Source organism: Ambystoma mexicanum, chromosome 2p (genome assembly GCF_040938575.1).
Source record: "Ambystoma mexicanum isolate Mex_15411 chromosome 2p, UKY_AmexF1_1, whole genome shotgun sequence".
In the NCBI taxonomy this organism is placed as follows: Eukaryota; Metazoa; Chordata; class Amphibia; order Caudata; family Ambystomatidae; genus Ambystoma; species Ambystoma mexicanum.
The window spans coordinates 1,141,806,002-1,141,878,090 of NC_090923.1; the positions used below are offsets into that span (position 1 = coordinate 1,141,806,002).

The 72,089-nt window shown below is 46.5% G+C and overlaps 1 protein-coding gene across 1 annotated transcript; it reads right to left on the reverse strand.

Moving 5' to 3' along the window:
- Positions 1 to 20,917: 20,917 nt before the first annotated feature.
- UBL4A (ubiquitin like 4A) lies at positions 20,918 to 37,746 on the reverse strand. The gene is made up of 4 exons (XM_069645225.1): positions 37,599 to 37,746; positions 26,601 to 26,706; positions 26,270 to 26,472; positions 20,918 to 21,145 (listed from the first exon to the last, which is right to left on the reverse strand). Exons 1-4 carry the CDS (start codon positions 37,644 to 37,646, stop codon positions 21,035 to 21,037), a joined length of 468 nt encoding a protein of 155 aa, XP_069501326.1. The 5' UTR covers positions 37,647 to 37,746; the 3' UTR covers positions 20,918 to 21,034.
- Positions 37,747 to 72,089: the final 34,343 nt, after the last annotated feature.

The window sequence follows — 72,089 nt, forward strand, 5'->3', positions numbered from 1 at the left end:
TGCACAGGCCACCATCTAGTGGTTGGTCCAGTGTAGTGCAAGGTTGTTACTTCCAAAGGGAAAGGGTGCATTGAAAGGGGCGTTGCAGTCATGCTGGGCCTATATGTACAGGTACCCATGATCCACAGATTTCTTTTATTTTTCTGACATTACATGGACAGCAAAATTTGAGTAAGCATGAGCGTATGTTCCTCAGCACCCATTTGGGGAGGCTGAGTGGGCCACTTTAAACAGATACAAGGAACACAAAAATTATTACTGGGTAAATAATGCCTTCCTCCTGAGGCCTGTGAATCGGTTTGGAATCACATTCTGTGCATAGATTGCAGAGCAGTACCAAGAGGCAAGAGAGCTGAAGGACCAGCGGAATTTCGATTTTTTAAAGTAAAGCCTGATCTCGCTTCTGTCTACACATTAGTATTGTGTGAATGTTTGCACAGAACTTCAAGTATCTGCCAAGCAAATAGCACCCAAAGGGAACTTTACAATGAAAGCTAAAGTGGCCCCTGTGCTTCTTGTTGAGCGAGCTTCAAGAGTGAAAGATGAGGTTTATGTGCCAAAGCGAAGCACAGCTGAATACAGTGTACAATCAACCTTGCAATGGTAGTTTTAATGACTGGATACTCATACTCTCCTGTTGGAAAAGAAACCGTGCTAAAATGTTGTCTAACTACATTACCGCTCTGCAAACAAAGTGCCTATAGGGCCTTATCTTCCCTTGTTTGTGGGTTTTAAAATAAAACGAACTATCTACTGACATGAAATTTGGAAATTCATATTTTTTTTAAAAAAATGAAGACGACTTCTACAAAAACACCTTATGTCTGTGAATTGTGACATTGAGTTTGTCTACTGAGAGTGCTTGAACTTCGTTCACCCTTCTCGTCCCTGGTGGTGGGTGTGCCCCTACCAGATACATGCATTTTAACCCTTACATGAAAGCAAGGGCTGCTAATAATTTCCATCAAGACACTTGTGTTGCAAGGTAGTGTATGCTGCCAAGCAGGTTCAGGACGCAAATGCCAAATCCCATTACTTCAAGGCCGAAAATGGGAGGCTTTGGGGGGTGAGGGGTTGTTAGTTTATTTGCACCTTATTTTGTTTGCACAAATAGATCGTAGGTGGGGTAGAGGTAATGATTAGACATGTGGGGGCAGTGGGAGGTCTCCACCCGCATTTAACTGCAAAAAAAGTGCAACAAATGAGTAAAAGAAGTTGACATTTGGGTCATTCGCAGTAGTTTGTTCGCAGTATTCACACAGATCCTGCTAAGCGTACCTTAAGCTAACTGTGTACCAACAATGAGTCTAAAAGCAACGGGAGTTCGTTAACAATGTGTGCTTGGGAACAATCAATTGGACCAAACTGTGACCTCAGGTACAAGAATTAATAGTTTGTGGAAATGAGTACGTTTTATCTGTTGATTTTGTTGTCAGGTTGTGTAGTGAATGCAGTGCGATTGGTTGTTGATGGAACAATTGAAGGAGGCGAGGATATCACACTTGTCATGCCCATGTTGGCGCGATGAGGATTACTGTCAAACTCGTGGAATAATTTGTGAATGACTTTGTGTAGGATGGGAATTGGAGGAAAGGTGTAAGGAAATCTCTCTGACCAATTCATCCATAGTGCTTTGCTGAGGGACCCAGTCGTGGTTATCTGGATGCAAAGCCTGGGTATTTAGCAGTTCTACTTTGACACATTTGTTTGCTTTTGCTGGGTGCAGGTCTAGCACTTGTCTCATCGTTAGGTATTTTTTGGCACCAGGAAATACCTGAGTAATACATTTGATTTGTTGTAGTCTGGGGGACCATTTCTATTGCCCTTTTTCGGGCAAAGCGTCTTCAGCTAGTCTTGAAGAAGTTGATGGTGATACAAAAACCTTCTGTGGTGTGGTGGTAGATCGTGCGGCACTCTGACCAGTTTGATGTAGTAAATTTGCCATACAGTACTGAGCACTCACCTGTCTGTTGTTATCACTTTCCATACAGGGGTGAACAATTCCCATGCGTGGGTGAATAACGTTGTCTGGCCTCGTACTAAAGATACATGGGAGGAGACCTGTACCACTGAGTCACTGTTTTGAAGAAGAGGCAAGTGCTCTTTGTGGGCACACCCCTCCCTCTGCGTTGTCCTCAGTGGACAAAGACGTACATGGCAGACTGACTTGGGGACATTCCTTGGATCCATCCCCCACAGGATAGTTAATGATAATGTGAGGGGGTATAACACCAACTTTGTGCATGAAATTGCATCTGCCAGAAGGTATCCTCTCCATTGGAAGGTTTTACCTGAGATTTGGCTGATGGTTTTAAATGTCTTGTGTCCCTTAGCCTTCTCAAGTGCCTGCCTCTTCTAAGGGTTCATCAATCACTTAGCTGCGTTTCAGACTTGAACCCTGTCCCTCAGAGCCAAGCATATCCCTTCACCACTGCTGCTACCCGGTATCCTGTTATTTCTACAGCATTCAATGCATTCTTATTAACAGCATGTGTCGACTGTTGACCCTTAAGCACTATTCCCCGAGCTTGTACTTAAGTTTGGAAGATCTTTAATAATTGCTCTAAGGTCATCCCACTGTGCCCCATTATACCTAGCCATTAGGGTCGTGACATTAACCACCCGCATGCTGTACACAACTGTGGTGGCCATTATCCCCCACATTGTGTAAATCATTTTACTTTCACGTTCTGGGTGTTCGGAAGTGGAGGGTGCGGTGGGGGCCGCAGAAGTCCGTTTCCTACTAGTCGTAACCACTGCCAAGTAAGGATTCGGTTGAACCTGAAAGAAAATTTGGTCAGAGAGTGCCAGTTGAATTCTTTTTCTATTTGTGCTTTAAACCCATTTGTTGAGTCTGGCTTCAAAAGGGAGGATGCAATTAGTTTCACTGAATGCATCAGTGGGATGCAGTGGGACACTGTTGTATGTATCGTCTGTAAAAATCAATGACTATAAGACCGAGTTTTTAATTCCAAGCCCTGCATCTGCCCTCTTCAACAAAGACGTGTACGCAAAGTGGTCTTATGTAGAAGAAATCCTTCCATTCCTCCAAGGACCAACCTTCTCCAATGACCCAGAAGCCCTCGCCCAAGCGTATGACACCGCTATCACAACAGCAATCAACTCCATCGCCCCACTCAAACCTCGAAAAACCAAAGCCACTAGCCACACCAATGCATGGTTCACCCCAGACCTCACCAAACTCCGTTCTGACAAACGTGCTGCCCTAACCCCCTGGCAAGCCACTCACACCGACAAAGACAAACAAAACTTTAAAGCACGTAAAGCAAAGTAGTACAAGAAAGCCATCATTCACGCCAAAGCTTAAATCCTTTGAAACCAGAATCTCGGATGCGAAGTCTAACACAAAATACATTTTCTCCATATTCAGAGAACTAGAGACCCCTACACCCACCCCCCAAAATTTCACCAAAGACAAGACATGCTGTGACAACATCCAAACAGCCATGCGTAACAAGCTGAACTCACTACAAACTAAAATCCTGAACACCAAACCCGCCCCCTCCTCTCCAGCTGACACCTCTCCCCTCTTCTCATTTAAGCCCATACAGGAGCAGGACATAATGAACCTCATGAAAACTAGAAAGCCTTCCAACTGCAAGGCGGACTCCTGCCCGGCCACAATTATTAAGGACTGTGCTGACACTCTCGCCCTATTCTTAACAGCCTTTGTCAACGCCTCTTTTGCTATAGGGAAAGTCCCCTCTTGCCTCAAGGAAGCCTGGGTCCGACCCCTCCTTTAAAAAAACACTTCACCCAATAACTACTGGCCCATCACCACATCCCCTTCTTACTTAAAATACTGGACAAAGCAGCGTACTTGCAAGTGCAACACTTCATAGAAGAAAACAAACTCCTAGGGCTACGATAATCCGGCTTTCGCCCCTGGCACGGGACAGAGACCGCATTACTTGACCTCAGAAACCAGATGGACAATGCTAGAGACCAAGGTAAACCGGTCTCACTCCTATTTCTGGACCTCTCTGTGGCATTTGACCTCGTAGACCATAGTGTCCTATGCCACCATCTCACCTCCACAGACAAATTCTCCCCCCGACGTCACTGCATGGATTACCTCCTTCTTACAAGGTAGGACCATGCAAGTTTTTTCTGATCTAGCCTCAGCCTCACCCGCCATCATGCTCCGCGGAGTGCCCCAAGGCTCCTGCCTCTCCCCTGCTCTGTACAACATCTTTACACGCCCTCTCTTTCTCATCCTTGACACCATGGGTATCTCCTACACCAACTACGCTGACGATACTCAGATCCTCCTCACCCTCACAGGCAACTACGACACAGACTCCATGACTCTTCTACAACACCATCCAAACGTGTATGGCTGTCAATGGACTCTGCCTCAACTCTGACAAGACAGAACTCCTGCTGGTAGGACCCACCAATACGCTCAAAAATCTTGACACCCAGTTCAGCCACTTCACCATTGACTCCATCAAAATCCCAGTATCCGACACAGTGAACACCCTTGGAGTCTATCTGGATTCCAATCTATCCATGATGAGACAAGTCAATGCAATTGCCTCTTCTGCAGCCTACCATGCAAAACTCATTAACACTGCCAGGCCCTTTCTCTCTAAAGAGAACTGCACCAACATAGCCAGAGCTATCACCGGCTCTAGGTTGGAATACTTAATCCAGAACAATGTTCTGCGTGCAGCCCAAGGTATCTCTAAAAGAGAACACATCTCGGCCACCAGAAAATCAGCCCACTGGCTCCCAATAAAGGAGAGGGTTATATTCAAAGCCCTGACTCTTACCCATAAATGCATCCACCTCTCTGCACCAGCCTACCTATCACAAAGAATCCACCCCGCCACATCTGCAAGGCCAACCAGAACACCCTATGCAAACATGCTCACTGTGCCCAGGGTAAAAAGAGTGAGGGCAGGAGGCGCTAGCTTCCAATACCTTGCCTCCCTACACTGGAATGCCCTTCCAATGACGCTTCGCGCCAAAGCCTCACTCCTTGCCTTTCTCCAAAGCCATGAAAACCACTCTGCTCGCCTGATCAACACCAAAGTCCCTATAGGAGCTCGCGCCACCTCTCCCGATAAACCTGCAAATGTATCTGCATCTAGCTGACTGCATAAATGTGTTACCAATGTAAATTATGTAAAATGTAAAATATGTATATTGTACCTCCCTGTAACTAAGCTCCCTGCAAGTAACAGTGCCGCAACGATGCCCATGGGCTGTTTGTGCGCTATACAAATGTAAAAAATAAATAAGAATTGTCCAGAGAAGGCACTGCATCTACTGGTGGATCCAGGGGGTATTCACCTGGATCGCCCAGGTCTAGCTCACCCATGGGCGTGTCATCCTTTGGGTCCTCACCATTGTCCTGGAAACATTATCTTGAGGTAGATGGTGCTTTAGTGCTGTGAAAGCATTCAATTCCAAAGACAAACATCGATTTTTGCCTTTAGAATTGATTTAATTGTAATCGGTTTTCCTTAGTTTGTGGCAGAGTGCAGGAACTGTGTAAAGATATATATAGGGCTTGATATATATGTGGTCAATGGAAAAACCCCATTGGAAAACCAAATCAGGCCCAGCATGCTTTCATGACAACGTCTGTCTGCAAGCAGCTTCATTATATGCATCTTTATCATCTATCAGACACTGTTTAAAGATATCAAAATAAAGGGTGCACCCTTCCTTTAATTACCATTTCACACAGTTGAATTTTCAGTTTGTACACCAAGCGTTATGCACCCCATCTCCGCCTCCTCACCAACGTGGGAGATGCGGACACAACACCCCTTTTTTCCAGCAGGTCTGGCAGGCAGTGCCCTGATGTGTTGAAATTCTGGTTGGGGTTGCTTTGTGCGGCAAGACATTGGGGTGTAGTAGCTGCTAGTCCAAATATTCCAATCAGAGGTGATCAGACTTTATGCTAAGGCAACGCCACCTCCTGCCCACACTATTATGAAGTTGAGCACCCTGGCATTGGGCATGGACGGACTGGAGGGAAGGAGTTAGGAACGCTCTGTGCCTACAGACCATCTGCCCCTGCTCACAGTGGGTGGGTGGGGAAAGCTGTGTAGCAAGGGGTCACTTGCCCACAGTCCCACCTATAATTCTCAACCTCTTCCTAAGGACACCATGTGACTCCAAACATTGGGGACAAAGTGCTCTATTCATGGGCTTTCATGTCTTCTTCAGTTGCATTTTGGGAATTATACAGTATGGATAAATTCTAAGTAAAACCAAAAGTCTCCAACCAAGGGGCAAGGGGAGGTGTTAAATTCGATGTTTGAGGCAGTCCAATTGAAGGCAATAGGAGCCATTTAGTACGTTGAGAGAATGACGAAGTCCAAGTAGTAACAATGTACAAACTAGGTCGAGTTAAAAAATATGTTAACATGGCAGGAGGGTTGGCAGCATGGTCTACTCTTTGAGCATCATTTCCAAGGTTATTTCATTGCAGATGGGTGAGGCAGCAAAGGTCCCAACTGGACACCATCAAAAGGCTTGTTCTGCGAGTACAGGACTGAGCCACAGACTCTCAGAACGTGGGCATGTTGTGCATTCATTCCAGTCTATGCCTCCTTGCCCTTTCACATTCCTTCTCACGTTCACCTCTATCCCTCTGTTCACTCAACCCTCCCCCTCCAATTTCATTATTGTCACCTGTTACTTCTGCCTTCTATCCACTCCTTTCATTTGTTTTCTCACCTTAGGTGTTTCACTCCTTTTCTCTCGACTTCACTAGTTGGCTCTCCCTTGATAGTCTGGCTGTACTCCCTATCCATCTGTCCATGCAATTCTTATATAGCACCAATGAGCCTCAGGGCGCTCACAAAACAGACAAGGAACATAATGGAACTTGCAGAATGGTAAGGAGCGACAGAGAGAACATCTAGCCTGTACTCATATCAAAAAGGTAGGTTTTTAATTGTTTTTTTAACTTGGTACTCGACACACATCCCCCCCAAGGATAGAAGGTAGTGGGTTCCAGTGACGGTCCCAGACGTGGAAGCTTGAGCATCCAATCTTTTTCAAAAGGACTTAGGGTTGATGGAGGAGAGTATGTCTATTAGAACTTAGGGTCCGCATTAAAGGAACCTTTGATACTCGGGCTGAGAGATAGTCAGGAGCTTCACCCGTCAAGCACGTGAACACCAATGTAGTGCTTTTAAACCTAATCCTTTGACTAACTGCAACCAGTGCAGTTTCCTGCGAGCCTCAGACACTTGGAACCGACGACCAATACCACAAACAGCACGTACTGCTCCATTCTTCTGGAGACTCTTAATATTCACCTGGTAGGTTCCAAGAAGAAAGCTATTACAATGATCTAGCTTGGTGTTAATAGCTGCCACAATTGTAGCCCTGAACGATAGGGACGAATCTGCCATAGCAAGTGGATGAAATAGGAACAGAAGACTTAAGATATGGAACATGTTTTTTAAAAGATAAGTGGGAGTCAATGAAAAACCCCCAGTATTTTGACCAAGTCAGAAACCTTAATGTTGTTGCCCGCAATAGAAAAGCTATTCTAGGACAAATCAAGAGGATTTAACTGTGTGGGGGTGCCTTGAATAAGCAGTTCCGTTTTCTCGTTATTTAAGGCTACAGAAGGTGTGGCCATTCAAATCTGTATAGCACTAAAGACTTCTTTCACTCTTAAGTCTTTGGTATAGGTACCTGATATTTCTATCACAATCTGGGTGTCTGCATAGTTCACGAATCATACCCCCAGAGAGGCTTGCAGGTCACATAGTGGCTTAATAAAAATGTTGAATAGAAGTGGTGACAAGCAAGAGCCCTGAGATACGCCACATACCAAAGAAGCCATTTGTGTTTGTGCGGTACCCCTAGTCACAAAAGCGGTTCTTGGGCCAAGAAAAGATCTGAACCAACACGCTGCAGTGCCAGTAAATCCGTCAGTGTATCTGGTAAGAGGGCATAGTCAACCAAATCAAAGGCGTCCGAAAAGTCCAAAAGAAGTAACAATGCCTAGCTGCCTTTGTCAATTATCCCTGCTATATTGGATTTAAGATCCAACAGTGCAGTCTCGGTCCCGTGATTCACACGGAACCCAGACTGACCAACTGCAAGGATATCGTTTTGCTCCACAAAGTTTTGATATCGATTAAATGCCATCTTGTCCAATATTTTCTACATGAAAGGGACGTTTGTAATAGGCCTAAAATATCCAGGATCATTAGGGTCCAAATTCTCCTTTTTTAATAGTGGCGAGATCCAGTCCTCCTTGATGTTATCCGGTACAGAGGCTTTGGAAAAGGGGCAATTGTTAAAAGGGGTCACCCAGGGAACAAGAGAACTCAAGAACTCCTGAAACAGCAAGGCACGAAAACTATCCCCTTTACAATATGTTGGCTTCATCTTGAGCAGTGTACATAACCTCTCTTTCAGATACCCCATAAAAGCAGAAAAGAGGGCACAAACGGTTAGCGTACAGGCAGGAGACGTTAGGTTTCGAGAGGATTGGAGTAATTTAAGTTGGTCTGCTATACATTATTGATGCAGTTGTATTTTCTGAGAAAAACTGTCATGGATCAACTGACTGACACCAATCATTATCCACCTAATTGTGGGAGTCCACTGGACTACCCTTTAACTCTTGTAGGACTATAAACAATTCCCTGGGTTTGGATTTCGCGGACTCACTTTCTGGCATTGGGCTTTGTTTCAATGGCCTTCAGCAAGGTTTTTTTTAAAGGTCTTCACAAATGCCATATAGGCAGAGAGGGATGCATCAGTCGGATGTTTACGCCAATAACATTCCGTTTGGCTGTCCTAGCAGACAGCACCTCTGGTGAAAACCACAGGTTATGCCAGGTTAGCTTTTTTCTAATAGATTGTTTCAGGGTTGCTAGAAATTCATAGGTCTAATTAACAGCCTTCCAAAAGATAAATGCAAAACCTGCTTCCAAATTACTCCCTTCTTCTGCCATTAGGTCTATGCCTCTTTTTGTGTCTCTCCTCTCTGCTCAATCTGTTCTCACTACTGTTCAGTCTCCTCCTCTCCAATCGCATGTTCTCCAGCCTTTCAATTCTGTCTCCTTGCTCTTTCCATCTCATTTCTAATTCCCATTCTCCCTTAGCTCTCTGATCCCTCCCTACCTCCCCATTCATGTTCCTCCTGTTTTCTTTTGTCTCCAGTTATGTTTCTTTTACCCTCTTCCTGGTATTTCTACTTCGCTTTGCCCTCCCGTTACTGATCTTCTATAGCGGTTCCATTCTAACTCTGCTCCCCTTTCACCTTCAGTTCTCATCCCATTTCTCCTCTCGGTCTCTCTTTACCTACTATTGGGTCCCTCTGTTCTCTGCAATCACTGACAAAATTAGTAGAGCACATAGCACTATTAACAAGAAAACGTGGAAATCATGTGGCGACATATCAACCACCACCTCCAAATACCTGGATGAGGTAAGAGCATAGGCTCACTTATTTAATACAGAAAAAAAAAAAAATCTCTGCCCCTAGTAATGGAAGAGAAATAAAATCCAGATTCACACAGATGCATACATACCGTATTATTATGGAGATGCTGATCCACATCTATTTTGGCCTTGCATGTTGGTACTTGTGCTGTGTTTGAAATACAAAACTACAAGTTCCAGAATGGGGGAGAAAAAAAAAAAAAAAAACACACAGTACTGTATGGGCCACTGTCTACCTTTGAGCAGGACTGAAAGTAATGGCCATAGACATACAGCGCTCTGTTGCTCCTTTATTAACTGTGCTCCCTTGTTCTGTCTTACTTTTCTGTGCATTTTGACTCTTCGGTCTCTTCTTGGATATTCTCACTATCCCTCCCTTTTTCACCTGATTTTATTGCTTAAAGCGTGGACTTAGCTCGAGAGTAGCAGAGAGCTGTACCGACTGTTGGCAACTGGCATCTTTTAAGAGTAGCACAGTACTGAGGTCCGAGCAACGGCATGTGCGTCCATTGTAATTAGTCCTCGGTAAGGGGTTGTTGAAAGAACCATGTTTTGGGAGATTCACGAAATTGGAGCATTGTGGGGGCATTCCATGCCGACACAGGGATCAAGTTCCAGAGGGTTGGTGCATGACTAGAGACGCATTATGGTTTGCAGTTACTCACTTTGTAGACTAGTTGTGATTCAAGCCGGTTGATCAATTTGCTGCATGAGGAGCATGCGTCACCAGATATCTGGAGCTTAGCTGCCAGGTTGCTGGTGTGCTACTCGTGACTGCTTTGTAGTCGATACATGCAGTCTTGAACAGTATCCTGGCTTGGAGTGAAAGCCAATGTAGTTTGCAAGGGGGGAGATTTGGTAGGAGGGGGTTAATCTGATTTTTTTTATTGTTTTCAGCTGAATTCAATCAACAACTTTTACAATTTCATTTAAGTTCAAGCTTCTACAAATTTAAAACATAATACCATTTCAAGTGCACATTACCATTTCAAGTGCACATTAAAAGAAAAATATTCTCATTTCAGTTACACATTAACTCATAACTAAAAGCGGCATGTAGACATTAAGTTCAGTAAAAGAACAAATCAAAAATACTTCCATACCATTAGTCTCCTTTCGTTACATCTATGTATGCTCTTTCTTCCAATTTTAACATAAATTCTGGAAAAATACATTTGCCATAGATATTCAGGAGACATCTCTCTGTACCTATCAAAGATTTTTTTTAAAGGATTGAGCACGTAAGGTTGCTAAATTCGGACACACTGTCAATAAATGTTGTAAGGTCTCTTTCTAGCCATTATTCTGACAAAACCGGCAAACAGAACTACTGAGAGTGGTTGGTTTACGCCTGAACTGAATTTCCAGTGTTGGCCAAATATTGAATCAGAGCCTCATAAAGTCTGATCATCTGTGAGCTGGAGAGGGAGACTGTTTCAGATACAATTCAGATTGGCTTCAAGACATTTTAGCCAAACGGCTGATTATAAAAATCTTGATACTTCATACAACTCTCCCGAGTTTGTATCCAATCTAGCTGGAATAATAATGTTTTTGACTTAGTCAGGTTAGATAATAGTGCATCTACAGATATATTTGCATCTGTCAGAGCTCGAATTACAGTCATTCTCCATCTCCTGACAAACAGATCCTGGGACTGAAACATGTGCCTTGAAAGGATCCCTATAAGCAAGGTTGACCTAATGGAGCATGCATTTTCTAAAGAGTGCAATTATTTGCCAGAGATTGCGAGCATGTAGGGAAATTATCCCCAGTTCGTATCTAATCATAGCTCCAGGAACACATCCTGGCAATTTAAGCATGCGTTTCCAAAATCTGTATTTAAGCTTATTCCACCAAGTTTCACTTATCGGATTCTGCGCCATATAGAACAATGGGAGCTGTCTTCTGCAAAAATAAAAAGGTTAAGACAGGTAGGCGTGAACATTTTCCTCCACAATAGTTGCTTGTGACATGGACCGTAGCATTTTTTGCTCCAGACATGAATAATGGGCCTTATCAGCTTGATCTGACAAAGTCACTCCTAAATACATATACTGGTGTACACATTCTAACACTTGATTTTGTAGTGTCCATTTAAATTGTCGTTTAGTTTTACTTTTTTTTGATGGCACACCAGTATTTTTTTTTTCTTTAGGTTAATTGACAGATGACGTTATTGTACATAGGCGTAAAGACCATCCAATAATCTCTGCAAGCCCTGGGGATTTTTTGAGATCAGCACAAGATCATCGGCATACAAGATTGCAGAGATGGAACTAGAGGCTAATTTGGACGGGTCCACAAGAATATCGCAAAAGGAAATCTGGATGTCCGATACAAGAGGGCCGGGGCAAGGATACATCCTTGCCTCAGCCCCCTCCAAGTATTGATGCACGGAGTCAAGGAGCCATCTAGATCAACTGACTCAAATTTGAGTGTTTGTATGCCGATCTCTGACTAACTGAACCAGATGGACAGGACAATCGGCTTGCATTAACTTCTCAATTAGAAGTTCTCTAGAAACCGAGTCAAACGCGGCTCTTAGATCCACAAAAGTAAAATACAAGGATTGATTCAGTGAGAGATAATTGCTTTGATGGTTAAGAGATTGATCACCATCCCCATTCCAGGTATAAAGCCAGTTTGGAACGAATCACGTTTAACACATCCCTCAGTCCATTTGGTAAACTCATCCAAGATAATCTCGAGAAGAGTTTTCCCAGTGCATCAAGAAGGGCGATCGGTCTATAGTTAGTTGGACAGGAGTGATCGCCCCTCTTTAAAATCGGCACCACCACAGAGCGTTTCCATGATTTTGGCACACTAACTTTGTACAATCTGGCTATACAGATTATAAAGAATTTTAGCCCATATTTGTGGATGTTGTTTAAAGGTCCAGTTACTTAGCCAGTCAGGGCCGGGGGCTCTCGAATTGCTAGACCAGTTAATATACATTAAGATGTTTTCTTCTGAGATTTGCATAACTATCATTGGGATTCTCATTATTCGGAGTACATTCATCAGGAGGCTCGTACATCTTTGAGAAGTGTGCTATCCATTGATGTTGCTTTACGCCATTGATCTGGGTTGCCATTGTCTAGGTTGTTTAACAGCATTAATAAATTACCAGGTGTCAGAGGCATTCTTGGATAGGATAGTTCTCAGCATCTCCTCTCCGTCCCTCTGATATAAGATGGTTATATGCATTTGCATCCAATTCCTATATTTGCATTTTACCGCTCGCAGTTCTTGCTGGCACTCGGAAAGTGGTAGACAACAGGCTGCCTTTTGATCTTTGTGTAACTGCTCTTTTCGAGCTTGAACTTCAGGGTCAAAACTATGTTTAGGTTTAGATAACTGGTAAGGGCTTCGGCTTTTTTGATTTTTGAATATTTGTAGAGTGTCTGTGTATAGTTTAGTTCTCCAACCATTTTGGAGGAAGAGTAATAACAAAGACTCATTCCATCGAAGACGATTGTGAGAATTGTTAATATTTAATGTATATCTATAAAGGTCTGGAGAGCTAAAGCATACAGAGGTGTCCAGAGACCATTTGGCTGGCAACTTGTGTAACAATTTCAAAACCATGCGTCTGATTAAAAGTGCTCTTGTGCATATAAATATAATCAATAATCGATTAACTTTTGTTACGCCGCCAGGTGCTATTGGGTGATATATCTTTTGGAAAGGCTCCATTTAACATAACAAAGTTACGATCATTCATTAGAGAGTTCCATCTTGCAACAGTAGGATTTTTTTTCCCATAGATTTTTGGACAACACATTGGAGGTTCAAATCACCAATAATCACAGAGATATTAGGCGTCAGTGCGACCATGTCTAGAAGAGATTCTAAATCGCCGAAAAAGACATTGTCTGAAATAGCTATGGGATTGCGATATAGGTTAAATAGAGCAATATTACATTTGCAGTATGTGATTCTAACAAGTTGGATATTATAGTGTGGGGCCACCCCAGAAAACAATTCCAGGCCCTCGTGATTTGCTACTGCAACTAAAAGGCCAGAGGAAGCACAACCTTTGGTATTGGGTTTAGCTGCATGAAAGGCAATATCGTAACCATTCCAAACAGGAGACGTGCATAGCCAAGTCAAAGGCCAGGATTTGAATAGATGATAGCATATTGGCACTGGTTTCAGTAAAATGGGATGAACCGCAGGTATTCCAGCTAGCCAATACAAGATTCTTATGATAATTTTGGGTGCCTAGTTATAGTTGATTTTGTTTGTTGTGACATTGGCCCCCGAACATCTCTATAAAGGCTGAAGTTCACCATGTAGTGAGGCCTTTTTGCTAGACTCGATGTCTTGCCTTATTAAAGCATCACCCACGGTTGTTCTTTTTGCTACCGACGGATCCAAAGCCAATACAAAACCCAAAGCAAAAAGTTCTAATTTTGCCTTCCACACCACATTCCTAACCACATTAGATGGGAGCCAAATTCGTACTATTGACAGGTCCAATTCACTTAAAAACTCCACCCGAGATATGTCAGTCGAGTTAATTTCTTGCAAAGATGGAATGTCTTCAAATATTGCCAGCACAAGAATCTCTGTGCAGATCAAATATCGGAAAAGTCGCAGGTCAACACTTTAAGACAAAACAATGATCTTTACACTCAGGTTTTGATGGTGGTACATCTCTTAGTTGTATCATGTGATGGAAGGTCATTCATTATATATTGTCTGACTTGTGCCGAGAACATTGGTCCTTTCTAGTAAACAGCTTCATATTATGAGACGCTCCATCTCTGAGACTGGTCTGATTTTGCGATTTTATAAAGTCTAAGAGTTGTCTGGATTAAATCTTTAATCTGAGGTAGTATATCAGACGCAGGGCTGGCGTTAGCAGGCAATTTCTTTACGCCTGGCTCCAGAGTTTGCAAACGGACTAACTTGCTAGTCTTCTCACAAGATGGATCGTTAACTACTTGTGACACAGGCACAGAATCCAATTCTTTGACAATAAGATCAGTTTTTGGCTTTTGTATCACAATTGGCTTAAAGTTATTTTGTATAGGGTTTTTTTGGACATTCTCAATAGTTAAGGCCGCAATTAATGCATTGGAGGAGCATAGTCTGGTGATTGATTTTCAGATTCTATGGCTTCTGAATACTTTCTTTTAGGCAGTTCACACGATTTTTTGTTAGCCGGTTGAGAGGCAACAAGTGAAGTTAAACTCGACACACGTTTTCAAAAATGTTTGACACTGGCGCTTTTGATTTTTAGTTTACTTTGTTGGTCAGTGCTCGAGGTTTTTTTTTTTTTTACGAACAGCATTTTTGAAACAGATTATAGGTCGAGGTAGAGTTAACTGCCTGAAGGGCCACCTTAGTATTTGATAAAATGTTAGCAGCAGACTCCTCCAAATTAACACATTGAGCTGCAACCATCTTGGCTTTGAGTAGAGATTGGTTACTCGCCGCCTCCACACAGCTTTCGCCTAAAGTTGAAATTGCTCCTCATCCCCGATGTCTAGCAATGTGTCTTCCGCCCCGATTATAGCAGGGAAGCTTGGTCCCGCCTTCCATTTGTGTTGGGAGTTGTCAGAGAACTGCAACTCTGATGTTTTGCACAAATCAGGTCTGATACTTGTGACATTTTGTTCCATTTGCACATCATGCTATCAATCTGTTTAGATTGACGTGCTGTCTTGCATTCCAAATTTTCAAATAATTTGAATAAGGAAGCTATAGAAGTGTTCATGGCATTCAAGGTGATCTGTAACCAAGGTATTGTATCGAGAGGCGCCACAACTCTGGCCCGGCATGTTTTGAGTGACGGCGGGGGTGGGATTGGAAAAAGATATTGCAGCCGTTTGATTGGAATTTTCGAACAGGCTCTGCGACTCAGCATTCTTCTCGCGGTTGGCATCAGCATTAATAGGAGCAAGGCAGTCTGGGACTCCAATCGGTGAGAATTTGTCCCCAGCCTTGATATCAATTGGAACCGGCTCATCCGGCTGTTGATCTTCTTTTGCACGATTGATATTCTTGACCTTTAAAGTCGAGGTTCCAGGGACATGGTGTTTGGGAGACTGACTTGTGAGATCAATGGCAGTGGCCTGCCCGCCATCCTCTCCAAATCGTTCTACCACTCCTGTGATTAATTGGGTATCAGTTTATATGTTGGTACGTCCCACTACACCAGCTCGACTGCCCAACAACCCACCAGTCTTAGCAATGACATCTTCTGCAACAACATCAGGGCTCAAGAAGCAGGGCTGACAAAAGTTGTGAATTTCTCTGATTTCATCAATCATGCGATTCTCATCCAGAACAAAAGGGTCCACACCCGTTAACTTCTTCCTGGTAACAATTACAGGTGATTGTTTCACCTGGGTGGACTTGAGCGTCACAGACACCCGGGAAATCACCATATGGGAAGGCATACCCGATCTTCAGTGTATAAAATCCATGATGCACGCACAAAGGTCTTGTTGTAAACATTCTGATGGAAGTGAGGTCAGCCAGACAATAGACTAACACTTGAAAGCGCGCGTTGGATGTGCGTGCACCTTGTGTTGTATAGGGTAAACACGTAAGAGGGGGCGTGGGTAAGAAGCACACAGGTTTTACGCTTTAAAGTCCTTGATATGTGCAGGCATCCATGCGCGAGAGTTTGCTTCACCACAAGGCGTCGTGCTTCCTCTTCTCCCTACAGCCCCCACACAACAGCAAGCACGAGCTGGAAGAGGGTCGAGGAACTCCACAACAAAGTCCAGCAGAGACCAACACCACTAAACAGCTCACTTGGATGAAAATGCACTAAAATAATGGCCAGTGTTTGAAGGTCAGAGGGATCAAAGGACTATGTCTGCAGTTTCCCCGCCTACTACACAAGCAGTGCTGTTCCTTATTTCCAAACGTAGAGCCGGAGCAGTAAATAAGCGAATGAGCAGTAAGTGTGTAAGCTCTGGGCAAATGGGGCTCCCCCCGCCGTTTAAAGCAGGGACCTACTTCGCCCGTGAACTAACTGGGGCTCAGGCACCAAGAGAAAAATGCGGTGCCGACCCACTATGTTTCACAAGTGGTCAACACAGCGTCTGCAGTACCGGGGCACCAAAGTATGTACTTACTATACTGCCCTGTAGCCAATTACAGCAGTCTTCTACTTCTTGAAGACGGTGGGATTCAGTGCTGCCAATACCGCCCGCTGTGCGCCACAGAACTGCGCACCACTGGAGAAAGCAGGAAGTAAGAAGCAGAGGTTTCTCTCACCAACGGTTTAGAGTAAATGACCCAACAGCACTGCGATCAGTAGGAACAGGAGCACCATCACGGACAGGTGTGTCAAGCCGCACAACCTCACAATCAGAGGCCACCTCCGAGACAATGCATTTTTTCACATTTCAAAGCTTCTAAATAAGACATGCTGCAGTACGGTGGACTGCTTTTAGGGGAGCCAAGTGAGCAGCTGGGGACCTCGCCAGGAGAGCATTCCTCACTCTCTATCTCCCCCCTCTGACCCCCAAGGGCCTGCACTATAGTCTGGAAGTTCTGCAAAAGGATAAAGGGTTTGATTTTTCAGAGAGGGTAGAGATTCTGAATCAGGCTATTTGGGCCTTCTTGGCTATGTATTTCTGGAAGGACAGATGGCTGTCAATGGTTAAGCCGAAGGATTTTGCAGAGTCTGAAAGTTGTGGATCAAATCCTTCTAGGCACACATCATTGAGCCATTGTTGGACAAGTTATTTTTTTAGCGGGCGGACAGATGAGAACAAATTCAGTCTTGGATGGGTTTAGTTTGAGGTAGGCAGTCAACATCCAGGACTGGATGATGGCTAGATAATTGCGGGGACAAATGATGTCCTGCACGCTATTTACTCTCATGTACAACTCAGTATCGTCTGCGTATTGGTGGATGGCTATATTGGGATCTTTGAGAAGTGCCCAGAGGCTCCATGTGAAGGTTAAAAAGGATTGGTGAGAGGATGGAGCCCTGGGGAACAGAAGACAGAAAACATTATACAAGTTAAAATGGGGCTGATGTCCACCTTGCACGTCTGTTCTCTTCCCCCTCCTTTCAGCTTCTCTCACCCATTTTGACTTTACTCCCTTGGCTGCATCTGAGAGCTACTACACCAATTTATCTTTATGATGGATGAGGCCTCCACGGTTTAAAACCAACATAGCCTGAAACTTCCATGCTGTATTGAGAACTTAAACCGGTCCCTCGCCTCCTCCTGACCTTCTGTGTGAAACGCTTTCTGGCTGTTGACACTGAGCAGCTGTGAATGATAATTTAATTTGTGGGGTTTCTAACCCCCCCCTGGACACATCACTGCACCACACCAGAGAGGTCCGCCTCACTGTTTGAAAATCACTGGTCAACACAAAGCTGGTCCTGGGCACTGCAGGAGGACAACGGGTGTGCTCTTTTACAAGCCCGGCAAAGTATTGCTAAAGCATGGATGAGAGGTGTTCTCCTTAGCACCCAAGGACATTTGGATTGCATATCACAATCTGTGTACAGCTGGGAATGCTTGTTGTGGTTTCCCCCTGGTGGAGTGGATGGCTCTGACTCTTGAAACATTTGTGCACCATTTCAGCTTGTATAATAATTGTGTCTGTGTTCCTTCCACAGTGTATTCGCCCCCCCAACCCCCTACAGTGATTATTACATTTGTGAACTTGTGTGATTACTGATGCACATGTGCAACAATGTACATATACTATTTGAATACTTTCTGTACAGGACAGCGGTTTTTCTTGGTGGTACTGCGTATGACCTTAGTTTGAAAAAGACATTGGTTCCAAAATTAACACATCCTACTTCATTTACCACACCAAAGACAAAGCATAACGTAACCATAAAAGGAGTAGTTAACAAACAGAGCACAAGTGATATTTGTCATTACCCAATACACTGCATGTGTTCCTTTTACTTCTGAAAAGCAAGTTTCTTCAGACAGCTGTGGACCAAAATGAGAACACCTAGGATTGCGCAGAATCAGAAGGATGCTCAAGATGTGGAACCAGAGTAGCCAACTTACACCAAACATCAGTCACTGTGTGTTTTGAAGAAGATATCGGATATTGTGGGCACTCAAGTTGGTAGAATATGGAATGTGTTTTTTTCAGAAGCATAAAGAACAGAATAGCAAACTTGTGTGGGTAATATCAGGAAGAATCAGCATGTGTAATTGGGCACCTGCATGAGGAAATGGTGTGTGGGATACAATACACAACTAGAGTTCGTCGAATGGACAGAGTTCATAACATACCTGAAAGAAAAATTGATGAAATGAATTCAAGGTGAATGTAATATGGTGCTTTTTTGAACATGCTGGCAGTGTTGTATGCTAGGACAGCAATGAGTGAATTATTTCTGCACGATTCTTGAAAGCCTATGTTGCTGATCAAATGTTTTCTTCCGCTTTTAAACAATGTCTTTGTTTTTTTTTAAACGCACAAGTAGCTCATGCTTTACAGATGCCATAAGGGCCATGGTGATGGAAAGCTACTGAAGATGCCCAACAGCAAGAGTGTGGATTCTTTTGAGAGGAGACATGTCTCCAGTACTGTAACATTTACAACACAACAGACCTGCCTATGCAGGCGTATTTACCAGTGGAAAAATGACTGGGGTGAGGGTTCAATGGTCTTGGTCCAAGTGGAATTTAAGAGAGAACTTTGCTTAACACAGACCACCACCACTCTCATATTCAAAGGAGGGGTTAGGAAAGAATGAAGATAATGAGATCCCTATCATTCATCCACCGCCCCATTGATCTGGAAATCTAAGAGAATCTCACTTCTGCCTTTGGGCCCAAGGAAAATCCTTTCTTCAGGAAACCAGTTAGGCTGACACGAGGATACTGCTTACCATTCAGTATTCACTAATCCTCAAAGACTATGTGGAGTCAATTGTGACAACCAACACAAAATGCTTAAAAGCCAGAAAAAAACAACTAACAAAAAAATCATACCAGATGGGGTTTCCTTACATGGAGAAACGGATGTAGGATACTCTCAAAATTAATCTTTATAATATTCTGCAAAGAAAACATTACTTCTCATATTCCTTTTAGTATGTATAGCAGCCAAATAACAAACAGGAAACTACAAGGATGCCATATGGAGCCATAAAATTACCTTTTTTCTAAATCACAAATTCAATTCACAGTTTTGCATCTTAAGGAATGCTTTGTTCACCTTGGGAAGCATGAAACCATCATAAAAAGGCAGGCATGCTTGAGGTCAGAGTGATGAACTAGTCATGATGCTGGGAAAGGTCTTTTCTCCACCATAACTGGGAGAAGGACACTGGGGTTAACGCAGCCAGATTTAACAGACTTTAAAACCAAAAACAATGATAGTAATTCCTAACTGGTCAAAATCATGGGAGAATTGAGGATCTCCCTGAACCTTGCCAGTATCTGGGGGAGGTGGAGAATCGCAGAGGAAGAAGAGGAACAAGACAGACTTCAAGGAACTGATATTCCAATCCACAGGAAAGACATACCCAAAAGGACCGAGAATATGTCCCCACCCAGGAAGCAAACAGACTACATTTGAAGTTTTATGTGGGCACAAAATATTTCATTCCAAGAGGGCTTCACCGCCGCCTGAGAAAATAGGAACCACTGAATGTTGGACTCATAAGAGGCAGTCTACGATATGGCGATGCCAGTGACGTAGGATGATGCAGCGCACACCTACTTTTGGGGCCACCTTTAGGGTTGAGAGTTTACTCATTTTGAGTGTAGTGGAAGCCACGCACACACTACTGATCTTTGAAATTGCAAAGGGCTGGCTACATCCAAATGCATTTTTATAAGCAATATATAGATCCCACATTAACATGCTATTTGATGCCTGGCTACTCGCCATGTCTGCCCCGGATCCACCACCTCTCTCCAACACAACAGGATAGCTAGTCACGCAGATTAGCCAAGATCCATCTAGCATTCCAAGTCATTCCACCCCACAAACGTGACCCGTGCTGAACACAAAATACAAACCTTGCTTGTCCAAAATCAATCGGAACATCGAGAGATTTCCCAGTAGGGGGCAACGCTGAAAGGCTGCGTATGGTCAATATGACACAGGACTTACTGTACGACACTTATTCCAAGAGGCAATAGGGCTACTTTTCCTGTGTGGTGGCACCCCTCCATTTCAGATTGTATGGTACTTAGTTAACTGCGAGATCCAAAACAAACCCATCCAGTAGTCGAACAATGTGAACAGTTGTAGACAAAGCTAAAACAGAAACCATGGATACATTATCAGATCACGTATTGGGAGCCTTCACGAGGTGTGGAAGCCTGGAATGTTGGCAGATATTGCTTTAAAAAGGCCTAGGGGGAACACAAGGGTTGGTTGGTATTGGGCTCCGATTATCAGCATGCTTGTCTTTACCCTGGACCAGTTTTCTTCCAGGCACTCCGAGAAGCATGCACCATGGTTACACCAAACCAGAAAGAGATACCAATAATAATGCTTAGAAGCATTGTTTAATATTTGCAAGTTACACAGACCCTACGTGGTCTCTTCCCCAAGTGGTACAAGAGCACATTGCCTCTAACTCCATGCCTCCGTCCAGATGAGGCAGTTAGTCCAGGAAGCCCATTTCCATGGCTTCCAGCATCTGGGGGTGTAATAGGCGTGTAGCGAGGCGCTCAATGTCATCCAGGCTGAGCAGGCGAAGGCTGCGCTCGTAGTCCTGCGGAGGAAAACAGACAGAAGTAGGTACAACAGAAGTGTATGGTAGATAATGGGCAGACAACATCAGCTCCCCTCACATGTCATTTGCCAGATAGGTAAAGTCCAGCCACTTTACAACTGCTCCATTAGCATGCTTCCACTGCAACTCCGCCCACACCATAATTACCTCTAAATTCTGAACACATTGTACCATCACCATCAGTGATGCAAAATGTGCACTCGTCAGTAGCGACTGGCTAGAGATTTGACTTCTTGGCGAGTGAGAAATGGGTGTATTGTGTGTTGTATATAATTGAGGTGGCAAGTGACTTTTTATACCTGGCTAGTAACTCAGTAATTGTTTTTCCCCTTGCTCACCACTAGGTCTGGTCTGTGGCAGCAGATTATCTCCAAATATTGGGAATCTAGTGTGATGTATGACAGTCACCTTTAGGTTGACTCTTGGAGAAGTCGCCCGTTGGTGGCACAAACCCTCTCATGGTATATGGGGACTCAGTCCAGCTTCCCAAAGCACCTACAAAAGGGAAGCACTTCCCAACAGAAAAATACAGAGCTAAGCTGGTGTAGCAAGGCACGACATCTTTGGAGCATCAATGGCCACAATATAAAGGGGACTGAGGGAAAGACACTGTAGTGACAGGGAGTACACCAGTGGTATTAGATTATGTCCGCAAGCACACTCACCCAGCAGAAACACTCCTCACCGTGAGCGCCACAGGGGATGGTTTAAAAAAATTAAAAAAAACAGGGCAGTGGCTGGCAAGCCATGCAGAACAAAGAAGCCACACAAGCATAGCACCCCAGTAGGGCGCAAGGCAGGAACAGCATCCTTGAAGTAGCTTGGGCGACATAAGATGGTGGCACGCTGTAAACTCAGCACGCAGAACTTACTGCAAACACTCCATTTGCAATCACGGGTTATCAATGGACTCCCAAAAGGAAAGGAAATAAGAGGTAGAACTAGGTAGCAGGACTCAATTAAGACACCAGTTGACAAAGTAAAGGGCCCAGCCACTCTCACAGATTATTGGGAGGTGGAAACAATATTAAGGACACCAGAAGGAAGCCACTAGGACAGCGTTGCATAAAGATGGTTCAGAGAGGAGAAAGTGATCCCTTCCCTCCCCGAGATGAAGGCATGTGCGATAGGGGAGGGGTAACGCAAGAGAGAGCATGGAATTATTATTTTTAATCTTCCTTAAAGATATAAATTGCTGTGTTCCACTAAGTAACCCATTCATTTATCCCAATTCCTGACCCTCTTACCACTGAGAATTAAGCCACTTATACTCGAACGTATGCATACGTACTGTGTGTGATCTTTTAACCCTCCACTGGACAGGTGACTTCCCGACCCAGCTCCCTCCCATGGGAGTTGCAGATTTGCAGAGTTTGTATCTTAGCTAGCCAGGTCAGGTCATCTCATCTCATCAAGTCGTAGAATAAATGCTCAAGTATTGCTAGTCATAACTAGTCAGGTCTCCAAACTGCATAAAGAAAAGATATTTCCAGACAACCTATGTTGCAAGCCAGCATTCCTTCCGTATACAAGTAGCATATCCTGCTCAATTGCCCTTGTAGAGTTGGATAATGACTTGACTACCAGCAAAGGACTGGATCCATAGGTTTGTTTGCATGAAGTTAGGAACCCTCAGATGTGGCCCTGAGAAACCTCTGTCCTTTTGGAGTTCGGGTGGGCCAAAGGCACCGTGCTCTTGTATGAGAAGATTCTTTGTATGAGAAGATTCTTCTCATACAAGTAGGATGTAGCTAATGTTGAGGTGGACGATATTTCCCTTCCAAACGCTAGGGGTGCTAAAAGCAATTGTTTTATGGATAATCCATGGTTCCCTTTGTGTGAAAGAGACTGGATGACGCGGAATTCACATCGGGTAGTCTGGGAATGTTTGAACGTGGAACCCAGTAGCAATTGGATCCAGTCAAGCATTAAGCCAGCAAACAAGCACCCGATTAGAAGAGTTTGGACTTGGATTGCACAATCCCCATTTAACCTGGGTGTTTGCACCATTATTTTGTCTAACCATGGGAACATGATGCCAACCTGACAAACCCTACTGCTTAAGGTTGGCCTGATCTTAAAGCGCTGCCAGCGGGAGGACACCCGACCTCTAGAGACCAGAAATAACCAATTGATTGGTGCTCCCTTTTAATAAGCCAACAGGATCAGTCGAGTTGAAGGCTTCAAAAGGACCCTCGACTACATGGGAAGCCTTGCTGCTCACTCCTCCACTGATTATACCTAAAAACGAAGGAGCACAATTAAGCGCAGACTACCAGACACAGATAGATAGCACCTAAGGCACACCATTATAAAAACCAATCAACTACTAACAGCTTCATTTGTGCTCTCAGAAATATATCATTTACTAGAACAGATCTGCGTTGTCTGGAACGATACTACCTCTAAATAGCACGCCATACACTCCATAACCCACAATCAAAGGTTAGTCCTCCCTCTTCTTCAGAATCATTTCCACCTCCTGCCGGAGTGCAGCACCTCTGCCACCACCGTAGTCCATCACAGAGAAACTGGTGGATACTGGCGAATTCTGACTTTTCAAACTATGAAAGTTTAACAGCTAGTGTTGGCCTATCAAATGTACGGCTCGCATGATCAACTCCTTTACATAGCACTGAACCCATCTTTAGCACTCAGAGTTAAGAACATCAGAACTGTATTGCGCTCAGCCAATCAGATGCCTACTGACTCCTATGGGAGGCTGACCACCCCACTGCCCCGGTTGAGCAGAGTTAGATTCCTAGAAGATAATCCCGGGGTCCTGACCTGCAGATCGGATGTCCAAATAATCTACCAGACATGAAAGGGACAACAATTTAAAATGTACTTCATAAAAAATGTAATGTTACGTTATACAATTGTAAAGTGCACTCAAAGTCATAAGATCGCATGGCTCTATTACATTGGGTAGCATGGAATTGGAACATGTGTGGTTTTAAGGAATCTTGGGAACTGCAGGTGCCCAGGGATCAAATGGAAGGCTGTTACAAAGAGCGAATGCAGGACTAAAAATCTGTGACGTCCGATTTTATCTTTGCGGAATGAGGCAGTGTTAGCAGTAGATCTTGTCTGGGGTAGCCACAATGTATAGCAGCATATTTTGAGGGGAGGGCAGTCAAGTGCCTGGATCACGCTGTGCAACAAGAATAATACTACCTTGCTGTTTCAAATGCAGCCAATACATGATGACGCACCAAAGAAACAGGATCTCTCAATGGGGGTTTGGATGCTAGGAAAGCTGCTGCATTATATTACGGTCTGGACCTATTTTACAATGCTAGACCTAGCTATTGGCATAATCCAGGTCTGACTGAACCAGTAAGGAATGGATTGCCTGTATTCGTGGGGTACAGGAATAGTTTCTTCAAAGATCGTAGCTGGAAGAAGCCTGAAGTTTTGCATTGTAAAGGGGAGTTAGGAATTCTTTTTTTTAAATGACTTTTCTCCCAGCGTTTGTTGGGTCTAGGCAGATACCAAGGTTTTACGCCTCAAATTTTGTGCCACATATGCCTCACCCTTAAACTCAGTTTAGTATAGGACGAAATAGGAAAGCAACAAAAAGTACTGAACGGGCGAGCAAGATGTGATTACCCCGCAGACAGAAAATTACTGCAGGTTCCATACCAGTGCCACCCTACCGGCCATCCCCCAGGAACCAAACCAGTCTTTGCAACATCTAGGTAGTATTGGAGGATGGGATTGGACAGACTATGCAAGTAGCACTGCATGTTATGCTGAATCTCCCACAATCCAGCTCCTGTAAACAGAGCACTTACTATTTTGAAAGTAAAGAAACCTGTATAATGTAATTGTGCACCCATACACTGGATTTTCTGGTCAATTACTTACTTCAATTTACAGTAATTACTTACAGGTTTATAGCAGTCTGACAGTGTGCTACCGGTTACTCCACTCCCCTGGAGCTCTAAATAATGTTACTATTGTGAGGTGAGTAGGGAGTAGAATCATGTAGGCAAAAGCAGCGGGTTGATTATCTCTGCATCCTTCATCTGTGAAATCAAGAGATGCCTGATGGAATGTATGATATGCAATTGCCCTGTGGCATTGTAATCTGTTCAAAACACTTGCCATTACACACATGTCTCTCAAACACTGCCCCTGGATAGGTATCTAGCAAAATCAACAAAGTGCAATCTACCAGACCTACCCGTTCCACATACCTGACTCATCACCCCTAGATTCAAACGACAAAGATCAGGAGGTCTCAGCTTCCCAGCTATTGCGGCTCAGAACTGGAATGCCCTCCCACCAGCACTGAGAGCTGAAAACTTGTATTGGGCTTTCTGCGAGCACCTAAAAAACATGGCTCTTCGATCACGACCAGAAGCACTTTTTCTGCCAGTTGTCCAAGTGAACTTATTCCCCTGCTTCGGTCGATCTACAAGTATTCTCGTTTGTCGCAAAGCAATGGGAGTCATCACCACGATCTATGCAAGCCTTTGGGCTTAGCCTTGTAACCATCCAAGTACACAACATGCTTCATGTCTTGTTACATCACCCATTACTACAACCAGCTCCTTGATGCCCACAGAGCAATACATGTAAACCTTCCAACCATAGGCTACGAAATGACAAGCTCTCTATGCTCCTTTGTCTTTCCGAAAAGGGCTCATGTTGTACATATATATTATCCTTAGTAAAAGTGAAGTAAGGCCAAAAACATTTTTTTTTAAATTACAAAAAACACTAAAAAACACGGGGGTTTGGGCTGAAGGCACAGATACCAAGTAGAGTGTGTGGCAAACTTCCAACATAAAACAACCTGTAACACTATACTAATTGTAGCTAGGCAGTCCTCTCTTGAGCTCCTTGTTTTCCTTCTCAAAGTGCAGATACTTAATAAGGCCTTCCTTCATTGATCTCAACCATCCTAACTAGGGAACAACAAACCCCAAAAACGATAGTATACCCATCAGTCTTTCATTTTTCAGTTGGTGAGGAGTTCTTTTGCAGGGTTCCCAAGTCTTGTGCAGTTGTTGTGTACAACAGAAGACAAGCACATTTAGGAGAGCCAAACATGACCCGAATGCAACTTTCAGGGTAAAAGTAGCCCATACTCACCTTCTGAAGATATTCCAGGATCTTCTCTGCGTCAGATGTGCTGAAGTGCCTCCCTAGCACCTGGGATAGCAGGAACCAGACACCGCGGGGCTGGGGGGACATTCCCTTTGGTAGCTCCTCAGGGGAAGGTCTCTCTGTGAGCTTCACTACCAGGTTCAATTTGGAGTCGGGGCCGATGGAATAATCGGAGAGTCGCTGCTCATCTTAAAGTGATTAAAAAAACATGCATTTTATAAGGGCCTGAAAGGACAGCTTGTGATGGTAGAGAGGACAAATAAGTGTTATCTGTTAGCCCACATCAAATGCTCGGACAACATCCCACCACCTGTACCTGCTAGGGCTTTGCCTTTGTAGAGGAGTCGCTGCTGGCCAATCGGGACCTTTAGTTTCTCAGACACCAGCTTCTTTACTGTGGATATTCGATCCTCTTGTGAAACCTACAGCAAGACAAAGAATAAGTACTACTGGTCAGAAGGAACCTCATCGCTACCTCACCATAGCACACGGGATTACTTACTGGTCATCTTCATTACTCCTGGCCCTACTCTTCCGCGTCCCAGTACTTACCTTTGAGGGGATCGTCCACCTTCTGGAACCCTTCCCAAGCTCTTTTGTTGGTTCCGCCCCTCCTCTGCAAGTAGTACCTCCTTGCTCAATATAAGAGGGGGCCTATGGGTCTTGTCATGGGGCCTTGCCCTATTCAGGTAGGGACAATAGTACTGTGTGGGAGTAATTAAAAGGTAACTGGTAAGCAGCCTAACAATACCTCCACGTCCCTCATCCTCATCCCAGTACTTACCTTTGAGATATACCAAAGCCAATACTTTATTGTGCACATAGACCCAAGTGCAAATCCCATTCATCAAGCCCCGGATTGCAACACCCCCACTACGAAGGATGTAGTCCTGGGACCCTCTACATTCAACTGATGGTAACTGATAAAAGTGTTCGACTAGCCCATGTGGCAGACCCACATTGGTCTTCCTCACAGATCATCAAAAAGCGTGGTCTACAAAAGGAGAGTCGCAATTTCACCCAATCGCCTTGCAGAGCAGAAGTAACTACCACCAGTTATGTGGTTTTTGGAGAGATTTAAGCTAAAAGCTAGGTCCCAAGGAAGGTCACCAGAAGATATCATAGGTCTGGACATAGCTATACTCTAAAGTACCCTTGCCACTAAGCCTTCGCTCCATGGAGGAGGGGACTGTGCTCCGTAGATGCTTGAATGGCTGCCCACTTTGCTTGTATTGACGACACCACTATTCCCTTCAATGCCCCTTCAAGAAAAAGTTGTAGAATGACATCACATTCTAGTGCCAGTAGAAATGTCCTGCCACAAAGATGTCCCAAAGAGGGTCATATGACAGAAGCAGGGAGGACTGCCACGCCTTCAAGACAACTTCTGCCACACGAAGGGAGAGCCCTAGTTTCTGTAATCCCCTAGTCTCAACTTCCAGACCCTATCCCCGCTCCCCCATCACATTGGATGTTATGAGAATTCGGTTGTCACCCCCTGCCTCGGGGGTTTAGACCCCTGGGAAACATCCATGGGGGTTCCAACTTTAGTTCGATCAGCATTGGGAACCACCCTCCTGAGCCCGAAAAGCAGCCACCAGTATAGCTGTGATCAGGCTCTCCCTCATGTTACGGACCACCTGTAGTATTATGGGAACAGGAGGGAAGGCATATACAAGTGTCCTCGGCCATTCCACCAATAAGGAAATGGAAAAACACACACACACGCATTGCAAGGGGAAGCCAACATGTCAATCCAAGGAACCCAGAAGCTTCTTCAAAACTCCCTGAACACCAACTGAAGGGACCACTCTCCAGACACTGGGAAACCCCAGTTGAGTTTGGCAGTTCCCACACTGCATCCCCCGATATGTAGGGCCTGTGGTGAGGGTAAATGAGCCTCCACCTAGTGGCCATAGTCCTGTCTAGATTCCCCAGTATCCTGAATCTCGAACCACCCTGATGGTTTATGTAGCACATAGCCATGGTACTGCCGCTCCTACTGCTGACAGCCTATGGTTGTCTTCCGATAACTACAAACACAAACAGCCTTCCCAATGTCCATCAGCCCCTTCAAATTGGAGGAGCATCCCTTCTCTTGCCTGGACGACTGTTCCTGATGTTCCCCCCTCAGGAGAACCACCCCCCACCATTGGTTGCTGGCATCTGTAGGAAGTATAGTGCCGGAGACAGGCTTATTTATTCCGTTCTGGAGGTGAGCGAGAACTCCATTGACGGTACTGCCGAGTGAGTCTCCGATCGGGATCTTTTGTAGTTCTTTAACTCTGGATGCCAAAAGGATAGATGATATAGTGATGGCCTCAGGTGCAGTCTTGCCCAGGAAACTAAAATTACACATGAGGCCATATGTGTCTCTAGGGTCAGCAGATCCCTGAAAGTCACACCTGGTCTTCGTTGAGAATGCTGTGCAACAATGTCTTCAGTTTGTGAGCTCTGTCCAGGAGTAAACTGACTTTCCCCTCCTTCAGACAGATCTGTGACCCAACAAATTTCAGGCATTGCTATGGGCTCATGGGAAGTTTATCAGAAACCCACACTTGACGAGTACCTGGCAGACTATGCATGTGCTACTGGAACTGGACCATGCTGTCCCCGGGCCAATCATCCAAGTAAGGGTAGAGTTGTTGGTCAGACATCAATTCCACCTGTCTCTGCCTGTCCAATAAAATGTTGTCAAACTCAGTACCTTCTTGCAGGGACTGTCGTTTCTCAAAGCCCACCGTCCACAACATACATACCATAGGTGTTGGATCTCAGCCCAAGGTGAGATCCTACATAAGACTTCTTTATAACCGAGTCCACCTTATCTGCAGAATCCGACAGCCACCTCTTCAGCTGACATGGAGGATCTTCCCACTAGGATAACTCAAATACTGTCTACCGCGACCGATACCAGCATTCTTGATTCTTCCCCTTTAAGTGGGTATAATTTAGAAATGGACCATGGCATTGTGATGTGCTCTAGGTCTGCCGACTCCCTTATATCTGATATTAGAATGGAGGCCAACTTTAAGATTATTTTTAGATTGTCGGTCGGATCTTAGGGTCTCAGGACTAGGACCCTCCCACTACATCCTATTCCTTGAATCCCATGGACTCGTCGATTTGTGTGAATATCTTCTCCAAATCAACTCTTTCGGTATTTGTCAGTGCTTTCCTCATCTTCTGAGAAGGCATCAGCAGATGAAGAAGGGAAGGAAGAAGACTCTCCCCCTGACCCCCCCCCCTTTCTTCTGTCTCGACTGCATACATTCCTTAAAGGAGTTAGCATTTTCTATACTAAACCATCGTGTCCTCCAAGCCGCGTATAAAGAAAGTACTTTTTTTTTTCTTGTCAACCAGGTGGAGGCTCGGAACTCGCCCGGCAGCGTTGCTGAAGCACGATTACCCATTACAGTGCCCAGAAAACGGTGCTCACCCCCATAGGTCTGGCATTCTCTGCCCCCTTCACCGGAGCCGAGCCCGGCGGGCCACTCGATTGCATGCAGCGTCTAGCTCGGCCTCTGCTGGGCCTGCAGGCCCCACAGAGGGCCCGGCAGGCATCCTAAAGTCCTCCCGGTACCAAAGACACGGAGGGGGGGGGGGAACGTGGAGACAAGGGTCCCCAACCGTCAGCTCTGTGTGCCCTGGAACAAAGAAAAGAAATGGAGGCCAGAAGAGGGGCTGTGCCTACAAAGGAAGAGCTTGAAAAGGGTTATGGAAGGAGGCGGATCCTTTCAAAAAGTAAGTACTGAAACAAGGAAGGACATGAAGGTAATGGCAGTATAACAGTCCCTCCTTGTTAACAAGGACCCAGATCTAGTCACAGAGGAGACGATAGCACAGGGTCCTCATTGCACCAGCCCTTCGTGGCAACAAGGCCAGAGAGATTGCAGTTATGTCCTGGTATCGTACCACCTACGCCCCCCAGAGCACTTCTGGCCCATCACTGCGACCCTGCACCACCAACAGGCAGCGTTGGCGTGTGCCATCATTTCACTCACGGGCTGCACACATCTCAGCTGCCGTAAATCTTGCACGCCAAACTCCCACAATGGCAGCGCCAGTTGAAAGCGACCCACATGGCCCGCTCTCCAAACTGAGGCCATCCGGGTGCTTCCGCCGTGCCACAGGCCCGAAGTCCTCATCACCAGAAACTAAATCGCCTAAAATACAGACTTGTCGGGGGGCTAAGGAAAATCATGCCCATGCTCGACACATGCAGTTCATTAAGCCACCGCCGGCCCAACAGTGCTGCCACTCCAGCTAGGATGGCAGCCATGTTCAGCCTCCCCCCTGCCCCCCAACGTAGGGCCAAAGTGGGTCTGGGACCCTGAGGCCCCCATTTGACCCCTACATGGACCCCTTCATCAGTGGGCGCCAGATGGGCTACCTGGTTGCATAAATTAATGATGGACTACAAGGACAAAGTCACACCCAGGATAATGCAGTCCCACCTTTTATTCAACATGGGAGATGATGTCCTCCACACCTTCAACTCACTGGCCAACAATGGCACAGCAGAGGACTAGGACCTAACAAGAGATACTGGCAAACCATTTAATGGCACAGCTAAACCCAGATTACGAAACATGTATCTTCTGCATGGCAGTGCAAGCTGAATCAGAGACTCTGGGTGCCTACAACACGTCTGCGCAGCCTGGCACTCTCCTGCGAATTCAACAGCGACGACAAAGTAGTCAGACGACAGGCCATTTACAGCATGCATCATCCTCAGCAAAAACTAGGCATTCCTCTCCTGCAAATACTAGAGTATAGGCGTCAGCGAGAACTCTCCCACGCCAGAGTAGCACAAATGGGACTAACACTGAAGAAACTGAAAGTCAATCCCACGTCCACCAATGCAACCATTTCTGACCGCTCCCAGCAGGGGAGACACAATAGGAAGTCAAACAACCCTGGCTGCACCTTAGGGCACACACACACCCTATTCCAAGCAATGCAGCTGGTGTGGTGGGCCGCGCTGCAAAAGAGACTGCCCAGCGCAACGCCTGGACCATTACGGCAAAGTGCGTTGCTCATCGGCTTCGCCTTCGCTTTCGCTAAACCAACCCACACAACACAGATGAGGCCCAAGCCAAAAAGGAAACAGGAAAAAAAAGTTTGCGAGTGGACGCAAGTGAAAACTCTTCCACAACAGAATCGGGCAAAAAAAGAAGCAGCAACGGTATCCGCACAGATTCAGCTCACAACACATCAGAAGGACAAAGTACACGTGATCTCGGCCGTAGACCGAGTCGGCAAGCTGTCGAAAATAAAGAGGCCCAGGTGTGCGATCCACGTAGCCAGACATGCCAAGATAGTAACCACTGACACAGGGGCATCCGTCGCGGTCATACCTCATTCAACATTCAAGCGGATGTCTGCACTATATTTTCTGAAATTGGGCATCAAGCGCTCCTCTTGATATCTTTTAGCCTGGCTAAATCTGTACTTGCCGTGGCAGCGTTACTTTGCTCATTGTGCTCAACCCAATGCGAGGCTCATTTTGGCTGCATTTCATTTTAGGCCCGCTTTAACTGACTCCGGAGTGCCTGTCATGCTCAGAAAATTACAGCATTGGCACATCCTTCATCAAAGGCCCAATCCAGGAGCCAGCCCCCTCACCAAGGGCCTCTTCTAAGGCCCTTTGTCTGGAGCTGGACGGAGCCCCTCTCCATGCCATTGCGCCAGCAACATGCCCCCAGCCCATGCAACAGACTTAGTTACCCCCCACATTTAGGGACTGAAAAATCTGCTTGTACGCTGCACCAGTAAGCATCCCGGTTCCCCCTGTTCTGGACTAAATCCTTCTGCCTGGCTGCTTGTTGAATCATGCCTCCCTTCCCCTCTAGTCTAACTACAAACTGTAACTTCCTGACCACTTGATACGTGTACCTGCCTTAAACTCGTCTCTGCAAGTGCCTTACTCAAAACTCTTCGCTTATTGCACTTTTAAATCTGTGCACTCTCTATTTTGTGCTGTATTTTAGTGCTTCAAGGGGATTCGAATTTAGGTGTGCTCTTAAATCTGTGCATTGATTGTCTTCCATTGCACACCTCCTCATTCAGTGCCTGCCTGGCAGCTAAGTCACTTGGTGAGTTCCTGTGAACCTCCCCTGTTTGTCTCTTTCTATCCTCCTCCACTCCCATGGCACTCTTATCTCCCCTGTCTATTCCAACTGCTATTCTATCACCTATCCTACCTCTCTCACAAAAGTCTGGAAGGAAAAAGCTGAAGAAAAAAAAAAAAAAAAAAAAAAAAGAAAAAAAGTTCTGCACTCTAACCCAGGCCTACATATTGCTGACACCTACATCAATGCCACTTTCAAGCAGACTATTACGGACATCCTGTTCTCTGTCCCCTCTCCCGACTTATGGACCACTCCCACCCCAATGTGGTCTCCACTCTCTCCCCTTTCTCCTACTCACCCATTAATGGTGGAACTAGGTGGGAAGTACTCCTTGCATACTGCTCATCCTCTAGGTGTATCATTAATGTCTATCACAATGGCAGCATCATGGCCCAAGGTTTGCAATCTACTCTTCTCGACCTGTGCCTGCTCTCCCTCAAACCTCTCTACCACCACCGAGAGTACCATGCCCCATTATCTCCCTCTCACGGAAAACCTTCAACAGTGGTAACTTCACTTAGCTACTTTAAATGCTCGCTCTGCTGTCCAACACTCCTCCGACATCTGTCTCCTTCTGGAAGACTGACCTAGACGTGGTTCAATGCCAGATCCGTCACTGCTCTTGACACAGCAAACAGACCTGGAGGTGGAGTGGCCCTGATCCCCCATAAGTGGGTCCCTGCCTCCATCATACCTACTCAATCCTACTTCTCTTTTGAATGCCTCGTCTGTAGGCTTGGGGTCTCACCCTCACCGCTATTTACAGGCTGTTCGGCCCCATCTCTCTCTACCTCTCTGAATGGGCAGATCTTGCCTCCTCCCTCTCAACCTCTTCCAAACTCCTCCTTGGTGACTTCAACATCCATCTCGACTCCCTTGAATCATCCACCTCTCAGTTCTGTGTCCTCTGACTCCTATTCTTCCTTCCCGCCCAACCTACTCTGGACACCCCCATTTCTGGCGAGATCCCCATCTCTGATATGGTCACCATCCCCTCTCCTGACCACCCTTTTCGTCCCACCTAGGGACCCTTAGCCCCCTATTCGAGCCAGCACCACTAGCCTCCTTCGCTGTCAGCGAGTCAGTCGCTGCTTGTGCCTCCACCCCCTCACTTCTGACTCTCCCTCCGACTCTGTCCTTGCTAACTTGCACCTCTCCATCTCTAAAACCCATGCCATCCTTGCCCCCGTCACAAGGATCCACCTAAAACCTACCTCCAAGAACAGCTGGTACAATTCTGATTTAGCATTTCTGAAACGCAAGTGTACAGTTGCTGAACGGATGTGGCAGATCTTGGGCTTACCCTCTGACAAACTAGCCTGCACCTGCTCCAAAGGCAGCATCGCACCCCTATCTGCTCTAAGAAGGAGGCCCACATCCAACTCTGCATCTCTGGAGCCACTAAATACACTGCCAAAAATGTTTCTAAATCTGCAAGGAACTCGCCAAATCCAGCTGCAGTCTCCACATCTCTCCTTCCTTCCCAGGCTCTCTGCACCGCTGGCCTCCCATTTCACATCAAAAACTCAGGACATCCTGTCACTCGCCTCTGCCTGCATCACCACCCCGTGCATGCTCCCCTGCCTCCCTTGGCCCCCTTCCCGCAACTTCCCACTCACCTCCCTCCTGCCCATAGCACCGGATGAGGTCTATAAAGTGATCTGCTCTATGATGTCTCCTCCAAACAGGTGCGCCCATGCTCTTCCAGAACCAATAAGGACACCATCTCCTCTCTCGTGCCTACTCTTGCTGATTTCTGTAACCATTCCTTCGCCACTGGCTCTTTCCCTCCATCCCTCAAGCACTCCCTTGTGCACCCCATCTTAAAAAAAAAAAGCTGTCTGCTGACGCCTCCTGACCGGCTAACTATCGCCCTATAGCCACCACCCCCTTCCTGGATAAACTCTTGGAGAAGCTTGTCCTCCCCCAACTGACACTCCATACTCATCTTGTTGGTTACCTTCATGACCATCAATCTGGATTCTGGGCATCCAGAGGCACAGAAACTGCTCTCCTGAACACCATTTAAACCATACTCACAATCTCAGCTCCAACTCTCCCGCTGTTCTCAATCAAATAAATAGCCCCAGACACCTCGAAAAGCCACAGACAGCCTGCTATACGCCTACGGCAGCAGCGGTCCGGCATTTTTGCACAGAGCTCACAAGAGGGGATGTCAGCATACAATCAAAATTCTATGTCGACACAGGACTGAAACGCCTACTGAGTTGTGAGGCAAATTAAGATCTGGGCCTCATCCAATTTATCTGATATGTGTCCACAGCTGAATAAGTTCAGGCCCTCCTCGCCAAACACCCCAACATGCTACCAGATATTGGATGCCTGAAAGTTCAGCTGGTGAAGCTCCACATTGACCCATCAGTTCAACCCAAGGATGTACATCTCCCAAACACTGCCATTGTCAGAGAACATCTCACCCCCAGACTCGAAATTACTGCAGATGTTACAGGGTCCCCGAGTACTCTGTAAACAGGACCTCAACGCTGGCTACCACCGGTCAAAACTCCATGAGGACTCCCTCTACATCACACTGATACACACGGCCACAAAGTCCTTTTTGACATGGGATGGGGAGCCCAACACAGGGACGTGTCGAACTGGTCCCTCATAACAATTGCCACAGAAGAGTTACCATAACCCCCACGATTAATCTCACTTTTTCCTAATGCGCACCCATATCACTTAGTGCCAGGGAAGGCTGAGGAATGGAATACTGGATAGCCCATACACTCCAGCTCAGCTCCGCTCACTCCAACTGCCTCCCGCAGAACCCCCGCACACAAAACACGCCAACATTCGACAGCCCAGGCATTCCACTGGCACCAGCACACTACTGCACTTCTACCCCCATCACACCACAAATGCCAACAGTGGGAACCTAAACGTGGCACGAGATACTGAGAACCATCTCTCTCTCTCACACACACACACACACAATAACCTGACCAGATTACCCTGAGCAACAGCATAGTGTAATGGATACCACCAAATGCACCCCAAACTACCCTGAACAAATTGACAGACGTTATAGAAACAAATCACAGATGACTGATCCTACAGAACGCACAATAAGCAACACACATGCCGAACCCAAATCGGCAGAAAATAGAAAAACTAGAACATACTCCGGCACAAGATGGATGATGTGCACAACCACCACCTCCTAGGATGGACAAAAGACGCAGATCACGAAACCCGAATGCAAAAATGCTCTGACCACCCGCAACACACTCGCATACCACTGCACCACAGAAAACCCAGCAGTGCACCGGACAAGGGAGATAACACATGCCAACAGTGGACACGCCAATGAAAGATACGGCCTAAGTCAACAAACAGCACCGGCCTCTGCCAACAAGTTGAACCACGAGACCCCGGCTGTAAACACTCTAAACTCATGACTGTAACCAACAGTCTATACACACAACTGTAACCAACAGTCCTCTTAACTTGTCTACGAAACCGCAGCACCTTTCACAAAACTCTTTACTCCACAGCTCACCCACTGTACAGATGGGACATCTCCCCTTGTCTAGGGACCCACCGTAGACAACGCCTTTTTAGTGCTTCACTTGGGCCACATTCTGTAAATTACCACTCAGTGACTGCTGCTTCTTCAGCCCTCTCACACCCCTTGTCATGTCACCAATCACCATTGCGACCAGGCCCTATGACAACTGGCCTTGCCGACTGCTCACTGCCCAGCAAATCGCCAGCAACAGGGCCTGAACCATGGTCCCAAGAAGCATAAATCCCTGATGAGCATCGCTTTTGACTGCTCAAATCAGCGGATGGTGAATTTTCCTTGGAACGCATGCTGCGTTCCACTTTGTCAGTGGAAGTCACGCTGTGTGCCATTGAAACGCAGCATTCCAATTGACACAGCTGTGTCTCACCTTGATGTCCATCTGACTTCACCATTACACTTTAAGCAGCTGACAGCAACACTTCACCGTCCAGACCGAGTTCCCAGCTAAAGGCCGTCAGATCACCTTTTCCATCACACCACACATATAGCCCACACCGCACTCCTCCTCTCAGCCTGCACCAGCACCCGTCTCACTGTGGCAGGCACCATAGTCGACACGCCTCCTTGCCCAATCCACCTGAAGTCTCAGACCTGGCACTCTCCTGTGCCACCTGGCAGGCAGGACTCTTCCCCTGCGCCACCTGGACAGTGGTCCGGAAACCTTCTGCGCCACCTGGCCCGCAGAGCACCAGAGACCTGAAGCAAGCCCCGCCCTAAACTGAATCCCATCCTCGTCGCCAGTGAAGTAACCAAGGTGGGGTCCTTCCACTGTGTATCAAGCAAGACACCAGGTAAGTTACCTCCAAGCTTTATTGTGCCCAGATGTACAGATAAGTTCTTAAGTGCCCAGGGAAAAACACTGGCCCATCCACTCTAGCTCAACTCACTCCAATTGTCCCCTGCAGAACCACTGCGCACAGACCAACATTCCACCCCCACATTCCCCAGCCCAGTCATTCCTCTGACACCAGCACATTACTACAAAAACCCCACCTTTAGGCAAAGAGCTTACATGTTAGCATTCTTTTAGATGGGACCGGGACAACCCAATGCCAACCACCGATTTCAGAAACCAATACCAGATACTAATTAGTCCCTGCACTAGCTTCCCTTCCGCTAAGAATAACTGGCAAGCAACTTCACAGATGGCAACTGTGGTTGATTCCAGCTATTATCCGATTTATCCTGGCACGCTCTACTTACACAAGAGACAGGTAACTTTAGCACAAAGTAAAATATATATTACATATTAATTGCCTAAATTACACCCCACAACATAACACGCACACACAAAACCATTAGGAGCCAAACCACACGGGATGATGCGGCAAAGTGATCCCTGTAGAATGGCCACCGTTCTTAGTCCCAAGGTGACAACTACTTTCCACGAGTAGCATCAAGACTATTGCTACAAACGAACACAATCATCTAAGGCTGTTACGCACAGAGTCCTACTGCTTCAGCATTACAGTCACAAAGGGGAAACACTTCACCAAGGGAGTGCACATGCAAATTCCACCTTCCAGCGTGCTGCACAGATAGACGCCTCTTCAGTGCTGAAACCCCCGTCCAGCTCAATTACTGGCCACATAAGGCAAAAAAAGACCCCCAACTCTCCTCTCCCCGGTACCTGCAAACGGGCCTCCTCTCCCTGTAGGGCTTTCACTGTCAGAATCATCACCGGTGCCCAAAGAAACAACACAGAGAAGCGCTGGCTTCAGCCACAGAGAGCAGCATGGGGATAGAATGTAGATCCAACCATAGAGATCGATCTACAGCTAGAGCGTACACTGGGATAGAGACGAGGCATGGAAAGAGTGTACACACCAGACAATACCAGTTGATGGCTAGAGTATCCGATATAGAATCTATTTACTCAAAATGTAAACGCATGCTCCTAAGCATTTAAAGTCATAGGACTAAAAGAAGATGCAACGAGGCAGTAAAAAGAATGCCACTATTTATTTAAGTACGAGCTGAAAACAATTGTATCCACGCTACGCACGTTTTAGTCAAGGGCTCAAACCGACTGCTCTTTCATCGCGCTTCTTTTCGCCCATCATAGTTAGTTTCTAATTCGACCAGCTTCTTATTAACAGGCTGCAGCTGTTTCGTGGTATTTTTTTTAAAGAGTGCATAATATTTTTAAAATATGAATAAGATTGACTAGTGAATCCCACTAGTCCATCTTATTCAGGTGTGCTTCCCCCATCCAAATATATATTTTCCAATAAAATGGTCGGATTACTTAACGGTAATCTTCATTACACCTAGCTGAACTACACTACTTTTTGTTGTGTTACGCATTCCCGACCTCCCGCACTGCTGTGGAAGTCGGGGTATGCACGCAGGCCACACTCACACAGCACACAGAAAACACAGGACTTGTTTGCTGGGTTACTCGGTCCAGAATGACGTGTCTTCCGCCCAATCTTTATTCCCCCTTCTGCCACGTGGTTCGGGTCTCCCCTCTCTCACGTGACAGGGCCCAGTCTGGTAACACAACATTCCTCCCAAACTTAGAATATTAAACTAACATAGCATCACAGGTCTCTTACTGCTTCTCTCCGGCCTCGGACTTTTGGCGGTGTATCCCTTGGAGCACGTACCCTCTTAGTCGGGATGATGGCTTTGGTCTCTCAGCTGATATCTCATATGGCCTCTCTGGCTTCCAGGGAGCATGGGGTTGGGGTGTCTTGCCTGGGCTCTGGTAGTGTCTCATGGCTAGGTTGTGGGGTATCGTTGCCATCTGCTCATTCTGACGTTTCAGGCAATGCTGGGGAGGTCTCGCCCCTGGCTTCGATCGGTGGCTTCTCCCTCCACAACGTGGATGAAACCTTTCAGAAGTGAGACACGTTTCGCGTTACAACTTCTGTTCCCCGGGCAGCCGTTATCATGCTGTGGTTGGCACCCTGGACTGTCCAGGGGTGTGACTCATATGTTAGTGTCATTTTCTTCTGGGGAGCTCTGTTCTTCAATAATACTGTGTCTCCTGGCTGCAGCTCCCGATGTTGTGCTTGTCGTGTTTGGCTTTCTCTCTTGTTACACCTCACTCATCTTTCCTCCATGAGGGGTATGTCCGGGTCAGGAGTAGCTCGGGTGCAGTGGTAGTTCTGTTTGTATAGGCATCCCGAACATCAGGGCTGCCGGGCTCACTCCCATTGACGTGTGTGGTGTCTCTCTATCTGTTCGCAGGAACCTATACACTGCCGTCAGCCACGGTTGGTTGTGGTCCTTTGCAATGTGTATGATCTTATTCAGGGACCCCATAAAGCACTCTGCGTCGCCGTTCGCTTGCGGCCAGTACGGGGTGATTCTCCTATGCTTGACGCCTACGCTGGTGAGGATTTGCTTGAATTCCTGGCTGGTAAACGGTAGTCCGTTATCGCTCTTCAGCTTTCTAGGTATTCTGTATATTGCAAATACCTTCTCAAGTGCTGTGATGACCGTCTCTGCATTTGTGGATTTTACATGCTCTTCTTCCGGGTACCGGTTGAATTCGTCGACTACGACTAGGAGATACCCCTCCCGGCGATGGTACAAAAGTCCATGCTTACTGATTCCCACCTTGTGTGGCTCCGGGGTGCGCTGATAATTGGTTCGGGGGTCGTCAGTCTCCTGGACAACTGGCTCGCTGCACAGGATTCCACTAGTTCTGGCATAAGTTGTTGCATTTGCAGCATCCACATCCTTGATTTGAGATATGCTTGGGTCTTTACAATGCCCTGGTGGCCTCCGTGAGCTAGTTTCAAAGCTCTCTCTTCTAGTGAGGCAGGCAGGATGACCCTGTGTCCCTTCAACACAATGCCTTCCTCAGACAATGTGAGTTCATGGTGGATGCCAAAAATCACTTGTAGCTTCTCCTGTGCCGCAGGTGTGCGCTGTGGAACTGCAGCTAGGTAGTTCTTCCAATCACCGGACCGGATAACTTGGATGGTTCGTTGTATGCATGTGTCTAACCTTGCTTCCTCCGCTATTTCGTTTAGCGTGATTGCTCGGGGGCAAGCGCAGGCAATCACGTGGCAAACATGCTCCTCTGTCTCAGCCGCATGCTGTTCCTCGTGTTCAGTGGCGGGACGCGGATGGCGGGATAGATAATCCACCTGATTTTCTGCTCTAGCTCTGTATTAAACCTCGATATTAAATGGCTGCAGTTGTAGCATCCCTTTTCCAGCCATGGCGGGGTGCCTGAGGCAGATCCCTTGAATATCAGGATCAGTGGCTAGTGATCTGTGAACACCTTTGCCGGCTGTCCTAGTAGGTATACTCTGAAGTGGTGGCAGCCCTATAGGATCGCTAACGCCTCTTTCTCGATGTGCACATAGTCCTGTTCAGTTTTTGTTAGTGCCCTGCTGGTAAACGCAATAGGGTACATGCTACCATCCTTGTCCACTTGTCTGAGGACTGCCCCATGTCCCACTGGGCTGGCATCCACAATGAGTTCTGTTGTCCGGTCTATGTTAAGGAACGCCATCTTTGTTGTACTGGATAAAGAGTCCTTTATACGTTGGAAGGCTTGTTGGTGCTGTTCCGTCCACTCCCATTGTCTGTCCTTTTTGGCAAGCTCCCTTAATGGTGCTGCGAGGGTGGCTACATCAGGTATAAACCTTGCACAGTAAGTGGCCATACCCATGAAGCTCCTTACTTCGGTCACTGATGTGGGTGCTTTTTATGTCACTCACTTTTGCCGGATCAGGCGATACTCTGTCCGAATTGAAAAAGTTTAGCTCGCTTTTATTGAACTCGCATTTTTCTGCGTGTAGGATGAGCCTTGCCTCCTCTAGTCGTTTCCGGATGGCTGCTAGCCACTCGTGGTGTTTTCTGGTTGTGGTGCCATACACAAGGATATTGCCACTTATGTTTGTTGTCCCAGCGAGGCTGTGGAGTACCCTCCTGATTTCGTTCTGGGTTACTTCGGCTGCTGTTGATATGCTGAAGTTTAGTCGTTTGTATCTTCGGAGGCCTAAATGGGATGAAAATGTGGTTATGTATCTGGATTCCTTTGCGAGGCGTAGCTGGTGGTAGCCTGACCTTAAATCCAGTTTGCTAAATACTTTGGCTCCTGTCAGATCTACGATCAGTTCATCGATGGTCGTTCTCATCCAATGGTCACATTGGGTAGCCTCATGTTGATACATAATCTCACGGCATTGGGCTGTCGTGGTTTTTGTGCCACAACCATCGGTGAAACCCATGGGGTGGGGCTGGATGTCTTTTCAATTATCACCTGTTTCTTCAGTTTCTCTAGCTCTTCTTGGCCGCTTCTCTCATATGGAAGGGGACTCTGCGATGTCATACAGCTTTTGGAACAACCGTCGGGTCAATGTGTAACTTAATTGTCCTTCCGCGAAGACATCTGATCCTTTGAAATACTCAGTGGTGTTTCATGAGGAGGTCATCTATCTCTGTTGTGTTGGTACTGAATGCAAATTGTATTAAATGCAGTTTTTCTGCTGTGTGGCAGCTCAGGAGCATTTCTAGCCCTGCATCCACGACATATATTCTTGTTCTGCACGTATTTCCGTTGTACGTTAGGTTGGATCTGTCTGGGGATGTGCTGTCGTCAGAGGATTCTTCTGTCCCACTGCTGCTGGGCGACCTCTGTGTGCTGTCAACTGCCCTGGCTTTTCCTTTCCCCTTCTGTTGTCTAGCCGACTTCTGTTGTTGGTTTGGGTCTCTCGGGTTGTGGGGTTTAAGCATTCCGCTGCAAAATGGTTCAGTGGTTTACATTTCCGGCAACTTACACCCCACGCAGGGCATGGTTTGCCCCAGTGCCAGGGGCCATCAGACCACTTGCAAGTGTCACTTCGTCCTTGCGGGCGACCAGGCCTCATGTTATTGTTGTATCATTTTTCATCGTGTTGTTGTGTGTCTGGATGACCTTGGACTGCTGCCACTTATTTTTCCTTCTGGTGGTTGTCTAGAGGCAGGCGTTGGATTGCGGCTTCCATAACCGCTACCTGGTCATGCGTCTGTTCTCAGAGTCTTCCCATCAATAGTATGCGATCCAGTGGGATGTTCTTCTCCGACACTATTGCTCGTCGCAGTTTCTCTGAAGAAAGCCTGTTAATGATCTGTAGCCATATCATCAAATCTTCATTGGGGAACTCACACCCGACTGCCATTTCTCTTAGCCTGGCATGAAAGTCGTTGACCGTCTCTTTCTCTCTCTGGCAAGTCATGCAGAAATGGAATCTCTCATAGTCAGGGTTGAGATTTGGCTTAAACTTGTTTGTTAATGCTGCTTTGGCTCGGTTGTATTAGTCCGCTGCCCCGTTGTTTGGAACAGTGTTGAACAGGCGCAGCGCTGCAGCGCCGATATTTAGCAATAGAAGCGTGCGTTTCCTTTTTTCTTCTGTTATGTCTCTGGCCACCAGATGAAGTTTAAAATTGTTGTATCCAGATGCTCCACCAGAGGGCTGCTCTGGTAGAATATGGGTCAAACGATTTCATTAGCGTGGTGCTAGAGGTTTCCTGGCTCTCCACTCTGCGAATGCTGTCCCTTCTTGTGCCGCTGTTGCCACTGGTTCTCGATGGGCTGGCGTGTGGGCTGGTCATGGCAGCTCACCCTTCTGGGGTCTTGGGCCTATTGATTTATGTGATACGGGTTTCTCACAACACCTTTATTTTATTTTTTTCTCACTTCCGCTAGCACGTGTGCATGTGCTTCTGGGTGACTCTCTATATGGGTCTTGGTGGCTGTTGGAGTTTGCTTCTGCTTGGGCTGCCCCACTGATTTTGTTCATCGTGATCGGTGAACAACTTTGTGGCACTGACCTTGGATGGGGCTAATCCCCTCTGCTGTAGCCTCTGGATGTCCAAATCACTGCATTTGTGCGAAAATAACATGAAAGTGTTCACATAGCGACCTCAAAATGTGCTATGCAGTGCGCTACATGCGCCTGGACATTGTTTCTGCGTGCGACTGGTCTGGCCTGTCTCCCCATTCAGGGCAGACCACGTGTCTAGTCTGCTCACGTGCACATGCGCTCGAGGAATGTTCCTGTTTGTGCAAGTCGGATCCGATCACCCGGAGGCACAGGGAGAGGGTGAGCTACACAGCGTTCTGCTTTGGGCTCAGACTTAGCTCACTCGCCTGGCATGAATTTGGGGCAAAGCAGGTCTGGGCATCCACTCCACTCATCTCCCCTTTCAGGATCGGCTCCGCTATGGCACTTCATGTGTTAGTTGCACCTGATTGCTGTTCTCTCCTGACTCGCATTGCTGCGAGAACGAAAGTGTGGGCACTGCGGGAACTCTTCCGCCTCGTCGCCAGTGTTGTGTTACGCTTTCCCGACCTCCCGCACTGCTGTGGAGGTTGGGGTATGCATGCAGGCCTATGCAGGCCTCACTCACACAGCACACAGAAAACACATGACTTGTTTGCTGGGTTACTCGGTACGTAATGATGAGTTTTCCGCCGATCTTTATTCCCGCCCCAGTCACGTGGTTCGGGTCTCCCCTCACTCACGTGACGGGGCCCAGTCTGGTAACACCACACTTGTCAAAGTCCTTCTCTGAAGGACGTCAGTCTTTGCCCAAGTCCTCTCCAATTCACGCTTCCAAAACTTAAATGGTGTTCCACTCACCCTTCCCCTCTTTGAGGGGTATAAGGTGGGGCACTGCACAAATTACTTTTGTATCTACCCAAGAAGATGGGCTGCAGTCACTCTTTGGTGGGATAGGAGGGATGTCAGTACTGACGAGAAGAGTAGGCCTATGACTAATGAAGATTTCTGGTAAGTAATCAGGGAATAGCCTCATGTCCACCCTTGTCTGGTCACATTCCTTACTAAATGAAATCTCCCTGCCTTCCACACAAAGTTGCTCACAAAGTTCTTAGAGGAAGTATTAAGCCGCACCCTTCCTTTTCCTCCCTGTGTTTTTCTGTTTCTGTGGAGAGACCAGTGAAGGGGCTTGGACCTGTGATGCGGTCACGTGGCGTGACAGCAACGTTCTGCTGTCAACAAGGGACACTTGCCCCAATGCCAGAATTTGACACGTCAGGAAATCCCTCGAAGCTAGGACCAAAATGGTTACTCTGGATAGAGAAGTTGGACATGTATTTCAGGGCAACTGGTGAGACAGAGGAGGAGGAGAAGAATGCAACCCTCATATACTCCGCTCAGTCGGAGGTACACAAGATTTTCAGCTCTCTCACCCCCATTGACAATTCCTATCAAGCAGCGAAAGACAGCCTCAAAGAGTACTTCCTGCCGTTAGCCAATCAGGACTACGAAAGGTTTGTTATGTGCAGCGAGAAGCAGAAAGAACAGGAATCCCTGGACCAGTTCTATGGCAGACTCCGTCATCTGACAAGTACGTGCTCATGGGAGAATGAGGACGGCATGGTGAGGAACCAACTGATACAGGGGTGTGCGCCTCGAGGAAATCTGCGCCACCAAGTGTTCCATGAACCGGGTCTGTCATTAGCCTGCATTCTGGAAATGAGCAGATCATATGAACTGGCGGAGAGCGCTGCAATGCGCACGTTGAAAGTGGAAGACGGGTGCGCAATTGGGCGCCCACAGAACGCTGGCCATGCCCCAAGTGTGGCTATGACCTTTTGCATTCGGGGGAATGCCCAGCTAAAGGGAGGGTGTGTGGGCGCTGCGAAACAGCAGTTCATTTCGTGAGAATGTGTAAAGCCCCCAAACCCGTGACCATCCCAAGAAGGCCCAGCAGGATTCCCAGCAACGCTCCACAATGACAGAGGCAAGTGACGGTCATTGAACAGGTGGCACCAGGTCAGGAAGAAGAAAAGGAGACAGCCTATGTGCACAGTATCTGTCGGCGGAGCAAACACGCCGGTACTGGTAGACACGGGGTCATCAGTGTGCGTGATGGCAACTCTCCACTACGAGGCTGTTCTGGGACCCCCACTGGTAGCAGAAGCTAGAGCTAGGATTTTCACATTTGGCGGCACCCGACCAATACCTCTCAAATGCATGTTCATCACCAAAGTGACCCATGGAGTTCTTTGTCACCGATATAAGTGCCCATTCACTACAGAGCTGCGCGGCAGCCAAAGCCCTTGGAATTGTGCATTTCGAATGGATTGTGTCCTCCCACGTATTCCTCATCTTGTGATAATTCGTTATCTCCAGCTTCGCTGCTTCGGAAAAAAAAATTCTCGGCAGAGGGCGCTGGTCATGGCGTCGATTGTCCCTCGACGTACTCCGTACTCTGTCGACGTCACTGATGGTATAAATAGCCCGAGCCGCGCCTGTTGCTTCAGTTCCGTTTTTCCAATCGCTTCGCTATCGAGAACGGCACGCTTCTATTTTCTGTGAAGAAAATGACGTCATATTCGACACCTTCGACACCCAGAACTGGGTTTAAGAAGTGTGCAGATTGTGGATCTAAGATGTCGATCACTGATCCCCACCGGATTTGTCTCTGGTGTCTCGGTTCCAGTCACCGAACCGACGACTGCGGGTCCTGCCAATCTATGATCTCCCTCATCATCATCTTCTTCTTCAGAGTCGACCGAAGAAATTCGTTGTCCGACTAAATCGGATTCTCCCAGTAAGTGGGAAGAATTCCGCAAAAAGATGATGGAGGTTTTCGAGAATGCGGCCCGACCCCCTAGAAAGACCCTCGAAAAAGCCATACCCCTAAGGTAGCTCCATTGGACGACAAAGGGAATTCCAGGGCTACCATGGCTAAGACCGGTAGCGTCGAGGAATCCAAAAAACCTCGAGTCGACGTAAAACCGTTGAAGACTCTTCGAGAGTCGAGCACCTCTCCAGTGCCATGCAAGAAACACAAGTCGTTGAAGACTTCGACAACTTCGTCGACAACCTCAACGTCGATAATTTCGACGCCAAAGCCAAATGCGTCATCGACGCCATTATCGAAATCATCTTCGAAGACTTCGAAGACACCTTCGAAAACTTCGAGGGAATTGCCAATTCCTTCGAAGCAGATGGAAGAGGAAGAAAGGAGATTCACTCCTTTGCCCAGGTCAGACTTTTTCAAATCTATGTCAGCAATCTATGAAGAGTCTGCTTCAGAAGAAGACGAGGTTACTCCTCTGGGAGATACTTATGGTACAGGACAAGTTCCTGAGGAACTTATTGACCAGGAATCTAGAATGAGAGACCGGAGTGATACTCTACATTCTGCCAGTGGAGTTGACACATCCCCAGAATTAGAGTTCGCCAAACCTGATCCTGCAGAGCATGCAGATGCCGGCTACAGGGGTCTTATGACCAGGGTAGTTGAATATATGGGTTGGGGTAATACTTCACCCATTTTTGAACAAGATGACATGACGGATATAATCGTCAAGGGACCTCAGAAAGATCCTGTTCTTCCTTTCCACAGAGCCCTCCAAATGACTGTGGAGAAAAACTGGGAGAAGCCAGAAACTATTGCTGCTGCAGATAGCACTTTTCCAAGAAAATATAGACCGGCTGGAACGGATCCTGAATATTTGAATAAACATCCGACTCCAGAGAGTTTAGTCATTCAGGCAGTATCTACTTCAAAACAAACTAATTATCCAACTATCCCTCCAGATAGAGAGGATAAAAAAATTGATGCCTGAGCACGTAAAGTTTTCACGTCAGGCAGTATGGCACTTAAGTCGGCAAATGTCACCTGTACCCTAGCCAGGTTTACCCATACTCTGTCGGACTGTATTTCAGCGGTGGCTGATCATATTCCGGAAGGCGAGGAAAGGGAAGGCTTCCTGAATATAGTCAAAGACGGGAAGGAGGAAATGGGGGAATGTCTCCAGTCTGGACTGGATACTGCTGATAGTATCAGCAGATCCATGGCTGCAAGCGTTGTGCTACGCAGATTTGTGTGGTTGAGGAAGTCGGGGTTTGCACCGGACGTGCAAGCCAGACTTCTCAACATGCCCTTTGATGGCTCGAGGCTCTTTGGCAGAAAGGCTGAGGAAAGCCTAGAAAAACTTCAGACCTCGAAAGCGGCAGCTAAATCACTTAGCTCCTCTTTGCGCCAGCCTCTAAAACCCTATTTATTTATTTATTTTTATTTTATTTATATATTTATAACGCGCCGCAGCTCGCGAGCATCAGGGCGCAACAAGAACACGAATAGACAGAGGTCACAGGACTACGTAAAAAGAAAAGAGGAGGACTCAAAGGAGTCCAGGCTGAAAAATTAACAAGTTACCGGAATAGTAACGTTTTCAGCTGCTTCCTGAATAAGGAGTGACTGCTTTCCAGTCTGAGGTTATCTGGAAGCTCGTTCCAGAGTGCAATAGCTTTGGTGGGAAGCTGACCATCTTCCGGCTCATCTTCCTGGAGGGGTCGTTCTTTTCGATACTACTCCTCTTTTGGTAGAGGAAGAGGACAGGCTTCTCAAAGGGGAAAAAGAAACTTCCCTCGTGGAACACGAGGAAGAGGTGCAAAATCAGCCTCAGGAGCGGCATCTGTACCCTCAGCCACTCCTGCAGCCGCCTCCAAATCCCTCTGAGACCTTATTACACAAAACACCAGTGGGAGGCAGGATCTCTCAACATCTGAAGGAATGGCGGGGCATTACCTCAGATGCTTGGGCACTGGAAACAGTAGCCCAAGGTTACTGTCTCCCCTTTCTAAAAAGGCCTCAGAATCATCCACCGGGAGCCAACTCCACCAAATTTCCAGATCCACTCCTGTTGCAGGAAATTTTAACCCTGCTAGAGAAAGGTGCCATAGAACCGGTACCTGTAGCGGAGAGGAACAGGGGTTGGTACTCCCCATATTTTCTCATCATAAAAAAGGACGGAGGACTGAGACCCATCTTGGACTTGAGAAACATGAACAAGTTCCTCAGGAAGGACAAGTTCAAGATGGTGACTCTTTCTCAGATCCTTCAGGCTCTCCAACTCCAAGATTGGTTGGTATCATTGGACCTTCAGGATGCTTACTTTCATGTGCCAATCCATCCAAAGCAGAGAAAGTACCTGAGGTTCGCGATTGGCAATTCTCATTATCAGTTTCGAGTTCTGCCACTCGGGTTGACCTCCGCCCCGAGGGTTTTCACCAAACTGTTGGCGGTTGTGCAGCAAGTCTCAGGAGAGGAGGTATTCACATATATCCCTACCTAGACGACTGGTTGATCAGAGCAAGTTCTCCAGAACAAGCTCAGGAACATCTTTCGATCACCTGCCACTTCCTCCACAAATTGGGCTTCTCCCTCAATTTCAAGAAGTCCCACATGATACCATCCCAGAAACTCCAGTTTATCGGAGCAGTCTTGGACACTTCATCGGGAAAAGCCTCGCCTCCCACGCAGTTGCTCAGGATCTTCTATGGTGGGCTTGCAACGACAACATTCTCAAGGGGGAACCTTTTTGGCAACCATGGCCAGAGATAACAGTAGTGATGGATGCCTGACTCACGGGTTGGGGAGCACACACCAACGATCTGACAATCAGCGGTCGTTGGTCTCCATCGGAGTCCAAACTACACATCAACCTATTGGAGCTGAGGGTAATCAGACTAGCTCTGAAGGCCTTTCTGCCCTCTGTACAGGGAAAGAATGACCTGATAATGACGGACAACACGGTGGCCATGTACTACCTCAACAAAAGAGGAGGAGTAGGGTCACTGCCACTGTGCAGAGAAGCAATGCAGCTCTGGTTCTGGGCAATACGAGAAGGAATCTCTCTGTCGGCAATTCACCTAGCTGGAGAGAAGAACACAGCGGCAGACGCTCTGAGCAGGCAGAGCACGGTCTCTCACGAGTGGGAGCTGGCTCAGGAAGTCTTTCTGTAGATCTTCGCCCTTTGGGGAACCCCTCAAGTGGATCTGTTTGCCACCGCGATCAACCGGAAGTGCGATCAGTACTGCTCAAGGGAATTTCCTCAAAGAGGAGCTCTGGGAGACGCATTCATAGTGGAGTGGAAGTTTCCACTGCTGTACGCGTTTCCCACAGTCCCCATGATTCCTCAAGTAATCAGAAGGTTGAGGAAGTTCAGGAAAACCATGATCCTAATTGCCCCGGATTGGGCCAGGAGGACGTGGTACCCGGACCTTCTAGACATGTCCATCTGCCCTCCAATAAGTCTTCCGCAAAGAGAGGATCTTCTCTCGCAAGAGGAAGGTCGGGTTCTCCATCCAGAGGTCAAGACACTCAACCTTCACGCATGGTTTCTGAGAGGTTGAGATACAAGGATTGGGATCTTCCGGATGACGTAATGGAAATCTTGCTTTCGGCCAGAAGACCAGCAACAAAGTCTTTGTACCGATGTCGCTGGAACAGGTTTAGTAACTGGTGCAGAGACAAGGATGTGGACCCTTTTCAGTGTGGCACCCCAATGGTGCTCTCTTTTCTACTACATCTAGCTAATCTGGGGCTCCAGATAGGAACAATCAAAGGATACCTTGCTGCGCTGTCCATTTTCAAGCGCTCCTCGGAAGAGGTTTCATATTTCAAAATACCGTTAATCATTCAATTCTTAAAAGGGCTTACTAATGTATACCCTCCAGTACCTTTTCATGTACCAACTTGGGATTGAAATGTAGTATTAAAATTCTTGACTTGCATACCTTTTGAGCCTCTGCACTCATGTCCATTGAGGCTTTTGACTCTAAAAACTGTCCTCCTTGTGGCCCTATCATCAGCCCGCAGGGTTAGTGAACTTCAGGCTCTCTCATGCAAACCACCATATACTATTTTTTTATAAAGATAAGGTAGTCCTTAAAGTTAAACCTTCGTTCTTGCCAAAAGTAGTCTCGGACTTCCATTTGTCACAAAAAATAGTACTACCAACCTTTTATCCTCTTCCTCAACTGGGCAAAGAAGAGGAGAGATTACACAGATTAGATCCCAAAGGACTCTTAGTTTTTACATCTCAAGGATGGCTAAATTGAGACAAGATGACAAACTGTTTGTGGGTTATACTGGTCATAAATTAGGCTTATCTGTAACAAAACAGACCATTTCCCGCTGGATCATATTAGCCATAGTTGAATGCTACAGATTAGCGGGAAAAGAACCACCAGATGGGCTTTGTGCCCATTCTACAAGGGGAATGGCTACTTCTGCGGCTCTAAAGAGGGGAGTCCCAGCAGCAGATATTTGTGCAGCTGCAACTTGGAAAACAATGCATACTTTTGTTAAACATTATTGTTTGGACACTGCCTCCTCTAACGAGGGTTCATTTGCAAAGGCAGTTCTGCATTCTGTCCACGAAAACTGAAATTAGTACTCCCGCCTCCAAAAATTGATACTGCTATGGGAGCCTATCACAAGATGAGGAATACATGGGAGGACACAATCCATTCGAAGAACAAGTTACTTACCAACTGTAACATTCTTTCGACTGGATGTTCCTCCCACGTATTCCTCATCGACCCTCCCATCCTACCCCACAGTACAGTTTACATTTCTTACACTTTCCTCTCACGAAGAATGTATAGGTCATGGGACACGCCTGGGTGTTTCTCCTTTATATATATATTTCAACAAAAAAACAAAACTGAAGCAACGGGCGCGGCTCGAGCTATTTATACCATCGGTGACGGAGTCATCAGAGTACGGAGTACGTCGAGGGACAATCGACGCCACGACCTCAGGCACAGCGCCCTCTGCCGAGAACATTTTTTTCCGAAGCAGCGAAGCTGGAGATAACGAATTATCACAAGATGAGGAATACGTGAGAGGAACATCCAGTCGAAAGAACGTTACAGTTGGTAAGTAACTTGTTCTTCTCCCTTAGCGTCTATACCGAAGACATTAACGAGGTCCTTGAGAAGTTCAAGACAGTGTTCGAGAATATTGGCAAATTACGGGGTGAACCTGTCAAGCTGCATATTGACGAAACGGTGCGCCCAACTGCACTGAAACATCGTCGGATTCCTTTTCACGTCAGGCAACAGGTAGAACAAGAACTGCAGAACCTGGTGAGGCTGGAGATAATCGAAAAAGTTGAGGGGCCCACCCCATGGGTATCGCCCATTGTCATGGCAAGCAAGCCTAAGCAGCATGGATCGGTACATATTTGTGTCGATATGAGCCTTCCAAATCACGCTATTAAACATGAGCGGCACATTACCCCAACTCTGGATGACATGGTAGGGGAGCTGCAAGGTGTAAGAGTATTTTCAAAACTGGATTGGCGGTCTGGGTACCATCAGCTTGAGCTCCACCCAGACTCACGGTACATTACTACATTCATGACTCACCAAGGCCTCTATCAATACAAATGTTTGAGTTTCGGGGTATCTTCCGCTGCAGTGGTTTTTTCCAAAACATTATACGTGGTGGAGCACTGGCAGGTCTTGAAGGGGTCATCAATCTCAGCGATGACATTTTGGTCTCCTCCACATCGGAGGCTGAACACATGATAAGACTTGAAAAGACATTGGAAAATATTCAGCACTTAGGGCTCACGTTACATCGCGAAAAAGTGCACATTTTTGAAAAATAGCATCGAGTTCTTCGGATTCGTGTTCCACGAGAATGGCATCTCCCCAGACCCACAGAAAATATGTGACATCCAGGATAAGAGCCCACCCGAAAACGTGTCTGAAATCAGAAGCTTCTTGGGGATGGTAACGTATTGTGGTCGGTTTATACCAAACTTGCCGACCATCTCCAAGCTCCTCAGGCTGCTGACGAGAAAGGACAAGTTGTGGTAGTGGACCGTGAAATAACAGGAGGCGTTTGATACCATCAAACGGCCACTCACAGGAAAGGAGTCCATGGAATTTTCTGATCCAAAGAAGGAGTCGGAAATCATTTTCGACGCCAGCCTGATCTGGCTGGGAGCAGTTCTGTTGCCACAGGATGCACAAGGTCAGATGGGGCCGATTGCGTATGTCAGCAAGGCATTAACCAACACAGAACAACGCTACTCCCAGATCAAAAGGGAGGCACTTGCCATCCTGTGGGGATGTTGCCATTTTCGTATATACATACTGGGCAAATCTGTTGCGGTAGTGACTGATCACAAATCGTTACTTCCCATCATGGCAGGGTCCTCGTCCAAGCCGCTCCCAAGAATCGAACGCTGGATGCTGGCAATAACGGAGTATTGGGTGGTGTTGACGTACACACTGGGAGCTCACAATCCCGCAGACTACCTCTTGTTTCACCCTAGGAGCAGGGAGGGATGAGAGGACTCAGGACAGATGGCAGCAGAAGAGCACATTTGCCTGGCCGTAGAGGCTGGCCCACCCATGCTGCTCACCATCCAAGAGGTGGAAGACCCATCAAACAGTGATGGGTGTTTTCGAAGTAATGAAGGCGGCCATGTCCAGTGGTGATAGGAAGACTGCCATGTCCAACCCGAACCGCAGGTGTCGTAGCACACAAGACCTGGAACAACTGTGGAAGGTTCGGTACGAGCTGTCGGCGAATGAAGAAGGACTGATCTTAAGAGGCCACCAGCTGGTGCTCCCAAAGGCGCTCATTGGCAATGCGATAGAGCTGGCACACTGTGGCCATCAGGGAATGGCTAAGACCAAATCGAGACTAAGGTTGAAGGTCTGGTTCCCGGGCCTGGAGGCAAAAGTGGACGAGTTTATCTCCAACTGTATCTGGTGTCAGGCAGCCGCTCCAGCAAACAAAGACCCGGGGATAGAATCCATGCCCCGAAGTGACCAGCTGTGGGACGTTGTACACGCAGACTTTGGGTCCACGGGGTGGGGGGTGTACTTCCTTGTGCTGATAGATCAGTGGTCTCAGTATCCCGAGGTCGAGCTGGTCGAGTCCAAATCATGTGACCAGGTGGTGCAAGTCTTGGAGAAGATGTTTGTGACGCATGCCTTTCTGAGGATAATGTGCTCAGACAACATAACAACCAGCGCTGAAAAAGTCAGCAAAATCAGTAGAGAAGATGCTTCAAAACCTAAAACTAAGGAAAAAGTGGACAAACTGGTGTATGTCACCACCTTCACACAAAAAATCACTAAAAAGAACTGGACAACTCTCACACTGGATCCTGTGATGGAAAGACTTTTTCCAGAACCTCCACTCTTTGCCTACAACAAAAGTAGATCGATCAAAGATCAGCTAATAAAAGCAGACTTCTCAGCAGAAAGGCAAACACAGGGAAATTATAAGGGAACGATACCATGTCATAATTGCAACAACTGCAACAACTTAAACAAGGGAAATACCATCACACATCCCCATAAAGGATACAAGATAAATCTTCAACACTCTTCTACATGTGATTCCAAAAATGTAATATACGGCATAAGATGTCCGTGCGGAATATACTATGTAGGTATGGCAATGAGAAAAGTAAAAATAAGATGGGCAGAACACAAGTCAAACATAAGGACGGGTGCCCTAAAGTCTCCATTCACACAACATTTCAAGCAAGTGAGACATAATATCGTTCAGATGAGGTTTATCATCCTTGAACAAGTGAAAGCTCCAAGACGGGGAGGCAATCTAAATAAAATGTTGCTTCAAAGGGAAACTTACTGGATAGAAAAATTGAATTCCATGCAACCCAACGGCATGAATGCAGACTGGGACTTAAGTTGTTTCCTATAAAGAAAGAACTGAGAAAAATGTGAAGCAGTTTCAAATCTGAAATCAAGAGTTAACTTGGGCCTAAGACTCACGACTAACATATTGAGAGAATTAATGCATCACATAGTCCTAAGGAATTTTCTAAAATGAGACACCACGAATTGAGAGAGTCCATTTAATCAATAGAGAGTGGGACCAGGTTATGAAATAGAATGTGAAATCCACAAAATAGGAGTTATTTTTCCTATGCATAGGAAATGACCAGATGATGACCATCGTCAAGACAATGACCGCGTACTAATGGGTAATTGGCCAAGAGATCACAACATTAGGAATTAAGAACATTGGAAGCACGCATACATTATGGTGAAGCAACTTTTCTGTTTTACTAAAAAATAAATTGCATATTCGATAAATCCTGGCAAAAACCATTAAAACTATGCATGAAATAAAATATACTTGGTTTGGAGTTACCTAGACATGAAGAGATAAGATTACAATACAATTATAAAGTGCTCTCGAAGCATTCTAGGACATGACAAGATGGGGCCCATGAAAAACAAGCAGTTAGTCACCTCTTCTAAACAAGTTACAACACAGTTACCATAACAACCAAATGAATCGGCAACGCTGAGTTACAGTGAAACGCTTCGAGCACACGGAAACACTTAGCGGCAGATTACGGACGAGGAGAGAAGGCGAGACGATCGACCTGTGTGCAGTGGGTAGAAGTCACTCGGCGGTGCCGCCACAGTGACGGAAGGACGGATGCCACAGAAACCGAATGGCCGAGGTAAGCACTGAAACAGCCAGCGTTCATGTACTTACCCAGCCCGAAAATACTAAGTAACCAGGGTTTTGACACTGGGACACAGCGCTTTCTTTAAGCGACTGATCCCGGTGGAAAACCTGCATCGATATGCAAAAAAAGACTGTTCCCATCGAAAACAAATTTCAATCGTTTTTTCAACAGTTAGAACAAAAGAACCCCGTTGCACGCTCAAGAAATACAATTCACAAGAGTGAACTGGCTAACAAAATGTGTGGAAGGTGTTTGGAAGAATACTGGATCTTCTGAATCAGAGAAACCTGAGGTCAGAGTTAATATAACTTACATATCAAGAAGTATGCCTTAAATATCAAGTAATACTCAGTAAGAAATGATATTGATCAGAATTTCTCTCTATCTAAATTTCAGAAATTGACTTACCGGAACTAGATAATTGTCCACACCTGATGAAGGGCATGAATTGCCCGAAACGCGTTGTGCATCAAAGAACAATATAAAAAGGCAACTAATTTAAAAGAAGTCAGCCATACACTTGGACTATTACTATCAGAACAAGATAGGAAATATTCCCACAAGGTAGCAGTGTGGAAAATTCCTCATAGGAAACTATAGACTCAGCATGGAAATAATTCAAGTGGTTTGCTTCACTACTTCATTTTAGTTTTTGTTGTGAAAATTGTACTAGGCACTGTTAAGTAAAAAAGAAATGTTTAGTTATGAAATGGAAAATGTACCATGCACATAGAAAACTGTAAAGTGAAACTAATGGTGAGATACACAGAAATTTCTTTGTTGATATACATTTTTAAGGTTTGAAATATTAAAAATTTGAAAGTGTTATAACAGAATTATGACAGTTAATTACTTTGCATAGTTACATGCACAAATGTGTGCACAGAGACAAGGTCATTTTTGTTGTTGAGCGACCCTGTGAAATTTGTCTCTTTAGATTGGATTCTGTAGCCCAGAATCAGTCTCTGTCTGCACCTAAATCATATTAAAACATTTGGGAATTATCTCTATTAGAAATTGTTTAACAACAGAATAGGACTAACTATAAAGAAGGTGTGCTCCTCTACACCCCTATTACCTCAGACAACGGACCACCATTTCATGGGGAGAACTTCGCAGACTTCATGGCAGAGTGTGGGATCACACACCGCAGGGTTACTCTAGTATGGCCCAGCACCAATGGGGAGGCTGAATGCTTTATGAGAGCCTTGAATAAAGTGTTCTGCATAGCGTAAGGTCAGGGCCATGAACTGAGGAAAACTCTGTACCAATTCCTGAAGGAATACAGATCCACGCCTCACCGGTCAACAGGTCTGGCCCCAGCAGAAGCACTTTTCAGAAGGTGCCCCAGAGGACTCCTCCCAGAGGTAGAAGGGTGACCACCAGGGACCATCGATGATGAGAGAATGACAGAAGATTGGAGAATACACAATGAGGAGGAAAACCTCTGCAGGCATTTCAAACCTCCATACATTGCCATTGGTGAGACCGTGCTGGTGCATAACCGTCACCCGGAAGGAAAACTATCTCTCACCTACGAGCCCTGCCCCATGGGGTGGTACAAGTGAAGGGGTCAATGGTGACTGCTGCCAACCGGAGGGGGACAGTGACTTTTTGGTGGAGAAGAAGAAGTTCCCATGACAGGATCCTCTATGGTGGATCCAACCTCAGAGGGGAGAGTGGAAGGCGAGATGCCAACGTCAGGCGGGGTAAAAGATGCCATCACGTAGGCGGCTAGTGGGAAACGATATCCCAGCCTGGAAAGAAAAAGATGCCCGGCACGATTTCGAGACTATATAATGGGTGACTAGGTTCGAAACAGCCAGGTCCAGGTACTTCACCTAATGTTGCCCCGTTTGGGCCAAAGACAGTTTGGTAGGTTACCATGTTTGCATTATCTGAGACTACCATGTTTACGCTGTGTACTATGAGGATTGTTTATTTTGTTGTTATGAAAAAAGAAGGAATGTGATACGGTCACATGGCGCAACGGCAACGTTCTGCCGTTGTGTGTATATATAAATAAAAGGGGCGGTCCTGAACGTGAGTTAGTGCACGCCAGGAGCCCGATATGGCAAGACCTGAGTCTCAGTGTTCCTTATGGGTATGGGTGGGACAAGGCCTGCATGAGGGGGGCCTGGGGCCATACTACAGAGCACACCAGGACCAAGCTTTTGCCAGTTCCAGTTGTATGCTTAAGAAATATAAGGAGGTTGCGCAGTTACAAACATCAAACTCCATACTTCCACCCCCCACCTTCTCTTTACACATGGCTATGCTGTTGTAGGCTTGGGCGTCTTTCCTACCCTCTAATCCCTATACAGGTTGCGCTGTTGCTGGCCATACAAAGAGAAAATGCCAAATAGTATATCTGGTCACCAGATTATGGACTTTGATGTGTGAGCATTTTTGCCCCCAAGAGCTGCGCTTTTGCAGACGCCAGATAGGTTGCAAAGTACAAAAACAGGATTGTGGCCAAGAGCCACATCACGTAATCTCCACTGACACTGGGAGGGTGCAAATCTGGCTTTAAATCATTTAATTCCAGTCGGTAGCATTACCCTGTAGGAAACTGGCCACGGGAATGCAAATAAACTATTAGGTCGTGTTTGGACAACTAATACTTGGTTAAAGATGAAATGGGCTCTCGCATTTGCCCGTAGGTTCTAGCTGCAACCAAAGAATGCAGCACAGATCTTACACACTGCCTTACATTGTGAATGCTGTCAGCAGGTCACATTTAGGTAAAGATTATTCTACTACTAATGTTCAAACATATTCTGCACTGAGTGTTATGAGCTGTCAACACTGTTTGTCTCTGTTTGCAATACATCCAGCCATGAATGCTGCTTCCTTGTTTTGCATCACTGACAGAGGCAAACAGTGCCTTGTGTTGGGATGCACGTTCAGGTCCAATGTCTACGCAAACGATTTAGATCGAGCACTGTAGCACACCCAGCTCTCGCAGGGGACTTCTGATGTGTTTGCAATACATTCAGTCATGAATGCTGCTTCCTGGTTTTGCATCACTGACAGACACAAACAGCGCCTTGTGTTGGGATGCACGTCCAGGTCCCATGTCTACGCAAACGATTTAGATTGAGCACTCCAGCACACCTAGCTCTCGCAGGGGACTTCTGATGTGTTTGCAATACATTCAGTCAGAATGATGTTTCCTGGTTTTGCATCACTGACAGATACAAACAGTGCATTGCCAGACTGATGGATTCACAGCTGACCTGGGGCCTTGCAGGAGTATGGCTCTGCAGTAAGACCTTTTTTTTCCCAAAAAACAAAGCAAAACATCAATTAACTGAGAAGAGTTGTTTCTCTTCAAAGCAACTAAGCACCCTATCTCATGTTAAGCATATCTCTCTCATTATCACTGTACAGAAATAATGGCATAAGTATTTTAGAACGAATATGTTTCTGTAGCACAAAGAATATAGTTGACACCAATGTCAATGGGGCCGCAAATGCATTTTGTCCTCCACCTTTTCAGTCTCTGTGAGGGACTAACTATTTAATTCCTGGGGCTTCACAGGTGCTTCCACTTGCTATAGTATACTTGCCAACCCTCGGATTAAGGCAGTAGGCTGCTGCTTTTTAAGCATTCCTACCACTTACAAATTTGGGTGACAAATCCTACTGCTTTTTACAGGGGCAGGTAATTTGTGACTCTAAGGCAGGCTGCTTGAAATCGGCCCAGGACAAAGCATGCAACACATTATTCAGTCTGTCTGTGTGGTGGGCGAGTGTTTACATTGCGCGATGGGCTCAGACCAATCTCTGACCTGAGAGCTACGTGACTCTGCCCTGCACTGTTGCTGGTACAACCCTTAGGTGAACCACCAGTGAAGGCAAGTGGCAGGGTGTACCTACATCACACAACATCTGCCTATCAGACTGAGGAGGTTATCAGTCTCCATGTCGTTCAGTGTTCAACTTCCACTGCAGGAATAAATATGCACTGCCCAGACTGCTGCTACAGAGCAGTGGTAAACGTAGCCTACCAGCAGTGGCGTCGCTAGGGGGTGTCTGGGGGGGCCGCAGTCCCCCTGTGAAACCCTGTGCCCCCCCTTGTGCCCACCTACCTAAGAAGAGCAGTGACCATGTTCCCCAATACTTTTGTCTGTGCCCCCCTAATTTTGTCTTTGGCCCCCTCTGTGCCCCTCCTAAATTTGATTCCTGGCGACGACACTGCCTACTAGCTCTATGTCATTACCTTCTGTGAATTTAGGTAATTGAATTCCAGGTTAACTTGCCATTCAGAATGGTACATTTGAACATGTTTCCATGTTGTGGTGTTTGATGGGTTGTGTATTTTAGAATGCTCCAGTGGTGCCAACAATGTATGTTTTGTATTTTCCTCGGATGTCAGAAATATTCTTGAAACTTGAAAAATCCTACATCGTTTTGGTCATAGAATGTTGGCAAGTATGCTATAGTGCCTGCTAATTATGCAACTAGCTGGGTAAACCTCCTCATAGAAGTAAAATGCTAGGCCACATAAATCTGAGCGTGGGGTGTGCTTGTGTAGCAAGAAAACACACTGACAGCTTGTTTATTTTTTATGATAAAACCTCTTACTTTATTTTTTTAGCAAAGTCACTGACCAATGAATATTGCCAAAACTCTTCCGTAAAGTTGCCAATTTTTATTTTTCATTGTGGAGCATGCACCACTAGAATCGCTGTCCCAGAATCATGGGCACAGGGAACCAAATAGCTCAATGAGTAGAACATGTGACCGGTATCCAGTGATAATAGAGAATACAATTACAGAGAATGCTATAACAGAGAAACACAAAGAGAAGAAAAAAAAATCAACATTTAATAAAATAGATATGTGGGCTAGGGTAAGAGGGTAAAACGGGTGGGAATGGGATTGGGGTTGGTTTAAGAACATATTGAAACAGTATTTTTCACTGGTATTGTTTTTGCTGAAAAAGCATTCCCTGTTATGTATTCTCTGTCATCACATAAAGCCAATGGGACCACCATTGGTAACGTGGAGTGTTCCAGCCCCCAGTTCCAAAATAAAAAGCATAATTGAATTGAATTGATATTTTATTTCTATTGCGCTCGTACACAAGTGTTTCAGAGCGTGGCAAGGGAGGGGAGCAGGGGAGAACAAAACGATCTTACTAGGCCCAGTGACATTGAGAACGCACAAGTGCGAGGGGGAGGGGTGGAAAGTGCGGAGCAAAGGAGAAAAGATAAATAGTAATAAATAATAATAAATAAATAATACATAATAAAGGCAACAAACAATGGTAGTGCAGCCAGCAAGTGGCAGGTGCTGGGTTTAAGGCAGCAGTCAGGGTAGGTCTGATAAGTGCAGGAAGAAAAATGGGGGGTCTGTATGGGAACAGATACAAACCCCAGTGCAAGGGATGGCTCGGAGGCAGTGCAGGAGGGTGGCAGGGTGAGCAGGTACTTAGGCCCGGAGGACAGAGGATGACCAGGTGTACTGTGCCAAGAGAGAACAGATCAGCAGGGGAGAGGGGGGCGAAGGCAGAAGCAAAGAGGAAGGTCTTGAGGTGCTTCCAGAACCGGAGATGGTTCTCCTCAAGTTTTAGAGTGGCAGGGAGGCTGTTCCAGAGGGAGGCCCCAGCCACAGACAGAGATCTACCCCCAGCTCGTTTCTTTGAAAAACGACTGACCCTGAGGGAGTTAGAGGTAGAGGAGCGAAGGGCTCGAGAGGGGAGGTATTTGCGTAGGGATAGCTGAAGGTATTTTGGGCCCAGGACCCAGAAAGCCTTGTGGACAATACAGAGGGTTTTGAATATAATCCTTGCATCCACTGGGAGCCAATGGAGAGATTTCAGAGCTGGAGAGATACAATCCCAGGGCTCGAGGCCAAGGACAAGTCTCGCAGTCCTGTTCTGGATTAGTTGCAGAGGGCGCAGAGTAGAGGCAGGCAGATTTAGAAAGAAGCTTTTGCAGTAGTCCAGCCTAGAGAGAACTGGAGTTCTGGAGACAGTGAGCTTCTGGGGGAAGGAGAGGAAAGGGAGAATACCTCTGAGGATGTGCAACTGGTAGTGTGACTTCTTAGAGATGTGAGGAGAGAAGGAGAGTGTGGAGTTGAAGATGACCCCGAGCTTTTTAGCCTCACAGGTGGCAGACGGAAGAGGGCCAAGAGAGGCCGGTCAGAGAGTGACAGGTAAGGAGGGAGCAGCTGTGCCAATGAGGAGAATCTCAGTATGACTGGCATTAAGGCAGAGATCATTGGTGGCACACCACTCCTGGATAGCGGACAGACAGTCAGAGATGAGAGAAGGAGAAGAGGTGGCGGAAGGGAGCCTGAAGATGAGCTGAGTGTCATCTGCATAGCACTGAAAGTTGGGGCAGCGAGCAGCAATGCGGTGGGCAAGAAGTGCCAGGTATTGGTTGAATAGCCAGGGAGAGAGGTTAGACCCCTGGGGAACACCACAGGTAGAGATAGAGAGAGAGGAGAGGAAGGACCCAACATGGACCTGGGAGGGTCGATCGTAGAGGAAAGAGGTCAGCCAAGCCAGGGCCTGATCGGTGATACCCAGGTTATCATGGAGACGATTGAGCAGGATGGCATGGTTGACCATGTCAAAGGCTGAACAGAGATCAAGTAGGATGAGGACACAGGGAGCATTGGAATTAAGGTTGGAGAGCAGGTCTTCATGGATGTTCAGGATAGCAGTTTCCATGCTTCTGGCAGCTCTGAAGCCAGACTGATGGTCATGGAGACAACCAACCGATTCATTGTGAAGATTAAGCTAGGAGATGGACAGCTTTTACAGGAGTTTGCCCAGGAAAGGAGTGATGGAGATTTGGTGGTAGTTAGCTGGTCAAGAGTGTTTCTTAAGAAGAGGGTGCACAAGGGAGTGCTTCCGGGGGGTAGGGAAGACTCCATTGGTGAAGGAGTGGTTGTGGAGGTCAGCCAAAGCAAGAAACAGGGTGTCAATGTGGTCCTTGATGGTTTTAGAGGAACAGGGAACCTGTTTTGACAAGACTTTCATAGATTGGACTTGTCTGGAAAACTTGTAAGGGGAGAACAGGGGAAGGCAGAGAAGGAGGGAGGAGAGGTGGCCACAGAAGGGACACAGGAAGAGTGGGGAGTAGTGGGAGGAGGAGGAGAGGAAGAGAGAGAGGACAGGATGTCCTGAGTTTTAGAGATAAAATGAGAAGCCACGGCCTGGCAGGGGACAGGAGAGGTAGAGACTGCAGCAGGATTGGCCAGCTTCTTGTAGATTTTAAAGAGTTTGGCTGAATTGTTGGATGCTGCAAAGAGGCAGGCTTGGATGAGGGCTCTTTTTGGTGGGGACAGAGAGCCGGTATTGCCTTTGGAGCGGGTGACAGGCCAGTTTGTCAGAGGATGTAGAGGAAGCACGCCATTTCCTCTCAGCCACCCTGCACTTGCTTTTAAGGGTGACGAGGTCCGAGTTGTACCAGGAGTTGCACTTGGCTTTGGGCTTCAAGCGGATCCTCATGACAGGGGCAAGAACATCAAGAGTATCAGATATAGCAGAGTGGAGCATAGAAAGGGCTGTGTCAGGCTGTGAGTCAGCCGAAGGGGAAGGGGGTGGGAGGTGAGAAAGCCTCAACTGACACACGCTTCATCGGTCGGATAACAGAGAAGGTAGGTGGCAGTGCTGGAGTTGGCTTGGCCTGGGAGGTGGTGAGAGTTTGCTGGGAGGAAAGGAGAAAGTGATCACTCCAGGAGAGCGGAGTGGTGAGAGGGATAGAAAGGAGAAGGTCTATGCATGTAGACACGAAGAACATACACATGTAAATATGCAGCCCCAGAAAACATTAACATGTACGAGATGCAAGGCACAACATGATGAAGAATGAACCAAAGTTCAGCCATTTTCCTAAATGTAGAAGCTGCAGCAAGTTTTCTGAATTAGAAGGCCTCAGAACTCAAAGTGTCGAATTTGCAAGAACATGTGTATTTGAGAAACTTGTGCGGAGCACAAGCCGTAGCTCACAATCAGCGCCACGGTCAGAAACTAGGCGTGGAGTCGTGGATGAACGAAAAACAGGCACAAGATAACGGGTCCCAGGATGAGCAGCGGTAGACTCCCCATTTAATCAATTTATTTTAATAAGAGCACAAACAAACCATTGGTGTCCAAGTGCTTGAGAATAGTAAACCAAAAGACCTAATAGAAGGTCATTGAATTGCGCCATGAGTGGCCACAAAGAACATAACATGCACATTAGAATTAGCTAAACTTGTAATAAATAGTAGAAAATCCACTCTCAAACACGGTACCCTAACATGTGACCTAGAAATGGAAACCACTGGCCATTCATTATGAGCCAAACACAGATAGGACACGTGCAGAACTCCCTTAGTATGCATACAGACACCAGACAGCACCCAAGATTAAGTTCAAATGATAGGGAATGATTAAGAGTATTGCAGACTACAGAGTTCTCTTCCCCCACTATGGCTTTCTCATATCTGAGCGTCTTGTCAAAGGTTCCCAAGGTTGGTGGGTCGGATAGCAACCAGTCAAAGGTTCCCTTGCCACAGCGCCTATCCCAGATAGTCTTGACCACTTAGCTGCCCTTATAATGATAAAATAGAAATAGTGGTTGTAGTAGGATGGGCCCAGCTGGAGCCAGCAGATAGGTATCCACCAATAAAGCTACTAACCACTATCTATCATATACATAGTTTGAGCCATTAACCAACCCCATTTCCCCGTAGGATTTGTAAAATGATAAGTGTAATGGTAAGTGTAATGTGACTTCATTTCTGATGTAATTCTGTAACAAAACTAGCTTGCAATTGTTGAAAAGATGAAAGCTACGAGAGGGAATGCTTGTATGGTGTCACAGCTTGGATTTGTTTTTTGAATAAAGCTGGGTTTTGACGTGCACCTGAGTCCTCCGTCATTGAGTATTTTTCCTAACTGATTGTGTGATCCTCAGCACCCCCTTAACATCACGTCTGGATCCCCTGCTATTCCATGCATCCATGTTCTCCAGTCACCAATTCAGTTGCGCCCTTGCTTCAACATCTAGCTGCAGTAGTTGGTATGAGGCAAATCCCTTCTGTGGATGCAGAATCTTTAGTCTGTGCAAGGCCCTGTAGTTCAAGGCCCTGGAAAAAACACCTGGATGGATGCTGCCAAGAGCCCCACTATCCTTTTGAGTTCCTTGAGCAATATGTGGTTCTATAATATAGCATTGTTTAGCTCTTTCTTGACGTTCTTGACCTCCTGAGATGGTAATACTAGCGTATCTTTCTGACTGTCCAGCATAATACCTACGAACCTTATCCTGTGGATCTGAACTAGCTATGACGTATCCATGTGATTATCCTGCCTGTTGGAGGCCACACCAAAATAATGACCACCCAATGGGAAATATTCTGCTGCCATCTGAGGATTTCATTGCCCAAACCTCCATGGCATAGGCCTCCTCCCATCCCCTTCCCTGCCCCATCCAGTCCTCCATCAAGGGGCATTACCCCAAGAATTTTCTATATGCTGCATCCCTTCCCGCACCCTCCACATGCCGCCATCACATCCCCTCTCCCTGCCAGCCCCCATCCCGCAGTAAACATGACCCCTGCAGCTCTGCCTACTCCCACCCCAACCACTGCCACCTCCATCCAAGCACTTAACTGATCCCTTCGACCTGTGACGTCCTGCTTCTAGGCTCCTGGCGCTGAGGATGTATACTAATTGACCTTTTCACAATTGCCCTCAGGAGAATTGGCCTTGGGAGAATTGACCTAATTTAAAAGGTCAATTAGGACATATATGCAGGGGAAACCCCCTGCAACCCTCCACCCAATCCCAAACCCCCACAACTCCCCACCCAATCTCCTTATATTATTTTTAATCCAAAACCAACCCAGTCCATATATAAAATAATATAAAGGTCAATTGTGGAGACGGTCAATTAGGGCTACTATAATTAGGTCAATTAGGACAAAAGGTCAATTGGAAAAGAAGTATTTGGGTAATACCGGCGCAGAATGCAATCTTATCTAGGCAGCATTTCCTGGGTGGTCTCTTTAAGAGGCTGCCAGGAAACACGGTCTGAAGACCACATATGGCTCAGTTCTTCTTGCAGTTTACCACAGAGCGAAGGTCCTGCAACAGCTGAATGACCTTATTCATTTGTTCCCTTAGTTTCTGGGCTTCCTGTGACATGATGATTATGTTGGCCAGATAGATAATCAATCTGATCCCTGACTCTCGGAGAGCTGACACTACCAGCGTCATCAATTTGGTGAAGCACCAAGGTGCTGATGAAAGAACGAAAGGCAAGCATGTGAATTCCCAAGTCCACCCTTGCCAGACAAACCTCAGGAACTTCCTCTTATTCCGGGGAACAGGAATTGTAAGATGTGCATAGTTCATTTTCAGACTGACGAGCAGGATATCTCTCAATAAGTGGATTCCTTCCATCGGAAGGTGTTGGTACGTAAACTATTTGTGGAGCTTCCTTAGATTTATTATGGGCCTGACCTTGCTTTTTCGATGAACAAGGAATACGTTGCTTATAAAGGTGTCTGCCTGGACGTAGTCCAAATACTGGGCTGTGCCTCTTCCTCCCTAGGATCCTGTGCCGTATGGGAGGCAAACGGCTGAACAACCACTTCCTCAGCCGGTCTCTCCAAAATCTCTCCTCATATCTTACGGATGGATGTTTGATCTTTACCAGGGCCGCAAAGTAGCTGAAAACGTGCCCAACATGTTGGTGAAAGAATCTCAAAATAGGAGTCCCTGGTCTCGTAGGAGGCAGGACCTCCCAATTTCTGTGCAGTCTTCAGCAGGAAGCCCTCCAGCGTTCTGCCAAACTGGTACACGTTGCACTGCCTAGCAGACACACCGCGCACTGTGGACAGTTGGGTGGCACTGTAGCGCCTACTGGCTATCTGGTATTGTGAGACTCACCACTGTGCAGACAGGCCGGGGCGTTGGCACAGGACCAGACGAGAGCTGGTCAATGAGTCCAGAATCTTCAGTCACTGCTGGCATAATTCCCAGTGGGGAAATACCCAGACCGGACCCCCTCTCACTGAGGGAACTCTTTTTGGCAATGGACCTTCCTGCTGTTTTAGATAACAGCCAAGATGGTAATTTACCCAAAAGAGCGGGAATACCCACACCACTTTCACCAGGCTGTAAAGAAAGGACAAGTGGTTAGAACCAAATGGATAATAAAGAAATACAACACAGATCTGCTGCTAGGGTCAGTACCTGAAATACAGGTGATGGTAGGTTGGTAGTATCTATGCGAAAAATGGAGGTTGATGTTAGCCAAGGTAAGAGAGAAAAGCCTACAGAGAAACAACAGAAGAAATACCAACGCGTACCCTCTGTAGCCTAAAGAAGTGCCTAAGTACTGGTAACAACGGTAGGATAAAATAAGAAAAGGGAAGGTTAGTACAGGGAACTCCCTGGACGGAATGGGCCGCTACTAGGTACGGGTTGGTGCAATATCTACAGCAGAGCGTTCAAATTATTGCACTGTTGATCCTTGGGTGAGGTCCCAAGTTGGAGATAAATGAGTGCAGTATGTATTGTCCAGTTATTCTGATGATGAACAATTGCCGAGTATGTTTTTTTAGGCAGGATGGATACAGAGGGCAAAAGTGTGGAGGACAATCCCCAGATGACAACGGTACAGTTTCAGTCTTACCAGGTGCAGAGGAATCGTGCATGGCCTCAACAGATCAGGGTCCACGATCAAGGCAGCTGGTGTTTCCGCGCATTTGATTTCCGCAATGGCAGCGATAGCAGCATTTGTGCCCTGGGTCCCGTGAGTATGCTGGATACACGGGAAGCGAATTGCTCAGCTCGAAGACGGGATCCGTACTGGGTGGGGAGCATTGCAAGTGGGAGTAAACCTTGAAGAGCTCCAGGTAGGAAGCGGAGCACTGGGTCAAAGTCAGTCCGGGTCAGAAGCCAGTGAGTCAAAACCTGGTAACAAGGGAGAGACGGGAAGAATGGTTGATGAGGGATATCCGAGGTCGGTTTCACAAAGAGTTCTGTAGTAAATGATTTGGAATAGTAACGCTAATCAGAAGCGCCAAGTCTGGCATTACGGGCACCTTTATAGATACGTGAATGTGAATGAGGAGGCGTGCCCAGCTACCGGCTGGTAACGTAGCGGTCAGCTGATCAGTCATGTGACCATGTGACAACAACCTCAGTTTCCCTAGAAACCTCCAGCGTTGCCAGAAAGGAGCCGTTCTCCACAGTCTTTGCTCCTGCAGACGGGGGTAACGCAGGAAGCACAGTGCGGATCGTACCGCAGGTGTGACAGCATCCGCCCCCGAAGATAGCGGCAACCCCCTGGAGGCATGAAAGGAACGGAGAAGGTAGGGCGCGTGGATATTAGGCAACGGTTCCCATGTGCGATCTTCAGGGCTAAATCCCTCGAAATCTACTAGATAGTACAAATGTTGGAACTGTAGGCACAAACCGTGTAAAAACTGCTCCATCGTGGCGTTGGTGCGCTCCGTTTTGCCATCTGTTTGAGGATGATAAGAAGAAGAAAAACAATTGTTAATGAGTAATGTAGCTGTCAAAGCCCTCCAGAAACGGGAGGTGAATTGGGATCCGCTGTCGGTGATAATAATGGATGGAAGGCCAAACCTCTGGAAGACGTGGGACAGGAACAGATTGCCCAAAGCAGGAGTGGTAGGAATGCCCGCACACGGTATAAAGACTGCGTATTTAGTAAATAATCAACCACAAGCAAGATTGTGTCAAAACCTTTAGTCTTGGGCAAGTCCACCACGAAGTCCATCGATATCATGTGCCACGGCCTGTATGGCACCGGAAGTGGTTTTAATAAACCCATTGGTTTAGATTTGGAGGACTTACACTGAGCACAGATTGCACAGGATGCCAAATGATCAACAACGCCACTAGATATAGAAGGCTACCAAGACCAACATCTAAGAGATTCAATTGTTTTCTGCTGGCCAGGGTGAGCGGCATTAATGGAATCATGAGCCCATTGTATGGCAAGGAGACAAGCCGGTCCTGGTGGAATGAAATCTCTTCCTTCAATAAAGGGCAGACCGTTCAAGAGCTCTAAATTGATGTCCATAAGTTCAGGGGGGTTTGAAGATAGCCATTCCTCCAGTATGGTCCGTAGTGATGGTTGGACCGAACGACCACAGACCACGTTGCTGTGCAACATAGGAACAGGTTCGGTACAGGTCGGCGACTGCTCCATGTATAGACGAGAGAGAGCATCTGCCGAAGCTTGCATCCGAGCAGGCCTGTAAGTGATTGTAAAACGGAATTGAGAAAAGAACAGATGCCACCGAGTTTGACGGGCGGTAAGGCATTTCATTGATCGGAAGGCCAAGAAACTCTGATGATCAGAGTAGACAGTGAAGCTATGTTTAGCTCCCAGGAGGTGGTGCCTCCACTCAACGAAGGCTTCCTTTATTGCCAACAATTCCCTCTCGGTTATGGCATAGTTCTGCTCGTAAGCAGTAAGCTTACAGGAAAAATAAGCTACGGGGTGTATGGTCCCCGAATCTGAACAGGTCTGGGACAACACTGCTCCCACAGCAAAAACCCGAGGCATCCGCCTCAACAAAGAATAGACGATCGAGATCAGGATGCTGTAGCACCGGTGCCGTAGTAAAGGTGATCTTGAGTTGTTCAAAAGCCTTCTGAGCTTCTTTGGACCATATGAATGGCTGTTTGGCGCTTGTCAGACTAGTGAGCAGGGCGGCCAATGAGGAGAATGAATGAATAAAATGGCGATAAAAGTTTGCAAAACCTAAAAAGGACTGCAAAGCTTTGATTGATGTCGGTGCAGGCCAATCCAGGACCGCTTTTACTATAGAAGAGCACATTTGTATTCCATGATCAGTGAGGTCAAAACCAAGGAACTCAACCTGCATAGCATGAAACACGCACTTTTTGGCCTTTATATACAAGTGATTATCCCGGGGGCGTTGGAGGACCGTAGAAACATGTTGGAGGTGTTCTGACCTTGAAGATGAGTAAATCAAGATGTCATCCAGATAGACCACTACATATTGATCCATTATGTCATGAAATACATCATTCATGAATGCCTGAAAAGTAGCGGGGTCATTACAAAGGCCAAATGGCATTACTAAGTACTCAAATAGTCCAAACTGCGTTTTAAAGGCAGTTTTCCTCTTGTCTCCACTCCTCATACACACCAAATTATATGCTCCACGGAGGTCTAGTTTGGTAAATATCTTGGATTGCCCTAACTGATCAAGCAAGACTGAGATCAACGGGAGGGTGTACTGGTTTCTGACTGTCACCGCATTGAGAGCTCTGTAATCAACACAGGGCCGGAGGTCCCTCTCCTTCTTGGGCACAAAGAAAATGGGTGAGGCAGCGGGCGATGTGGAAGGCCGAATGAAACCCATGGACAATGCTTTGTCCAGCTATTCTTTGAGTGCAGCATCCCCCTTAAGGGATAACAAATACACCCTGCCCGATGGAATGTTAGCACCTGGAATCAGCTCGATCGGGCAGTCATAGGCTCGATGCGGAGGTAGGGTTTCTGACATTTTTTTATCAAATACATCGGAAAAGGATGAATACTCCAGAGGTATTGCTGCAATAGGTTCTGTGGAGATGGCACCTATAGATGGTGAGATGGTGGCTAAGGCATGGCCAGGAGTGAGCACCGAAATACTATGAATAAGTAGACACTGGCTGTTATAGAACAGCGAAGGGAACTGAATAGTACCCAGAGCCCAATCAATCACAGGGTTATGGCGCTGTAGCCAGGGAATCCCCAAAATGATTCTGTAGGCCAGGACCTTGATAACATCAAAAGTGATCTCCTCAGTGTGTCCATCAGTAGTACACATTGTGAGTGGCACCGTGTGTTGAGTTACCACACCCGAAACTAGAGTGGAGCCATCCACTGCACTGGTCATCTCGGGTTGAGATTTGTTGATGAGGGCAATACCTGAGGATGTTGCAAATTCCTGATCGATGTAGTTTCCTGTTGCTCCAGAATCGATTATGGCCGAGGCAGGAAAAGACACCCCACTTGCTGTTGAAAAGGTGACGTGGAGGCTGAATAAAGAAGGTGGGCTGGCTATGGTGGAGTCCAAAACAGGTTTTCCCGACAAAGGGACTCTTTCTATTGTCTGGATTTGGCATTTTCCGCCTTCTTTTTCGGTTTCTTATTACAATCGAGTAACAAGTGGTCCGAGGACCCTCAGTACATACAGAGAATATTTTTTCTGCGGTGTTCCCCTAATGTTTCCGATCTGCATGAGTTCAGGTGCCGGGGAAGAGACTGAGGAAGTGTCTGCAACCATGGGGGGAAGAGCTGGATGTTTCTTGCCCTTCCTTTCTGCCTTGCAGGCATCGATTTGGAGTAGCAAATCCAAAAGTTCACTATAGTCTGTAGGTACTACAGGAACTGTAGATAACGTGTCTTTCAGTTCCTCTGAAAGACCTTGATAAAATACTGCTGTTTTCTTGTCCTCAGGCCAATCGGTTTCAGCGGTGAGCTGATTGAAACGAGCTATGTAGGAGATCAAGGAGGAAGTACCTTGCCTGAGTTTAAGGAGCTCTAGATCAGAGGCCTGAGTAGTGTATATAGTATCAAAGACTAGACTCATGGCAGAAAGAAGGGCGTCGCAATCATATAGCACATTGCTATTGGATTCTAAAAGGGGGTTGGCCCAAGCTGCTGCAGTACCTCCCAAATGAGATAAAACAAAAGCAGCCTTGGCAGTTGAAGTGGGGAATGATGCAAGGTCGACACAAAAAGTGCAGTTTGCACTGGTTAACAAACGTGCGATACTGCTTATACTGCTAAGGATACTGCTTAGGATCACCCGTAAACCGTTCAGGTGGGGCCAATGGGAACTGAGTTGAGACCACTATCCGAGCTGGATCTTGCCCAGGAGTAGGAAAACCAGAACCCGAGGCAGAAGCACTTGCTGCCCCTGAGACCTGTGGCTCAGGGGGGGTCACCATTTGCTGAAGGACATCGATTCTTTGTCAAAGGTTTTCTTGTGCAGAGGTCATGTCTGACCTGAGTGCGGTAACCATCTGCATAAGTTGTGCCAATGACTCTGCGGGATCCATTCGCGTTTTTTCTTAAGGCTTCTGATTCTGTTTGACTCACCACCGTGCAGACAGGCCGGGGGTTGGCACAGGACCAGACGAGAGCTGTTCAATGAGTCCAGAATCTTCAGTCACTGCTGGCGTAATTCCCAGTGGGGAAATACCCAGACAGGACCCCCTCTCACTGAGGGAACTCTTTTTGGCAATGGACCTTCCTGCTGTTTTAGATAACAGCCAAGATGGTAAATTACCCAAAAGAGCGGGGATACCCACACCGCTTTCACCAGGCTGTAAAGAAAGGACAAGTGGTTAGAACCGAATGGATAAGAAAGAAATACAACACAGATCTGCTGCTAGGGTCAGTACCTGAAATAAGGGTGATGGTAGGTTGGTAGTATCTATGGGAAAAATGGAGGTTGATGTTAGCCACGGTAAGAGAGAAAAGCCTACAGAGAAACAACAGAAGAAAAACCAACGCTTACCCTCTGTAGCCTAAAGAAGTGCCTAAGTATTGGTAACAACGGTAGGATAAAATAAGAAAAGGGAAGGTTAGTACAGGGAACTCCCCGGACGGAGCGAAGGCTGCTACTAGGTACGGAGTGTTCGAATTATTGCACTGTTGATCCTTGGGTGAGGTCCCAAGTTGGAGATAAATTAGTACAGTACGTATTGTCCAGTTATGCTGATGATGAACAATTTCCGAGTATGATTTTTTAGGCAGGATGGATACAGAAGACAAAAGTGTGGAGGACAATCCCCAGATGACAACAGTACAGTTTCAGTCTTACCAGGTGCGGAGGAATCGTGGATGGCCTCAAAAGATCAGGGTCCACGATCGAAGACGGGATCCGTGCTGGGCGGGAAAAATTGCAAGCGGGAGTAAGCCTTGAAGAGCTCCAGGAAGGAAGAGGAGCACTGGGTCAAAGTTCCAGGAGGTCAGAGAGACGCGTCTCTGCCAGACCGCTATACTCCCCTATAGGCCCTCTTTAGGGGGTCCGTATGTGGGTGTTCTGTTCCCCAGCTTCTCCCCTCTTTTTTCAATGGGCCTTTTGTCCATGAGCATCACCACGAGTGACTCCAGGAGGTCTAGCCTTTCCTGAATAAGCCTAATGCATTCTTGCATTGCTTCGTTAAGGGAGTTAACTAGAATACCCTCAAAACTGAGGAAGAAATCTGAGTCGAAAATAGTGTTCCTACTACCAAAACTCCCTCTCCTCATATAGCAGTACCTCCTGCTCCGACCACTGGTTGGAAACCTCCTTAGTATTTTTTCATCTTTCCATTTTTTTTTAAGTAGTGTATATTTTGTTTTAATTGTCCTCGGTTTACCTGTGCCCTTAATCAGCCCACCAATTGGGATATCTGGGGTGCAGGAGAATCAGATTCCAGCTCGAGCGTGAAAACAGGGTTTTCGTGAGCAAGATCTCACAAGTACTTCTTCAGCTATATTGTGTCCTTTGCTGAAGACCTAGAAATTCTGTTTACTAATTCTGCACGTGGACTGTGGCTCACAAAGAGATTAGCTTACAAAATGGCAGTGGTTCCCTGCACATGTGCGAAGAGCCATGGATTGGCCTGCAGGTCCTACTATGTGGGTGGGGGCCAGGTCCAGGTCAGGCCCTGGAGCATAGTAAGAACCACAGACACAGGTGCATGCTCACTGGGTCCTTTATTGGCGTAACACGTGACTGCCCTCACAGTCTCTTAAAGGGACATAACACTCCTCCATTTTCATATTTTTTTAAACAAACCATAAACAGAATATAGTTAATTATCACAGAACATTAAAAAAAGAATTCCTCTTAAATTCAACACATCAAACT

Coding starts and splice junctions, on each gene's coding strand:
- UBL4A (XM_069645225.1), bottom strand. CDS start 37,646: ATGATTCTGACAGTGAAAGCCCTACAGGGAGAGGAGGCCCGTTTGCAG. Junction 26,707..37,598: donor GAGAGGAGGCCCGTTTGCAG/GTACCGGGGAGA, acceptor GTCTTGCTGTAG/GTTTCACAAGAGGATCGAAT. Junction 26,473..26,600: donor CAAAGGCAAAGCCCTAGCAG/GTACAGGTGGTG, acceptor AATCACTTTAAG/ATGAGCAGCGACTCTCCGAT.